The following is a 65,443-nucleotide window of genomic DNA, read 5'->3' as shown; positions in this document are numbered from 1 at the left end:
CTGGTCTGAAGGTCTTGGCGGGTAGATGGTGCCATCTTAAGCAAGCTAGCCAGGGAGTGTGGGTTCCATATATATTTTAAGGTATTTCTGGAAGTTAATAATAAATGTTATTTATATAGCGCCAACATATTCCGCAGCGCTGTACAATTTGTAGGGTTCAAATACAGACAGATACATTACAAAGAAAGTCATTTCACACAATGGGACTGAGGGCCCTGCTCGCAAGAGCTTACAATCTATGAGGGGGGGGGGGGGCACAAGAGGTAGCAGGAGCAGTATTGCTTATACAGTGGTCAGACACTTTGTAATAGAGGTTACTGTCATTACATAAACATAAGACTTTATGAGCCGTCACCAGTCGTGTCCTGTAAAATGTGGATGGAGCTTGGACCTATAAAGTTATCCTGAGATGGCATCATATCATGTGGGGAAGTGTGGGAGCGGGGACAGAGGAGGGTTAAGGGTTTACGTTAGAAATTGTGATAGGCTTGTCTGAAAAGATGTGTCTTTAGTTTGCGTTTGAAACTGTAGACATTGGGAGTTAATCTGATTGTCCAGGGTAGAGCATTCCAGAGAAGTGTTGCAACTCGGGAGAAGTCTTGTATACGAGTGTGGGAGGTTCTGATAATAGAGGATGTAAGTGTTAGGTCATTGAGTGAGCGGAGAGCACGGGTTGGGCGGTAGACAGAGATGAGGGAGGAACTGTATGGAGGTGCGGCATTATGGAGAGCCTTGTGGATGAGTGTGATAACTTTATATTTTATTCCTTGTTTAGATAATCTAGGGGTACCAGGAACATCAGGCCCTTTATCATTGCCCGTTTTTATCATGTTCGTTGGAGAAAAAGACTTAGATGAGTGGTGGAGGCTCTGGCCGGAGCTCTAGAATAAAACATCCATTGCAGTGCACGGTCAGGCTCCACTTCCCATAATTATATTCTCTATACCTAGCTATCACATTAGTTAAGGCCAGTCTGGAACATGGGCACTATAACACACATGCAATTAGGCTCAGAGGGGTATTACATTACTTCTCTACATGAGAATCAGAGTGCAAAAGTATAGTATGCTCTCTGATTGATAGAAGGATGGATAACAGAAGTCCATGCTACCCCTCCCCCAGAGGTCACATCCAGGTCATGCAGAGAAGATGACTTATCATTGTTTCTAAAGTCTGTTGCTCCTCCTTCGCAGCAGGACTTTAGAGCCCCAGTTTCTGTTACGGCTATGAAGATTATCTTGGATTCATGCTAAAATTTTATCTTTAAAATGACACCAAGATTATCATGATAGCCCTTACAGCTGTTTCACACTACAAATCTCCACTGTAATAGATAAATTTTGATAGCACAATGTTATACTCAGGTTTACACTAAATAGGTTTGTTGCTTGTTACCATGGAGATGCAGTGTCTGCATAAGCACTGTAGAATCAAAATGATAATGAAAAATGAAGCAACTTTGCAACCATTTAATAAGAACCTTTTAGACCTATTGCTAAGGTGGATGTATGCTGTAAGGAGAGAATGTCACATGTGGCAGATATCACGTGACACCTGGTATAAATGTACAAAAATAACAAGATCATTGCAACCGCCATTGTTGGACATGATACGGGCTGATAAGTGGGCATCAATGTACAACAACATAAGCATCATACTGAGGTCTTTATTTTACTTGGTCTGTCATAGTGCATATATTTGTAGAAAATCTGTCAATATGACAACCTTTTAAAATAAATAATTAAAAACACTATAAACACTGTATAAAATGATAGAGGTTTTCTTTGTTTTTAGTGTAGCTGTATTCACTCTAAGCAGCATACTGTACATTTAGCCAGGTATATATACACAATATGTCTACTCTTACTGACAGATGTAGAAAAGACCAACAGAAACCAGTTAGTTACAAGATGTTTAATTCAGTATGGATTTGATTTAAAGGGGCTCTATCACTGGGAAAAGTCATTTTTATCTAATCACATCCTTGCATAGGCTTTAGAAATGCTATTCCACACTTACCTTTAGTATATAGATTGCCTCAGTGGTTTCTGAATAAGTCCGTTTTTATTCATATGCTAATGAGCTTGCAGCCAGCGCAGGAAGTTCCCAGCAGCACTCGTCCCTGCTATTATCTCCTATTGGTGTGTGCAAACAGGAAGCTGAGTCATCAGCAGCAGCCTGTGCTGTACACACACACAGGAAACAATAGCAAAGAGAGTGCACGATGGTGCACCGAGTCTAATTAGCATATGAATTAAAACAGACTTATTCAAAAACCGCTGAGGCAATTTACATACTAAAGGTAGGTGTGAAATAGCATTTCTAAACCCTATGCAAGGTTATGATTAGTTAAAAATTACTTTTCCCAATGATAGAGCCCCTTTAACATTCATAGGGCACAATTACTAATCTTGTCCCATGCTGATGTTATTGCCTGTCACATCGCTGCATTATTCATATGAATGAGGATATTCAGAGTTTTTGATACAACTTATCCTTTTATTGCCCATTTACAGAGCTCTCAATAGACTCATTTACAAGGAGTCCATGAAGACAGTTTCCCCAATAGCACAAAAAGGCTGTATTTTCGTGAGCCTGAAAGTCAGTCTGAAAATATGCCCCTTTTTATTACAGTGGCTGATACAGGATGATACTGTTGCATCTTTAGAATGTTTAAAGTTTCTACAACCTAATATTTAGCTTACTATAAGCCGGAATTGTTTTGCATATTGCTGCATCGGAAGCCCTTCACACTTGTCAGAAGAAAAGACAAAGGAAAAAAAAAAAAGTGACGAATATAGGAGAGTTTTTTGGGAGCAAATTAAGCAAGAACTTTGGCAATTTATTTTTATTAGTAATGGTGGTGCATTCTGCCTATACTGACATGGTCTCTATCATGCCAAATAGTCACATCAGTTAATTTTCCCTTTCACTCCAATAGTAAAAAAATGCAATTGCCTTTACTTGTTGCTTTCCTGCACCTATTAGAAGTAATACAACTCCCTACCATATTCACTTGTGTACAGACAAATAAGAGTGTTCCTTTTCCATTAAATTAATTATAATATATAATTAGTTGAATGGACAAACGAACACTCTTATTTCTCTGTACACAAGTGAATATAATAAATATATATGTTTGTTTAGTTAGTTATGGAGCTATGTAAAGAAGAAAAAGTGAATCCAGAATTGAATAAATGAACAGAAACACTTAATATTGATGCGCTTTTATTAGCATATTATGTGACTAACAATCATGGTGAACCACAAGGAGGCAGTAGTGTCTATTCCCATAATAAGAATTGTTATTTTTCCTAATAACTTGCACATTAAGACACAGGTATCTTTCTTTGTGTCCTTTGTGCTCTTCAAGCTCAATTTACTAGCTAGGAATAGTTTTCTTACAATGGATCTCTAAACAGTTTACAAGCAAAGAAAGTCTATTGCAGAACAATCATTACTGCATGGCATATTGTACAAGGATGAATCTTACGCCATGGAAAGATACTGCCCCAAAAAAAGTTTTTCATTCAAAATAATGGAAAAAATGTGTGTGCTAGTGTTAGACTGAAGTGTCACACCCATATTGTACACTAATACTATTAACCTTTTTGTTTCCAGTCCAAAAAGTCAACGACAATTTACAAATTGTAGAATATACATTTGTAAATGGTGAGCAAGCTATCCATCAGAATCTTCTTCCTTTCGTTGAGAAGCCATGTTCCCGCTTATTAATCACACCTAAAGAAAACAACATACATTTCAACTAACAGCAGTTTTTATACTTAAAAGTATGTTTTAGTGGTGCTTGAAATGCAGGATAAATGGTTAGAAGAGACAAAAGTTGATCTACAGACAGTGTGCAAACAATAATAATTATTTTCCCTTAAAGCTATGATGGAATTCATTAAAGTGAAAGTCTAATTTTTTTTTATTTTTTTTTTAATTTAAGTTCTATTCTAAGAATAACTTATCAGAGAGAGGAAAGCAGCAGGCCTTTGCCCAGATCAGCTGTTCAGGGCCACTTCTGACACCTCCACTATACACTACAGTCCATGAAGCCAACTGTGACAGTGCTTACTGGTTGGAAGCTGCTACTACATCTCCACTCACATTGACTTCAGTAACAATGCTTGACCATTATACAGGGCACAGAACCATCTGCTTCTAGGTCTAGTATATAGTATGGGTGATAGAAGTGGCCTGAACAGCTGATCTGTGCGAAGCTGCCAGTCAGCACCTCAACGATCAGATGTTTATGAATAGGCCATAAAAATTTCTGGATAACCCTTTAGTGAATTTGTCCTATATTTTTAAAGGGAAAAGACTTATTTAATATTTAAATGCCTGTTGTTTCTATGCTTAGTCAAAGTATGGACGCCCACTAGGTTTCTATTAGTTTTCCCTATATGAGTGTGGATACCAAGATAACTGTCAATCACTAAGTAAGACCGCCCACTGGACTCCTTAACCTAGGAAGAGTCCATAGATTACATACAATTCAATGGTATCGTTTTAGGACAGCAACAGAAATTTCTGAAGAGTGGAAGTTCGCTCTAATATTTCCACGCTGCTCATCTATGAACCGCTCTGACAAATTATGGCGAAAAAATTCTCTTCTAATGATTCTCTTTTAATGCATCATTTGCCTTATATACTATATTGCCTTTACAGATATCAGACTTGCTATTGGTCATCATATTTTCAATTAGCCATTAAACGGAACTCTACATGGACAAAGTACTGGATTTTGAGCGTAGTATTGTAAGAGGATGCAGTCATTACAATAAGTCAGTTTGCGAAACCTCTTTTCTCCTACACATTCCAAAATCAACTGTGAGTGGTAATATTGGAAAGTGGAACTGTTAAAGAGGACCTTTCACCACTTTGCAACCTGTGCAGCTTTCTGCCCCATGTTATAGATGCAGCTGCATAGACTGTAGTGCACTTTGAATTACCTCCCTAGCCCCCCTCGTTTTGGAGCTGTGAGCCCCGTAAATTTTGGCGCCCTGTATGGTAATTAAGGCTTTAGTGTCAGAAGGGCGTTTCTGACGATAAAAAGAAAAGCTACGTCAGTCTGACACTGTCCAATTAGCAGTGGACAGTGTCGGAGCTGCTTCTCCTGCCTAATCTCGTGAGTTCTCGTGAGATCAGGCAAACGTCTCTTCACAGGGCTGCACAGAAGACCCGGAGAAGCGATCCAGGCTGAGCACTGAAGTGGATGAAGGAGAACTTCAGTGACATCTTCACAGGTAAGTGAAGAAACCCCTAAGCAATGAGCATAACTGCCCTGTACACCCTGTGGTCCTAGGTCTAGCCCCTATACAACGAGCATTAACCCCTATAGCCCCCTGGCAATGAGCATTAACCCCTATAGCCCCTAGGCAATGAGCATTAACCCCTAGGGTTAATGCTCATTGCCTAGGGGCTATAGGGGTTAATGCTCATTGCCTAGGGGCTATAGGGGTTAATGCTCGTTGCTAGGGGGCTATAGGGGATAATGCTCATTGCTAGGGGGCTATAGGGGTTAATGCTCATTGCCTAGGGGCTATAGGGGTTAATGCTCATTGCCTAGGGGCTATAGGGGTTAATGCTCATTGCTAGGGGGCTATAGGGGATAATGCTCATTGCTAGGGGGCTATAGGGGTTAATGCTCATTGCCTAGGGGGCTATAGGGGTTAATGCTCATTGCCTAGGGGCTATAGGGGTTAATGCTCATTGCTAGGGGGCTATAGGGGATAATGCTCATTGCTAGGGGGCTATAGGGGTTAATGCTCGTTGTATAGGGGCTAGACCTAGGACCACAGGGTAGTTATGCTCATTGCTTAGGGGTTTCTTCACTTACCTGTGAAGATGTCACTGAAGTTCTCCTTCATCCACTTCAGTGCTCAGCCTGGATCGCTTCTCCGGGTCTTCTGTGCAGCCCTGTGAAGAGACGTTTGCCTGATCTCACGAGAACTCACGAGATTAGGCAGGAGAAGCAGCTCCGACACTGTCCACTGCTAATTGGACAGTGTCAGACTGACATAGCTTTTCTTTTTATCGTCAGAAACGCCCTTCTGACACTAAAGCCTTAATTACCATACAGGGCGCCAAAATTTACGGGGCTCACAGCTCCAAAACGAGGGGGGCTAGGGAGGTAATTCAAAGTGCACTACAGTCTATGCAGCTGCATCTATAACATGGGGCAGAAAGCTGCACAGGTTGCAAAGTGGTGAAAGGTCCTCTTTAAGGAAGGAACCACTGCAACTCTGCCATGAAGTGGCAGATTAAAGGGGCTCTATCATTGGGACAACTAATTTTTAACTAAGCACATACTTGCATAGCCTTTAGAAAGGCCATTCCACATATACCTTTTGTATGTTAATTGCCTCAGTAGTTTTTTAATTAGCCCGTTTTTATAAATATGCTAATTAGCCTCCAGTGAGCACTGGAAGTCTCAGCCAGCACTCTCTCTGCTATTGTGTGTGAGAGCAGGGAAGGCTTATGAGTAGAGATGAAACTGTAGTTTCGAATATTTCTCACTCTTCTTTACTTATGAGTCATCAGCAGCAGCCTCCCTGCTCTCACACACAGCAGACAGTGCTCACTGAGACTTCCAGGTGCACGCTGGAGGCTAATTAGCATATGAATAAAAGCAGTCTAATTCAAAAACTACTGAGGCAATTAACATACAAAAGGTACATGTGGAATAGCCTTTCTAAAGGATATACAAGTATGTGTTTAGTTAAAAATTAGTTTATGGGGTTCTATCATTGGGAAAAATAAAGTCACAGAGAGGTTATGTCCAGTCCTAAGGCAAGGCCTGGTATCCGCTGAGCGAACGCTCTTCCAATGTTTAGGGAGGCTTTAACCATGAAACTGCTCCCTTGTCTATATCCCTGCATTGAAATGACCAATGATTTCCAGACCTCGTCTGGTATTAACATCAGTGTGAAAACTGTGCCACTAATCTTAACTAAGTAAACACCCGGGCCTACACCCATGGTACTGTGTCCCCCCCAATGTTATATGGGAGATAATCCATTAACATAAAAGGTATTGGTAGTGGCTTGTTCCTTTTTCCCCCTACTACTTTTTGGCTCTTTTTTTTTTTGCATTAACTGACAAATAGTATTTAGATATAACGCCCTTTCAGAAATACCATTTAATAAAGAAAGTCTATTGATTATAATCAGCTTATTTCCATTAATACAATATACAATATTTTAAAACAAAAAAATAAGAAAAGAAAACTCACTGCTGTAGAGATTCCAGAGCAGTAGGTAAATTACATCCAGTGTAAGCTCCATTTATAATGCTGTATTCAAGCAGGGCACATGCACAAGGATCCTGGTTAGAAGAAAACAAAATCAGAGTAGTACCAGTCTGAACAAACCCTAAGCTTTTGTAAATTAAATTAGAAACGTGATCTTTGACCATAAAAGTGATTAGTAACTGCAGAGAGTGTGTTTACAATGTGTTTCCCAGTATCTGATGTCTGGTATTAATGTCATATGTACCCACAGGCCTCCCACTCACCCACTGGAGGCCAAAATATCCAGCAAGCCCCCGGTAATTGTCAGTTTACATATTTGTCCTTTATGTTATTCCATACATCGTAAACCACCAGTAAGGAGGACGGGAAAGGGGGATGGGGAGTATATCATATAAGCCTATTGACAACAAATACTACGTATACCCATACAGTTACATCCTTTCTGAAATCCTCCCTCAGTCCCTAGATAAACTGCAAAACACCGTGTGAAAAAGTTTACCTTCATAAGAATATGGGGATTTCCAAGAACAATCAACAGGGCCTTTGGTCTAGTTGTTGCTACATTGAATCGTTTTGGATTGCAGAGAAATCCAAGCAAGCTTCTAGAATCATTATAAATTGAATCCTCACAGGATCGCACCTATACAAAAAAGATACACTATATTTCAATTGAAGAATTTCTCGTCCTCAAGATTATTAACAAGACCCATATAACAACATTACTCTTAACCTAAACAATGCTCTCTAGATAGATGGGGGTTGTTAAAGAGGACCTTTCGCCAGGTCTACACATCAATTAACCCCTTTACATAAAAGCCTTCACCATACACAGAGAATGGCGGTTGTAGAATACAGCCAGCACCTGTTGTAATGACTGCCGGACGTATTGCAGCTGTTAAGCCTTAAGATGCTGCAGCAAAACCCGACTACAGCATCTAAATTGCACAGACACCATGGGGCACCGATTTTAATAATCGCCACCCTCCGATAACATTACAGAGGGTGGTGATCATTAAAAATCGCAGTACTCATGGTGATCAGTTGCCATGACAGTTAGGAGCCTAGTGAAGGCTTCCAGGCTAGTCATTACTATAGTTTTATTACATGATGCCACAGGTACCACCACATGTTATAGAAGTCAATGGATCTTACTACAACACAGTAATACATTAGCAAAAAGTGATCAATCACACCTTTCCAAAATGGTATAACTAAAAGTTAATTATAGACCTGCATTTATAAAAAAAAAAAAACCCAAAACACATAAATAAACATTAACAACATCTAAATATTGCCGTGATCGTAAGGACCTGCAAAGTACAGGCAACGTGTCATTTTAGTCTCTGTACTGTCAGCAGGGTGGTGTCAGGCAGGAGCAGACAAAGGGTGTGACTGAGCTCTGACACTAGCTACCTCTGATAGGCTCAAAAGGGCAGTATCAATCAGTGTCCTGCTCCTAAACTGCACATCAGGCATCAAAACTAACTGCACTTATTGCTCGGGAATGATTCAAACTGTGCTGGACTCAGTGGTGTGGCACCTTTTCTAGGATACTAAAGACTTGAATTGTTGGAGGTGGTGAAAGGTCCTCTTTAAACGCTTAAGAGTAGTGATTTAGTTAAAGTCTTGTGGGCCTTGGTGCTTGATATTGACCCCCTACCTCATCTCTTTGGCATATTCTTGATAGCTATGGGTACTGCAGTGGTCTCTCATAGACTTGAAAGGGATGCAGCTATAGTACTCACCGCCATCAAGAATGCAGAGTGTAAGCATTGCAGCACCCAGCATATAAATGCTGGGAGCAGCATGCTCTGGGAAACAGTGGAGTGTCCGTGGAGTCATGACAGCTGGATACCACACCTGTTTATCTAAAATTGATTGCACCAACAGTATTGAATAGAACATGACAGACCAGGTCACCGGAGATTATGTACGGCTGTGTCGGGGTAATATGCATCATCAGTGGTACAGTAAATGAAACATCATGCAGGTAAACAGATGCAATAAGATCTATTCATTTGCATCAGCTAGTTTATGAAAATTGTCACAGACCCATGCCTAATTCATTTCACAGTGGTCCTCCTAGGTGTTATGATGCCAACTGCATTGAACACCCGCTTAGCCATTACATTTGAGGCTAGACAACACAAAACACCCATGGCAAACTGGGCCAACTCTTGCCATGGTGACACACAAAATATATAACATGGGGCATGCAATAGGATAGACTAATGATAAACTGATTGTACTTTTGCCAACAAAAAGGCAGGACTACCACAATAAATATTAAAAATCTATCCAAACTATATTAACAAAAATGTTAAAAACACAGATGTCCAATAGAAAAGAAGAGAAGACGGAAACAACACATACAAATGGGCCAGCATACAGCCTTCAGGGGGTGTGAAGAAGAAGCCAGTCCAGGTGAAACGTACGTCGGGGCTTTTCCTATGCATTACATGGTAAAGTTATGGCATTTCAAATTCTTGTTATTGTGTCTCTAGAGGGTGTCAATTTGCATCTTTATTACTTTGCAATATTACTTACTATAGTCCAGCCATGTTCATGGCAACATTATGGTAGTAGGCTTTCTACATTTAAAATACCAGTCATTGCATTTATATTGCCCCTATTGTTGTGAATTGTGTCATAATATACCATACTGATCTGTATGCTGGTCCATTTCTATGTGTTGTTTCTGTCTTTTTTTCTATTGGACATCTGTGTTTTAACATTTTTGTTAATAAAGTTTGGATAGATTTTTAATATTTATTGTAGTAGTCTTGCCTTTTTGTTTGTAAAAGAACCATCAACTCCTACCATTGTAAAGCATGCAGTTTACAAGAGCGTGCACATAGCCAGAGACCTGCCATTGTTAGTCTTGATCAACATGGTCATCATCATCTCTACACAAATGAGGGTCAACCTCATCCCCTGGCTTTGAAATATCAACACCCCTCTCTGCATCCGCACCACAGTTCTTCTCCTCCAGTTTAGGTGTCCCAGGACCATCACGACCCAGACCCAGTTCTTATCCTCTTCCAGTATCGCTTGCATGTGAGATTGTTCATACAGATTCTAAACAGTTCCAGGAAAGAGTGACAGTGTCCAAGATGTGGAAGCTATTATTCTTTCATCCCTTGTTGGAGTGTGCATCAATTAAAGAAATGAAATCACCGATGCTGCAGTTGTCCCTTCTGACAAATTTGCTGCTCTCCACAAGCAAACAGTCTGGACGCACATTTTAATGACACGTGTGTTGATGTTTCCATTTTATTCGGAACTTTGTATGGAATAAAGAATTTAGAAAAAGTTTTTTTTACAACGAATACGGCTGTGCTGGATACTTTTTTACCTTTGGATTTATTGTTTTCTCCTCCGGACCGTGGGAGTGCATATCCGAGCAAGGCCGAGTGAGGAGATTTATCAAGAGTATAACCAGGAGATATTCAACTGCAGTTGGGCTGAGTATTATTTCCTATTTTCCCCTTTACCTATTGACTTATTATAAAACTGGAGGTATGCTTTAAGACTGGGTGTGATAAGAGACTCCCAGCTATGTATTTCCAGATATGTATCTTTCCTTGGCAAATTATCACCTGTTCAAACTCCTCATACACAGTATGGAGTTTGTGTCTTAAAACCTGTTTAGCTTTAGGAACGTGGGACTCGAAGTGTCTGTGATCACAGTCTGCTATTCTCTATGTGTATAAAAACTGAGAGAGGAGTTATCAGCACAGCAGCCTCTCTGCTCTCATACACAGAGAATAGAGGATGCACGATGAGACTTCCGATGCATGGAAAAGGCTAATTAGCATATGACTAAAAACGGACTTATTCAAAAACTACTCATTCAAAAACTACTACTACAATTTAGGTAGGAGTGGAATAGCCTTTCTAAAGGCTATGTAAGTATGTGGTTAGCTAAAAATGACTTTTCCCAATGATAGAGCCCCTTTAAAGGGATTTTGTTTATGATCAGAGATAATATTGAGATACTTGGAAGCCACCATCCATGCATCATGAAGTAAATTTAAAAAAAAAAAAAAAAACAACTTACCATTGAAATAATGATTACCAGGAATTCTTGACCTTGAAATTCTTCTACTGATCCTACCTTGATATCCATCAAGTCAACAGTCCTCAAAAGTGTTCGTATTTTCTCAACCTTCAAAAATATATGAAATTACTTGTAGAGGTTTATACCCTTACAATATAATGTTGTGACATGTTAGAAATATTGGATCATGCTCCCAACATAAACAGTTCTTTGTTTGGCTGTTATACTCAGACTCTTGTCCTATTATTTTGTGAGGGAGCTGTTGTGGAGGTTTCCACATCAAACAGCCGCACTTTTAGTAGGCAGTTGATAGAAGTTTAACCTACTGACTAAAGAGCAGTGTCGGACTATATTTTTACATTCCAAATCCTAGTAATGAATAAACAAATAATCAATAACATACAGTAACAATTAAAGATACATGTACGTATACAGGGATGTGGAATTGGCGTCACTTTTGGTTAGAGACAATATTGCATGTGTGGTTTTGCTGACAGCCATAGTTAGACAGGAGCAGTAATTTATAGAGATGAGCGAACACTAAAATGTTCGAGGTTCGAAATTCGATTCGAACAGCCGCTCAATGTTCGTGTGTTCGAACGGGTTTCGAACCCCATTATAGTCTATGGGGAACAGATACTCGTTAAGGGGGAAACCCAAATCCGTGTCTGGAGGGTCACCAAGTCCACTATGACACCCCAGGAAATGATGCCAACACCTCTGGAATGACACTGGGACAGCAGGGGAAGCATGTCTGGGGGCATCTAACACACCAAAGACCCTCTATTACCCCAACATCACAGCCTAACAACTACACACTTTACACACTCAATACCACCTCTCTGACAGTAGGAAAACACCTTGAAACATGTGTATTTGGCACTTGCAGTGAGGAGAGCTTGTCACCAGCAGTGAATTTGGCCCTTGTAGTAAGTTGAGGTTGGCACCAACATTTGTTTTGAAAATCAGGGTGGATTGAGCCTCTAACCAGCAGAGTTTGGGCAAATTCATGGTGGAGAGAGCCTCTAAACACCCCAGTTTGGGCAAATTCATGGTGGAGGGAGCCTCTAAAAACCCCAGTTTGGACCAATTCATGGTGGAGGGAGCCTCTAACCAGCCCAGTGTGGGCAAATTCATGGTGGAGGGAGCCTCTAAAAAACCCAGTTTGGACCAATTCATGGTGGAGGGAGCCTCTAACCAGCCCAGTTTGGGCAAATTCATGGTGGAGGGAGCCTCTAAAAAACCCAGTTTGGACCAATTCATGGTGGAGGGAGCCTCTAACCAGCCCAGTTTGGGCAAATTCATGGTGGAGGGAGCCTCTAAAAAACCCAGTTTGGACCAATTCATGGTGGAGGGAGCCTCTAACCAGCCCAGTTTGGGCAAATTCATGGTGGAGGGAGCCTCTAAACAGCCCAGTTTGGGCAAATTCATGGTGGAGGGAGCCTCTAAACAGCCCAGTTTGGGCAAATTCATGGTGGAGGGAGCCTCTAACCAGCCCAGTTTGGACCAATTAATGGTGGAGGGAGCCTCTAACCAGCCCAGTTTGGGCAAATTCATGGTGGAGGGAGCCTCTAAACAGCCCAGTTTGGACCAATTCATGGTGGAGGGAGCCTCTAAAAAACCCAGTTTGGGCAAATTCATGGTGGAGGGAGCCTCTAACCAGCCCAGTTTGGACCAATTCATGGTGGAGGGAGCCTCTAACCAGCCCAGTTTGGGCAAATTCATGGTGGAGGGAGCCTCTAAAAAACCCAGTTTGGACCAATTCATGGTGGAGGGAGCCTCTAAACAGCCCAGTTTGGACCAATTCATGGTGGAGGGAGCCTCTAAACAGCCCAGTTTGGGCAAATTCATGGTGGAGGGAGCCTCTAAAAAACCCAGTTTGGACCAATTCATGGTGGAGGGAGCCTCTAACCAGCCCAGTTTGGACCAATTAATGGTGGAGGGAGCCTCTAAACAGCCAAGTTTGGACCAATTCATGGTGGAGGGAGCCTCTAAAAACCCCAGTTTGGACCAATTCATGGTGGAGGGAGCCTCTAACCAGCCCAGTTTGGGCAAATTCATGGTGGAGGGAGCCTCTAACCAGCCCAGTTTGGACCAATTAATGGTGGAGGGAGCCTCTAAACAGCCAAGTTTGGACCAATTCATGGTGGAGGGAGCCTCTAAAAACCCCAGTTTGGACCAATTCATGGTGGAGGGAGCCTCTAACCAGCCCAGTTTGGGCAAATTCATGGTGGAGGGAGCCTCTAAACAGCCCAGTTTGGGCACATTCATGGTGGAGGGAGCCTCTAACCAGCCCAGTTTGGACCAATTAATGGTGGAGGGAGCCTCTAAAAACCCCAGTTTGGACCAATTCATGGTGGAGGGAGCCTCTAAACAGCCAAGTTTGGACCAATTCATGGTGGAGGGAGCCTCTAAAAACCCCAGTTTGGACCAATTCATGGTGGAGGGAGCCTCTAACCAGCCCAGTTTGGACCGATTCATGGTGGAGGGAGCCTCTAACCAGCCCAGTTTGGACCAATTAATGGTGGAGGGAGCCTCTAAACAGCCAAGTTTGGACCAATTCATGGTGGAGGGAGCCTCTAAAAACCCCAGTTTGGACCAATTCATGGTGGAGGGAGCCTCTAACCAGCCCAGTTTGGGCAAATTCATGGTGGAGGGAGCCTCTAAACAGCCAAGTTTGGACCAATTAATGGTGGAGGGAGCCGCTAAACAGCCCAGTTTGGACCAATTCATGGTGGAGGGAGCCTCTAAAAACCCCAGTTTGGACCAATTCATGGTGGAGGGAGCCTCTAAACAGCCCAGTTTGGGCAAATTCATGGTGGAGGGAGCCTCTAACCAGCAGAGTTGGTGGAAATCAGGGTGGAGGGAGCCTCTAACCAGCAGAGTTGGGGGAAATCAGGGTGGAGGGAGCCTAGTATTAGCAGAATTGTGCAACGCTTATGGTGGATGAGTATGAGGATGCGGAGGAATTGGAGAGGTTGAGTACAGACATGGAGTTTCATGTTGGGGTGCTTTACACAGGTGGGCACAAAAATGACGGCTCTACCCAGTGGTGGTTCATTTTTATCAAAGTGAGCCGGTCGGCACTCTCAGCTGACAGACGGGTGCGCTTGTCAGTGATGATGCCACCGGCTGCACTGAACACCCTCTCAGATAGGACGCTGGCGGCAGGACAGGACAGCACCTCCAAGGCATATAGGGCAAGTTCAAGCCACAGGTCCAACTTCGACACCCAATACGTGTAGGGCGCAGAGGGGTCGGAGAGGACAGGGCTGTGGTCGGAAAGGTATTCCCGCAACATGCGCCTATACTTCTCACGCCTGGTGACACTAGGACCCTCCGTGGCGGCACTTTGGCGAGGGGGTGCCATCAAGGTGTCCCAGACCTTAGACAGTGTGCCCCTCGTTTGTGTGGACCGGTGAGAACTTGGTTGCCTACTGGAGGAACTGCCCTCCCTGCCGCCAACGTCACATGCTGGAAACATCTCCATCATATTCTGCACCAATTGCCTGTGGCAAGCATTGATGCGATTGGCCCTCCCCTCTACCGGAATAAAAGACGAGATGTTGTTTTTATACCGGGGGTCAAGGATAGCAAAGATCCAGTACTGGTTGTCCTCCATGATTTTGACAATACGCTTGTCGGTTGTAAAGCACCCCAACATGAACTCAGCCATGTCTGCCACAGTGTTAGTTGGCATGACTCCTCTGGCCCCACCGGAAAGTTCAATCTCCATTTCCTCCTCATCCTCCATGTCTACCCATCCGCGCTGCAACAATGGGACGATTCGAAGTTGCCCGGAAGCCTCCTGTATCACCATCACATCATCGGACAACTCTTCTTCCTCCTCCTCCTCCTCCATTAAACGCAGTGAAGCGGACAGATGTGTGGACCTACTCTCCAGCTGTGACGGATCGGATGCTATCCCTAACTCCTCTGTGTGATCTGAGTTATCCCTGATGTCAATCAGGGATTCTCTCAGAACACACAAGAGCGGGATTGTAAGGCTCACCATCGCATCCTCAGAGCTCACCCTCCTTGTGGACTCCTCAAAGACCCGTAGGATGTCACAAAGGTCTCTCATCCATGGCCACTCATGGATGTGAAACTGAGGCAGCTGACTTTGTGGCACCCTAGGGTTTTGTAGCTGGTATTCCATCAAAGGTCTCTGCTGCTCAACCACTCTATTCAACATCTGAAACGTTGAGTTCCAGCGTGTGGGGACGTCGCACAAAAGCCGGTGTTGTGGCACATGCAGGCGTTGCTGGAGAGATTTTAAGCTAGCAGCGGCTACTGTCGACTTGCGAAAGTGGGCGCAAATGCGCCGCACTTTCACCAGTAGCTCTGGAACATTGGGGTAGCTCTTTAGGAAACGTTGCACCACTAGGTTGAAGACGTGGGCCAGGCATGGAACATGTTGGAGTCCGGCAAGCTCCAGAGCTGCTACCAGGTTCCGGCCGTTATCACAAACGACCATGCCTGGGCCCAGGTGCAGCGGCTCAAACCATATTGCCGTCTCATCGAGGAGGGCATCCCTCACCTCGGAGGCAGTGTGCTGTCTGTCCCCCAAGCTGATCAGCTTCAGCACAGCCTGCTGACGTCTACCAACGCCGGTGCTGCAACGTTTCCAACTCGTAGCTGGGGTCAATCTAACAGCGGAGGAGGAGGCGGTGGTGGAGGAGGAGGCGGTGGCGGAGGAGGAGGCGGTAGAGGAGGAGGAGGGGGGTGTTCTTCTCGTGTCCCTGCCAGGAATGTTAGGCGGGGAGACGAGGTACACCGGGCCAGTTTGGGAAGCAGTCCCAGCCTCAACTACATTCACCCAGTGTGCCGTCAGTGAAATGTAGCGTCCCTGTCCGCATGCACTTGTCCACGCGTCGGTGGTCAAGTGGACCTTTGTGCAAAGCGCGGAACTAAGGGCCCGCCTGATGCTGAGTGACACGTGCTGGTGCAAGGCGGGGACGGCACACCGGGAGAAGTAGTGACGGCTAGGGACGGCATAGCGAGGTGCCGCAGTTGCCATCAGGTCCAGGAAGGCGGGAGTTTCAACAAGCCGGAACGCCAACATCTCCTGGGCCAGCAGTTTAGCGATGTTGGCGTTCAAGGCTTGCGCGTGTGGGTGGTTAGCAGTGTATTTCTGCCGCCGCTCCAATGTCTGAGAGATGGTGGGTTGTTGTAAAGAAACGCCTGATGGTGCCTTTGATGGTGCAGGAGAAGGAGATAAGACAGGACCAGGGGAGGATGAGGTAGAAGTCAACAAAGTGGCGGAGGCAGATGAAGTGGTGTCCTGGCTCGTCCTCTGGAGTGCATCGCCAGAACAGTCAGCAGTGGCAGTGGCAGAGGCAGTGGCAGAGGCAGTGGCAGTGGCGTGAACGGCAGGCGGCCTTTGTCCTGCCGTTGCTGCCTGCCACTGATTCCAGTGCTTGGATTCCAAATGACGGCGCATTGAAGTGGTGGACAGGTTGCTCTTCTCAGAGCCCCTAATCAATTTCGAGAGGCAAATTGTGCAGACAACACTATATCTGTCCTCGGCGCATTCCTTGAAAAAACTCCACACCTTCGAGAAACGTGCCCTCGAGGTGGGAGTTTTTCGGGGCTGGATACGAACTGGAACATCTTGGGAGATTCCGGGTGTGGCCTGGCTTCGCCTAAGCTGCTGACCTCTGCCTCTGCCTCTAGCTACCCTTTTTGGTGCTGCACCTGCCTCAACATCCACACTACTTTCCCCGCTTGACATCCCCCCTGTCCAGGTCGGGTCAGTGTCCTCATCATCCACCACTTCCTCTTCCAACTCCTGTCTCATCTCCTCCTCCCGCACAATGCGCCGGTCAACTGGATGCCCTGACGGCAACTGCGTCACATCATCGTCGATGAGGGTGGGTTGCTGGTCATCCACCACCAAATCGAACGGAGATGGAGGAGACTCTAGTGTTTGAGCATCTGGACACAGATGCTCCTCTGTTAGGTTCGTGGAATCGTGACGTGGAGAGGCAGGTTGAGGGACAATGAAAGGAGCGGAGAACAGCTCTGGGGAGCAGGGACAGTTTGGGTTATTGTTCTGTAAAGCTTCGGAATTTTGGGAGGAAGGAAGACAAGACTGTTGGGTAATAGGAGGAGAGGAGGCAGAGTCTGACTGGCTGCTGGACAATGTGCTGTAAGCGTTCTCTGACAGCCATTGCAAGACCTGTTCCTGGTTCTCGGGCCTACTAAGGTTTGTACCCTGCAGTTTAGTTAATGTGGCAAGCAACCCTGGCACTGTGGAGTGGCGCAATGCTTGCTGCCCCACAGGAGTAGGCACGGGACGCCCTGTGGCTTCACTGCTACCTTGCTCCCCAGAACCATTCCCCCGACCTCGCCCACGGCCTCGTCCCTTTCCGGGAGCCTTGCGCATTTTGAATTCCTAGTTAGAAATTGGCACTGTATACCAGTAGTAAAAATTGTGGGTGCACGTAACCCCAATATATTCTTTGAATTCCCAGTCAGACACTGGCACTATATGGCAGTAGCAAGAAATGAGGGTATTTGTATTCCCAATATATTCTTTGAATTCCCAGTCAGACAATGGCACTGTATACCAGTAGTAAAAATTGTGGGTGCACGTAACCCCAATATATTCTTTGAATTACCAGTCAGAAACTGGCACTATATGGCAGTAGCAAGAAATGAGGGTATTTGTATTCCCAATATATTCTTTGAATTCCCAGTCAGACAATGGCACTGTATACCAGTAGTAAAAATTGTGGGTGCACGTAACCCCAATATATTCTTTGAATTACCAGTCAGAAACTGGCACTATATGGCAGTAGCAAGAAATGAGGGTATTTATAACCCCAATATATTCTTTGAATTCCCAGTCAGACAATGGCACTGTATACCAGTAGTAAAAATTGTGGGTGCAAGTAACCCCAATATATTCTTTGAATTACCAGTCAGAAACTGGCACTATATGGCAGTAGCAAGAAATGAGGGTATTTGTATTCCCAATATATTCTTTGAATTCCCAGTCAGACAATGGCACTGTATACCAGTAGTAAAAATTGTGGGTGCACGTAACCACAATATATTCTTTGAATTACCAGTCAGAAACTGGCACTATATGGCAGTAGCAAGAAATGAGGGTATTTGTATTCCCAATATATTCTTTGAATTCCCAGTCAGACAATGGCACTGTATACCAGTAGTAAAAATTGTGGGTGCACGTAACCCCAATATATTCTTTGAATTACCAGTCAGAAACTGGCACTATATGGCAGTAGCAAGAAATGAGGGTATTTGTATTCCCAATATATTCTTTGAATTCCCAGTCAGACAATGGCACTGTATACCAGTAGTAAAAATTGTGGGTGCACGTAACCCCAATATATTCTTTGAATTCCCAGTCAGACACTGGCACTATATGGCAGTAGCAAGAAATGAGGGTATTTGTATTCCCAATATATTCTTTGAATTCCCAGTCAGACAATGGCACTGTATACCAGTAGTAAAAATTGTGGGTGCACGTAACCCCAATATATTCTTTGAATTCCCAGTCAGACACTGGCACTATATGGCAGTAGCAAGAAATGAGGGTATTTGTATTCCCAATATATTCTTTGAATTCCCAGTCAGACAATGGCACTGTATACCAGTAGTAAAAATTGTGGGTGCACGTAACCACAATATATTCTTTGAATTACCAGTCAGAAACTGGCACTATATGGCAGTAGCAAGAAATGAGGGTATTTATAACCCCAATATATTCTTTGAATTCCCAGTCAGACAATGGCACTGTATACCAGTAGTAAAAATTGTGGGTGTATATAGCCCCAATTCTATTGCTAGGGGACTTGCAGGGTATTTCTGGGGTGAAGGTGGGGGGGCACACCGTTGGAACGGGTATCGGGGTATATATCGGGTATACGGGAATACACTGACAGTGTATTCCATTCAGGATCCTGGGAAAGCTGGGTTGCGGCGATTGAGCCCGTCAGTGCCACGTTACACTGACAAGCTTCTCCCTGGAATTTAGCTCTTATAAGAGCTGTTGGTTGTCTTCTCCTTCCTATCCTATCCTAGCCTGTCCCTGCCTACCCAGAATCTAAGCCCTAGCTAGCTGGACGGAAACCTCCGTCCTCGGTGAATTGCAAGCTCAGAATGACGCGAACCTGGGCGGCGCTGTTCTTTTAAATTAGAGGTCACATGTGCCAATGGGTTTTGCCTACTTTTCTCAACGTCACCGGTGTCGTAGTTCCTGTCTCACCTACCCTGCGCTGTTATTGGAGCAAAAAAGGCGCCAGGGAAGGTGGGAGGAGAATCGAGTAATGGCGCACTTTACCACGCGGTGTTCGATTCGATTCGAACATGCCGAACAGCCTAATATCCGATCGAACATGAGTTCGATAGAACACTGTTCGCTCATCTCTAGTAATTTATATAGGAGTCTGAGTTGGTGGTTTGGCCTACTGACTCCACAGCCCTGCATTTGTACTCACATAAAGCAGCACTACAGCAAATATAATACCTGTTTCTTATATGGTGTAATCACTCCGATGTCTCTTGCAGATACTGATGTGGTAACATGTTTAGCAAGTATACAGGCGTATCTCATGACCTGCACAGCTTCTGATGGATTGAACCAGGATGGATTGCTACCTTCACGCATTTCTGTTCCCTGTGGAGCAACATTTTTTTTTTTTTGTAATGAAGAGCCGATTTAGAACTCTTTCTCCAAGGTGAAAAAGCTCTCTCAAACATGATCCTAGAAAAATGGCATATTAATATTATTACTAGAGGCTATACATACCCTGACACCATGGAAAATGAAAGGAAAACCTTTCTTGGGCAGCTTGTCCCATCTCAGGAGACGGTTTACAATTTTTGGATCTGCACAGACTTCTAGTTCCTTATGGTAAAACAGCTTGGATGGGAGATGAAGCAAGGCTGCATGTGACCTGTAGTTCTTCATCAGTTTTGTGATCTTAAAATAAATGAATAATAATAATAATAATATTATTATTAAACTATAGTGTATTGTGCTGTGGATTTTGGAAAAAAAAAATTAAAACATGAGTCCTTAATCTGGTCATAAACATTATATGAAGTTTAGCCAAGCCTACTGATTTTGGCAGGACCAGCCTACCCATCTATTGTGCAAAGGAGCCTTCTGACTCCCCAAAGGCAAACGTTGAGGAGATAAGGATTGAACTGCTTGATTTCAACATGCCTCATCTTTTCATTCTTAGCAAGATTTGCTGATGGCAAGAGGTATCTGACATTAGTTTATTCCACTCTTCACATTCAGAGCACATGCACACTTGGCCCACATTTCAAACTGATAGGATCTCTGCCAAACTGTACCCCACAAGCATTCCTAAGGTGAAGATATCTGAAGAGACAAGCTGAGGGCAAATTGAAATCCTACTTCAAAATCAGCAAAGGATCTAAAAATGCCCTCACACTACAGCTAAAGGACATATTTGATACCCTTATATGGCCATATATGGATTATTTTAAATCCTTTTAACCAAATGTCTGCAAATATTTTCCAAACATCAACACATTCTCTCATTTGTTACTGTAAACCATTTTGCTAGAACTATTTAGGCTTGGTTTGAAATTCCAGTTAGAATGTAGAATCTGAGAAATGAATACAAGAGTGGCACCAGCACAGTAAGGGCAGTAAACGAAACGTCACTGCAGCAAATGATCTCCTTGCTGCTTGAAGCCACTCATAGTGACCTGTGCGGGAGCAGCTTTATGGACTGAAGTAGTGAGACACAAAACATACCCTGTAGCAGGAAGGGAATTTGCACATGGGGAGAGTGGAAAAAGGAGGGGTACACAGAGCAGGTAGATGAATCATGGAAAATGTAGATTTTTCCACTTATTCACTGCATGTAAATAACAGTGAGCTGGAGCAGCAAGTTATATGAAGCCATGTAAAGGGAACAGTGTGCATTTGGCACTGTTGAGGATGTATTTGTAGTTATTATGTGGAAGCTATACAATCCCTTTAATGAGTGACTTACAGCAAATCAGATGTGAGAAAGTCATCACAATCTCTCCAAAGTGCAGCCATTAGATTGTGCTTGAAGTCATAATGTCAGCACAGAAAAAAAACAAAAACAACAAAAAAACCAAACACATTTTTCACACCTTTTTGTTATTTTGTTCCCTAGGTCACCTTTAAAGGTTTGACATTATTATACATACCAACAAGGGGTTGTAGTATCCACAAGCACCATAGGTTTCCTCATCCCTTAAATAAATTGGAAGAGCCATGAGCCTTTCTAGCAATGATATACCAAGTCCATACGACAAAGCAACTTTTGATTTTATTACTGGCCCAAGCTGCATAGGATCTCCTGCAAGAATGATCTGTAATAGTAGAAAATATTGTTAAAAAGACTGAATAAGTAACAGAATAGGACTGAAAAACTTCTCTGTGGTTACTAGTACCTGGCCAGTAACTTCTGATACTAAACCCAGAGGTATGAGGCACTCCGGCTCAGTGGCTTGTCCAGCTTCATCGATGATTACATGTGTGAAGTGTCCAACTCTAATGATTCAAGATATCAGTATTCAGTCATTTGTAGCTTTTGCCCAGAACCCAATCAAACATACAGTAAATGTAGTGTAAAACATAGGGAAGGAGCAGAGGAAGGGTTAAAGCTATGGAAGTCACAAAACTTGTACTCCAAGCAAATACAATAAATTAAAAAACAGAAATGCTATGAGAATGCATTCATGATCTTCAGGACATCCAAGCATACAATATTTAGCTAAAGTTATCATTTTCTGTGTGGATAAAGGAGAAACCTGATTTTTTTGTCTATTTAACATGCCTGGGGTGTTGCTGCTGTAGTATATATGCTTGTTTTCACTTCAGATATTGTAATAGTAGTGCAGTGTTGAAAACATGGATAAGTATCCATCTGACCTTAAACCTATCTGGTAGAACATTCCAGCACTGCTACAGGTAGAAATTATTATCCGAAAACGAGAGGCTTTCTGAATATCTTCTCCAGGTCCACAGTATGGTTTCACAATGTCACCGATTGTCTAGAAACAAGAGGAAAGACAAGCAGAGTGCCTGGATTGTAACACAGTAGATGTAGAATATTATTAGGATAAATTTACAGTCTACTACATTTTCTTGATGGAAAAAAAAAAAAAAAAAAAAAGAAAAGATGAGAATCATCTGAGAACAGAACTCTCGAATGACTGCTTTAGATATTTGTATCTAAGTAACACAGGAAAGAAGTGGAATGTAAATCTACTTGTAAACTGGTAATGTTAAAGAGAACCTTTCACCATCTCCACCAATTCAAGTTCTTAGCATGTATGAATAGGCTATGAACCGCCATTTACAGCACAGTTGGAATTTTCTCTCTAGCCCCCATCATTCCTGAGCAGCAAGTGCAGGTAGTTTTTTTTTGCCTGATATACCATTTATTATTCTGTAGATTGTACTGGTAAGCTAGGAAAAAAAAAAAAATCATAATGGAACAGAATTGGAGATGAACTGCAGGGGGTCTGATCACTAATGCAATGCATTACAAAGCTAATGCATTGCAAATTTACAGCATTTGTATTACAGGTTGCATATAGAAGCAAATAAATGGCAGACATGCCTTGGAGCCTTCAATAGGCTCCTGACTGTTATGACAACAGATCGCTGACCCCAAATTTTGTTCCAGGGACCAATGATCATCTGAAAATGGAAGTCAGTTTTAAATAAGGTGCTGAGGGGCCTTAATGCTCACGATCATTATATAAAGCAGAAACCCAGCAGCTATGGAACCGAGTGGCCGCCACATTTAAATACCTGACATACACCATAATAGTACGGTAGATGATAGAAATAGAAATGTCAGAGCTCAGAATCAAGCCCCTTGCATGCTCCTGCCTGACACCGCCATCCTGACATTATAGCACCTAAATAGAATATCACACACAAAAGTTAATAGCATTAATTGCTCAGGAATGGTGGGGATAGAGAAAAAAAATTACAACTGCTCCAGAATCAGTGAAGCAGCAGCTATTAATTGATGTAAAGAAATTGACTTACAGGAGATGTTCATACATAACACACATTTATATTTACAGGTGCAGGTATTAGAGAAAACACACACACAAAAAACAAAACAAAACACATGCCAAAATTGCATAAACACACCTACCCTTTTTGTGCATGCAAATGAATAATTTGTCATTCCCATATACAACTGTAATCCTAACAAATAATTATAAAAGTCTCTGTACCTAACTAATGTGATTTAAAAAAAAAAAATAAAGAAAAATAGGGACCTGCTGGGTGGTGCAAAAACAAAACGAAAAACAAAACAAAAAAACACAACCGCTACACACCTGCTATTATGCCTATCTCAAAGCTGCCAAAAACGTTATTGATCTGAATCTTAATCTGAATGCTGGTAAATGATTGGGCCACGGCACCACTGAAACATCCTAACTAGGTTCAGAGTGGTATAACAAAAAATAAATACCAATATGATAAGGCTAAAAGGGGTACTATATTATGTGAGAATCAGAAAGCAAGTGTACAGTATGTTCTTTGATTGATAGAAGAGGTGATAACATGGATAAGAGTCTATGCTACCCCTGCCCTGAAGTAAGACACAGTTTTAGCACAGATAGTGATGTTTTTCCATGGTCTGTGTAGCTTGTAGCTCATATTCTCCAACCCTCATCTTCCACGCTGTCACAAGAGTCTGGCTGAGGCTGGATGTGGGAGGACACTTTAAAGCTCTCTCTCAGGATCTATAATAGTTATTATTTAGGGCTCTAGTGATGATCTCTATATAATAATGAAGAAGAGATTCTCATCCTTAAAATTAATCTAAGATCTTCCTCATTGCCGTTATGGATTGTGAGATATCAGCATATGTCTATGGCAGGGAAAGGGTAAAGCTGGCCACACACAGGCCAATTTTTGTTCAATTAGAAACCAGTGAAGTTTTTCCTTGTACTACTCTACCTCTTCTTGACGGCTGGAAGCATTCACCCGCACCATGCTACCACATTCTAGGTGGCCACTTTCATGAAGACGGAGGCACACAAGATCAGCAGCACTGTTAGATGGGGCGCAAACCAAAATACGACTGTCTGGCAAAGCATAATAAATCTGTAGAGAAAAAGAAGTTGTAACTTGCTTAAAATGAACCATTAATTTAACCCACAAACATCTGAAATAGAAGCCAAAATAGCTGCTATTTATAGTATATGTATAGGGTCTACATATTTATAATAATTAAGGGATATGGCCACTTACTGACAATGAGCCGATATGGCAAATTCATGACAACACAGTAAGGGAAGAGGAGGAGAGTAACTTGTGAAGAACAAATGACAATTCCGAAAAGAGCAGTCACTTGTGCATATGTACAATCGGGAAGCCTAAAAAGATGCCTGTCATCCAGGCAGATGTTGTATCAACACAGCAGCAACATTTACAGGCTACACAATTGGAAAGAGTTATGAAGAAACTGGTTAGTTTGTATGTGGATTGTGAAAGCTATGCAACACCCATGGAAGAGGAAAAAAAAATATTGAAAGCTGGAGTTTTGATGATGACTGAATGTAGAGGACAACAAGTATGGAGAAAGGTTCAGCATGGTGAAGATCTCCAAAGACAGTAATGGGATCTTCAAACTTAGGAAACTGATGCGAATTTGGAGGCAGATTATGGTCCCAAACAGCATCAAATTCCACCCAGATTTTGCCTTCCATTGAAAACAGAAGAAATAAGCATCCTTCTCTATCTTGCCTCGTAGTCAACAGTTGTAGACTCCCCGCTACTTAAGCATATTCAGTGGTCGGTAAACCACAACAGATGCTCTGCATCGGCATTTCACCACGGGGAGCTGGTGGCCAGAAAATTAAGAAGAATTCCTCTTCCTTTTCTGCTGTGTGAACGGCCCCTAAAAGATTAACTGCATTAAGAAGTCTTAACAAGGAAGATTACATTCATGATGTATTGTCAGCAAAACACATCAGCAGTACTGGTCTCCCTCGGATTCTGATACTTAGCTACAATGTACTACAGTGAAGGTAAATAAAGCACTTAGGATTTACACAACAATGCTTTTCAAAACTCTACACTTCTACCTGTGCTCTTGACGGGATAGGTCAAGCCTTTTGTTAAAAGCAATATGATCTCAAGATAGGCTGTCAGTTTTAAAAAGTGGAGAATCCCTTTAACGCATTATTCAGATAGGCCATCAATTTTAGACCAGTGAAAGACCGATTGTCGAGTGTGCAGCCCCCAGCATTTCTTTGCCATGCCAGGCATTCCTCATCCGTAATTTTAGTAGAGGCAAATATGGGTATTGCAGCAGGGTTCACATCATGGGGTGTGCCAGAAAGGTTCTCCCCATATTCTCATACATCACACTGAGGTGACTTGACAAGGAAAGAGTTCTTCCTCTAGTACTTTATAATTAAATAAACTTTCTGCTTTGTCCTTTATATAACGTTTCATATGGGGGGGGGGGGGGGGGAAATCACACATGAAGTATCAACATGAGACCAAACTAAAAGCTGGTGTAATACAGCAATACTTGTTCGTGTACTATCTGACCGAGCAATATAAAAATATAATACATTAAAGGGATTCTATCATTAAAAAACTTTTTTTCTCGTTGACACGGAATAGCTTTAAGAAAGGCTATTCTTTTCCTACAATACTGGTGTTAGCAGCCATTTTCTTGGGGCTGGTGGGCATGCGCAGTCAGCTTTGTCCTAGGCCTAGAAGTTTGAAGCCAACCCCTGGAAGAAGACGTGTGAAGCTGGAGAAGATGGAGGCGGCGCTGGAGAGTTCTCTCACAGCATTGGGGATGCCCCCAGTGCTGTTTGAGCGCTGGGGCTCACCTCCAGTGCTGCGAGAGAACTCATTTGCATACCAGCGAAAAACGGGATTTTAACCAAACGGCGGGGCGGAGAATACATCTAAAGGTAGGACAAGAATAGCCTTTCTTAAAGCTATTCTGTCGTGTCAACGAGAAAAAAAAAAAGGTTTTTAATGGTATAATCCCTTTAAGATGAACTCTGAGGTTATATACTAGTGCATCTCAATAAATTAGAATATCATCAAAAAGTTATGGACTGTTGCTTAGTGGTAAATGGTGTTTTCAGATTAAAGTAAATTTTGCATTTCATTTGGAAATCAAGGTCGCGGAGTCTGGAGGAAGAGCGGAGAGGCTGCAACAATCCAAGCTGCTTGAGATCTAGTGTGAAGTTTCCACAATCAGTGATGGTTTGGGGAACCATGTACAGTAATCTGCTGGTGTAGGTTCACTGTGTTTTATCAAGACCAAAGTCAGGGCAGCCGTCTACCAGGAAATTCTAGAGCACTTCATGCTTCCCTCTGCTGACAAGCTTTTTGGAGATGGAATTTTCATTTTCCAACAGGACTTGGCACCTGTCCACACTGGTTATTAAACCAGGTATTGGTATTTTTGTCACAGTATATCTGTGACTGATTGGCCAGAAAACTCGCTTGACCTTAACCCCATAGAGAATCTATGGTGTATTGTCAAGAGGAAGATGAGAGACACCAGACCCAACAATGCAGACGAGCTGAAGGCTGCTATCATACAACCTGGGCTTCCATTACCCCTCTGCAGTGTCACAGGCTGATCACCTCCCATGTCACATTGCCGTATTGATGCAGTCATTCATTCAAAAGGGGCCCCCACCAAGTACTGAGTGCATTGACTGGACAGACTTCTCATTTGGCCAAAATTTCTGTGTGAAATAATTTTTTTACAGTTGGTCTTATATAATATTCTAATTTTCTGAGATAATGACTTTTGGGTTTTCATTGGCTGTAAGCCATAATCATCAATATTAACAGAAATAAATACTTGTAAAACTTCACTCTGCAATGACTCCATATAATACATGGGTTTCACTTTTTCAATTGACTTGCTATATACTTGAGTATAAGCCGACCCGAATATAAGCCAAGGCCCCTAATCTTACCACAAAAAACTGGGTTACTGACTCGAGTATAAGTGGGGGGGGGGGGGAATGCAGCAGCTACTGGAAAATTTCAAAAATTAAAATGGTCGCAGTTTTTGGGGGCAGTAGTTGCTGGGTGATGGGGAAGGGGGTGTTTTGATTGTCTGTCTGCCCCTTTCTTGAGCTTGAGGACTGGGTTTTTTCCCCCCACTTGGAATTAAGCCTGGCTGAGTATAGGGTATCTGCAGTGCTCCTATTAACCCCTTCCTGACGTTACAGGAGCACTGCAGATACCCTATATTCAGTAGACCAGGCACTTTCAGACACAGGGATACCTAATATGTTTGTGTTTCACAGTAATTTTCCACTTTTATATGTATTCTAGGGAAAGGAGTAATTTAGAACTTTTATTTTCTTTATTTTTTTAAAGCTTCTTTTTTTCCCCACCATTTTATGGGAGATTCTATACATTGCTATTGCGGCTGGTCATAGACCCCCCCCCCCCCCCCCCCGCCCAGAAAAACCCAACATGTAGGTTTTTGCTGTCCGCTTGAAAAGTCAGACATCTTTGGGATATTGCACTGAACTCAGAACACTGTCAGCTTTACTGGTATATTCCCAGGTTGGAGTCTCAGCACCAATATCCCTGCACTGTCAGAGGAGCCAGCTTAACAGCTCAACATCATTTCTAGGAGTGTGGAACGTCTCCCTGATGGTATTCCTCCATACTCCTCAAAAAAACCAAACAATATTTTTACTATTCCAGAAAAAAATGCAAGAACTGTGAAGAGAATTTTAGTGCTCTTTCAAATACTCTGGTAAGTATTCACAACCACTATGGTACATAAAACCGCCTATTGCAATGCTTCTTATAATAATATGTCACCTGCAGAATAGCTTCAATGACTGTAACAGTTTTTCCTGTGCCCGGAGGCCCAAAAAGAATGTAAGGAGATGGGCGGCAGTCTCCACTTAGTATTCTCGTCACTGCCAACTTCTGGTGGTCGTTTAGTGTTGGATTGAAGAACTGGCGCATTTTTTTCAATGTTTTTTTTTTACCTGCATACAAAGTAATATTAACAAATTGTTATGTTTATTACTCCAACATATATTTCCATAATGTTACAGAAAAAGTATTGACCAAGAAATAAAAGTGAAATATTAATGTCATTTTTACCAATTAAAATGACAAAATATAATGAACCAACCTTGACTGTTCGTCTGTGTAGCCACAGTCACCATGTCACTCATGGATACTGAATTCTTCTCTCGAGTGTTCGACTTGTGGTGCTGATGGAAAATAGACCAAAGTAAACGTGTGTGTGTGTATTATATATTTTCACATTCTCCACAAAATCATGTTTGCTTTATTAAGCAGAAAGAGGCCACACCGTTCTAGTAATACTGCCTTGTATGGCCTGAAACAATGGTTTGGTACGTAGTATGTACAGTATGAAAATATAACATTTAGATACATGCTAGGACCACTCATGGATACTGAATTCTTCTCTCGAGTGTTCGACTTGTGGTGCTGATGGAAAATAGACCAAAGTAAACGTGTGTGTGTGTATTATATATTTTCACATTCTCCACAAAATAATGTTTGCTTTATTAAGCAGAAAGAGGCCACACCGTTCTAGTAATACTGCCTTGTATGGCCTGAAACAATGGTTTGGTACGTAGTATGTACAGTATGAAAATATAACATTTAGATACATGCTAGGACCCAAGCTTTACCAGCAGAATTCTGCCCAGAGGATCACACTGACGCCACAGGATGTAAAAGAAAATGTGATCACAGCAGAAGTAGCTGAAATGATTAAGTGTAAATTGTATTTGATTAAAACTCTTGCTCATTCTGACCTCAGGAGTCCAGGGGGCGGTTCTACTCCCTGAAATACCTATAGAAAACGGATGTCCTTTGCTGAGAAGGCCCATCCACTTCACAACCAAGCCCAAGATAAGCAGGAATTTAAATGTATGAATAATTTCCCACTAAACTATTTCTGCTCAGCTGCTATGGTGCAACTTGATGCCCACCGACAAGAGACTGCAATTTCATTATAGTCAATGGGATCCATCGCACTACACGAGTTGCCGTTGTTTTAGCAATCCGCCTCTCCATTGTTCAGTTCCCCTGACACTAGTGTGAACCTAGCACAACATTGCACTGTGTGTGCACATTTTATACATTCCGATCGTCACTGTAATCCAAGAATTCTTCAGCAGCCCAGTTAAATTGGTAAAACACATTTAGAAATACAGACAAATACTCATCATAAACAGAAAGCTTAACTCATCTGTGCTCTTGAAGGACATATGAAGACTGGTGTTGACCTGCAACCATTCTCCTCCCAGTGATCAACTCTAATCTGTGGCAAAACATGGCAAAGAGTTGCCACTCACATGTTCAATCAGAGCTAACATTCATACAACTTTGCAAGGGCTATAGGTTTTCAATAGGTGGACAGATTTAAAGAAAAAAAAAAACCTAACAAATTGTTTGAGGGCATAGCAGCAATCATATGATGTATGGAATTTAGCATTTTGTATTTGGTGACCGGTCCTTTTAAAGGGGCTCTGTCAGTAAAATCAAGCTGATAGAGCCCCACATATGCGTGAATAGCCTTTAAAAAGGCTATTCAGGCACTGTATATGTTATATTAAACTACCCTCCCCCCCTTTTAAAATAAAACCCTAAAAAAAAAAGAATATGTTAATCTTATCTATCGTGCACGGTGAGCGGGCATTCAGGTGCCGACATCATCTTCAGCCACGCCTCCTCTTCTAGCGATGTCCTCGGGTCCTGTCTTCCTCCGGTGCTCGCGAACTGCCATTTGTAAAAAATGGCGCAGTAGTAGTAGCAGCATGCAACAGCGCATGCACCCGCGTTATTTTTTTATCAATGGAAGTTCGTAAGCGCCGGAGGAAGATGGGACCCGAGGACATCGCTAGAAGAGGAGGCATGGCTGAAGATGACATCGGAACCTGAATGCCCGCCCACCGTGCACGGTAGATAAGATTAACATATTCTTTTTTAGAGTTTTATTTTAAAACAGGGGAGTAGTTTAATATTACTTTAGCGGTGCCTGAATAGCCTTTTTAAAGGCTATTCACGCATATGTGGGGCTCTATCAGCATAATTTTGCTGATAGAGCCCCTTTAAGTACTGGATATGTTGCTAATGTAATACTCATCTCTGAATACACAGCATTGAAAACTAACTTGAAAAGGCACTTTGTAAATAAAATACATAAACCCCAAGAGGAATAAACAGGACACAACACAAATTCAACATACTGGTTATATCACAGAAGAAACCACCAGACTGTAGAGTGAAAGGGAGATGATGATAATACATTATGTTGAAAGCAATAGAACAGAGAAACATCCCTCTTCTGTAATTATATGCCACTGAAATTAGAGAGCTCTCGAGCAGAACAAGAGCTGAACAACACGCGCCATCCTTCTATCAAATAACACAATACTTAAAGAGGACCTTTCACCATATCTGGGCACAGGCAGTGTTATATACTGCCAGAAAGCTGACAGTGCGCTGAATTCAGCGCACTGTCGGCTTTCCCAATCCGTGCCCGGTGTAAAGCGCTATCGGTCCCGGTACCGTAGCGCTTTACAGTCAGAAGGGCGTTTCTGACCATTAGCCAGAGACGTCCTTCTGCCTCGCGGCGCCAATCGCGCTGTGCTGTGGAGCGGGGAGGAACGCCCCCTCCCTCTCCTGATAATGCTCGTCTACGGACAAGCTGTGTGAGCAGAGGGAGGGGGCGTTCCTCCCCGCTCCACAGCACAGCGCGATTGGCGCCGCGAGGCAGAAGGACGTCTCTGGCTAATGGTCAGAAACGCCCTTCTGACCATAGAAGAGCTACGGTACCGGGCCGTAAGCTCTTCACACCGGGCACAGATCGGGAAAGCCGACAGTGCGCTGAATTCAGTGCACTGTCAGCTTTCTGGCAGTATATAGAACTGCCTGTGCCCGGATATGGTGAAAGGTCCTCTTTAATAAAAAGCGCTGGTGTTGTAGCAAAGGGAACAACATATTACCATGACACAGTCAGATGTGTGTATGCATTTTATATGGCTATTCAATAGATCTCAGCCGCACACACACATCACAATCCTGTCAAAAAAAAAAAAAAAAGAAAACCTCTTCGCGCCATTGTTGATTTTAGACTTTCCCCTATCTGTCATTTAAACGCTGGAAGCGGTCATGACTGCTGGACTCTCATTCATTTTTGGATTTGGCTTTATAGACATAAAGGGGATCAAAATGAAGATTTGATGGTTCTGGTCACTATAACAGAATTACAGCTCTAAGCATAATGTAGACATTGCTCAAGCACAACAATAACAAGCTTATTTTCTAAATAGGCTCTGAAAGGGAAAAACACTGTACAGGTTAAAGCGTGCATATATGGATCTGCCAACAGCAATTTCTTTTTCTTGACATTCCCATTAAATAATTGTATGTTCTTGAAGCATTTATTAAAGGTTTGTTCCTTTATAACGCTTTTTCTTTCTATTGTTTATTCAAAATTCTTTTCATCTCAGCTCTACAACCTGTGCACTTTCCTTCATGAACCTAAGGAACGCATGACAAATCTTTCCAATTGTTCCAGACAATGGTGCTAACTACTCTTTGTGCACCAAATCAAAAGGCTTCTTTGCCAACAAGGGTTTCTGTGTAACTCACCTGATTTTCCAGCTGGTTGACTGTCTGTTGTTTCTGGTCCATACAATCCTGCTGGTTGATCCCCGTTGTGTTGACTTGTGGCGACTGTAATACCACAGTTTCTGGAAAAAGCACTTAGGAGACAATTGCAATCAAAATAAATCATATCTTCCTTTATACGTGTCATTATATGTAACATGAGCATTGTGCAGAACAACAGACAAGTATAAAACATACTGTATGTTTCAAATTCACATGAACAGAACATTTCAGTATTTCTTTAATAGGGTACGTGTGCTTAAATAAAAAAGTACTGTCAAGCTTTGTATTATACTGGAATAATTCTGACATCCTAAAAGGTTTCACGTTCTGATAAAAGATTATTTTTTTGGAGATCCTGATGAATTATTTTCCATTATTCTACACTTTTTAGGTCATTAAAGCTTTTGGGCAAGTTCTGAACTTTTGTAACAAAATTACAGTACAATCTATATATGCAAGTAGAGGTTAACCAAACCATACTCAAAATTATTTGGTTAAAGTGACTCAGGCAGAGAACTTGAATGTGGTTTGCCTAGAACCATCAATAACCATATGAGGAGTTGTATGTAACCCTAGCATTAAAAGGGGTTCAAACAAGATGATAAAGAAAGTGGCCAGGGAGGGTACTGCATAAAACCCACCTTTGTCTGCTTGGTTGTAGAGATGACTTGCCAGTCTACCAACATGACTGCTACAGTGAATCAATGGTCTCAGTGGTGTATGGAACAAGATTATTCAGGTCACTGACAGGGACATAACTTAAAGGGGTTCAGAGGGTGTAGTTGCACCTGGGTTCATAAAGTGTCTTTTTACAATAGGAAAAGACTCTTACTATAAATAATAAATCATATTTGCAGGACCTGGTACAAATTTTGTACGGGGGCCCAGGATTTTCTTGCCACTTATTTATTCCATCCTTCACATGGCATCACTGCAGCCTAGTAAACAAAGGTGAGTGCTTTTAAGGGGTGAAAAAAAACTACTTTCAAAAAAAGGACTATGCAAGATAGAGAATTTGTTCTAAAGTTACAATTCTAACAGTCAAAGTCAACTGAAATGTGTTTAAGATCTAGATACACAGAGTTGCAAGACTTTCTACTACTGACCAGCTTGTCCAAGATGTTCTGCTTGTTCTACAGCAAACTGACACCTTCTGCTAGTGACTCTATAACAAGGGGGAAAAAAAAGAAAACAAAAAAAACTTAACCATTTATATAGTTTTCAAGGAGTATATCAGGTGCAACCTGTATCTGGACGGTGGCCAAGAAACTGAGGGAGCGATCACACTTGTCGGCAGATCAAATAATCCTCTACTGGCGGTTTGTCTGGGCCTTTTAAAGCCTGAATGTTGTCTGGGTACGTCCTTGGATAACCACTGCTCTCAACACCTAGGTCACAACAGCCTAGAAGGTGGGCCATTCATCAAAATGAAAATTCTGCTTCTCTCAGTCCAATGAAGTGTGCTGTCTCAAAGTCTGTCAACTGGGCAAAATGACTGCGTGCTAGCCATGCCTATAAGACACACAATCGCTCCCGAAGAGGTGCACTACCAAAATGTAGCCTCAATGTATTTATGGGGCAGCTGTGGAAATACTAGTACACCCTTGTGGTAATACCCAGCGTCTAATTAGACCACACATATAATTGTTTTGTAGGGAATGTAGCCGAGAAGTCTGTAAACTCTGCAATCTGCTTGTTACGCCCAACCATAGACATTGCACATCTGCCCCATACAAATCAAATTTAGTGTGTCTGACCATGAAAATATAAAATTACTAGCGAAAACGGGCAAACAGTTCAACACAGCTCTTGAAATAAGCTGCCGCCTTACTTTTATTGTAAAACAAGTGACCTCAGATGCTCCTTTTTCAGCATCTATGGCAAATAAACCTTAAATCTGAGAGAGAAAAAAAGTAAACCTATGAAGGTGTGTGAATGTAAGTCAACAAAAGTAGTGATAGGAAGCACCCATGGATATTACTGAGGGCTAGAACAGAAATTCTAAGTACTACTGGCACACTTGTAAGTAGAATGTCACATTGCCTGTTTACGGTAAATTCTACTTCCATTGGTTCATAGTTGTAGGACTGCTCCAAGTTCGCATTAACACGCAGTGCTACTTCTTCATCGTGTATCTAGAAATGCACATAAAATAAAGATTGTTCAGAAAACATGTTGTTCTGCTGCTGTTTGATTCCATGCACAGCCAACAACATACAGCACTTGTAATGTTTTATTCATCACTGCACAGGCTGCTATTCTGAGTATGTTCAAAGTAAGCAGCTGGTGCAGCATGTAGCATAAGTACCTATTCAAGAAGAAAATATGGAGCTTGCCTGTAATTTGCAGAACATTACTGAGACATAATAGGAGGCAAACAAGCAGAATATACTGTAGAAACTAGATCCCCAGCCGCTATTATGACCTAAGAGGGTATTATAATATACACTGTAGATCAATTGTAATATCTGTAGCTGCTCGGTTTTATAGCAGAGGCACTTTCTACCCAAAGATATGAATTTTTAAAGCCATAATAACAGGACTATGAATAAAAGCATCACCCGGAAAGTTTTGCATAATCTGAAGTAATGCGCTAGTCATTCCATGACTGTCAGCAGCATCACTGCGCCGAGTGCTTGCATTATTTATATGACCTGGGTGATCCTAATAGCATGTACCATCATACAGTCCAGGACACTCTTCATTACCATAAATAATGCAGAACAATTAAAAAGGAAAGACTACAAGAGCTTGTACTGAAACTTACTTCAACAACTGTGCCAGCAAATTCTACCACTGTAGTGCTATACGACTGGTACTTCAACAGGACTTTGTCACCTGGATAAAACAAAACATAACTTGGAGTACTAAATGTGAGAACCTACAGGATTTATCATCCACGACATATCTTTCTATGCAAATAATTCTATTCCCCATATTATTGTAATAGAGTTCTGTTTTTTCTGCCACTACACAATACAAACTGCACACATTGTTAAAACGCAACCCCACTTTTTGCTAGTTCTGCAAGGTAGTCATAAAAGAAGATTCACAATCTGCTATTGCTGATGCTATCACACAAGTGTAGCATCTGTATCCACGTCTAGTGGACCAGACGCTGTCGAGGATGCCACCAAAGGTTCCAGTAAAGCTTCACCAACTGCTGCTGCTAACACTATGGAAGGTAATGGGGCAGACTGATAGAATACAGTGATAAAATAAGGTGTTGTCTGGTTTGACGGAATGAATAGGGGAAAAAAACAAACTTTAAAAATACTATTAAAAAAAAAAACAACAACAACAACAACAAAAAAAAACGCCACATACATTTCGTATTGATGTAATTGCACTGAAAAACATAGTTTGTGTTTGTTCCACAAAATGAATAATGTAAAAACAAAACCCAAAACATATTCTGGAGCAGTTACCCATAAATACCTGACAACAGCATGATAAAGCTTCAGATAACATTCAAGCCATTCAAGGTTTAGGAACAATATCACTTACCAGGATATAAAGAGGGCCTTCCTTCTATAATACCAGGTACTTCCAATACCAAAAACCCACCACGCTTTTGTAAGCAAACCCCACTCAATCGTAACTCTTTCATTTCTATTTCATTGTGGATATCCTCAAGCCAAAGTAAAGTTGACATTTTCTTTCGATAATTTGACAGCGTAAGCAACTGTACATTTAAAAAGAAAAAAACAAAACATATATATTGTTGAAATTAACCATTTTTGCTATTTGAAGGCAAAATAAAGCTCATACATGAAATTATATGTTACAGATTGACTAAACTGGAAACCATAGCAAACCAAAGATTATACGAAACACATTAATACAGGCATTTACAAAGTTTGCAGTCAATTTCCTTTAGCAAAATATGAGGAGGATGCTTTTCTTTTGTAAGGTATTTCATCAGTCTCTCAACAGAAACCAGCAGTAATCCCTCATTGTTACAGAGTCCCAGCGTCCTTGGTAGCGTTGCTCCATGTCAAGAATGTCTTGGTGAACGCGTTCACCTTGTTCATCACTCACAGCACCACGATTTCGGGAAAGAAGTCAAGATGGGAGTGCAAAAAGTGAATTTTCAAAGACCTTCTACAATCCATGTTTTGTAGTTCTCCAGTAGATTTGTTACTATGGAAACAGCATCTTTTCTGTTACCCAAAAAGCCATGAAGAATTGCTCTGAAGGAGGACCAGGCTGCTAACTCAAGATTCTTTAGCTTGGCATTGAAATTCGGATCTTTCAACAATTTTCTTATTTGAGGTCCAACAAATATGTCCTCCTTTAGCTTTGCTTCACTTAAATTGGCAAACATTTCTCTCAAATGACTAAAAGCCTTGCCTTCCTTATCAAGAGATTTAACAAAGTTCTTCATTAACCCCCAACTTTATATGAAGCGGACACAAAATTACACATTTTTTTATTTTATTTTTTTTTACCAGCAAACAACGATTTTCTCACAGGCCATTTTTTTTTTTTTTTTTACTCTATAGTGGTACTTGCGGTCTCGACTGTACCACAGGCACAAAAAAATCCAGAATTTTGGACACCCACCCTGTAAACCTAACAGCATCGCAACAACTTTTTAAGTCACAGCAAATCTGCCACTCATGATCTTTATATTTTACTAGCCTCTGCCTGCGACTTCGTCTGCAGGTTGTTGGCGTAGATGATCCGCCTTTATTCAGCAAAGCTGTCCTGCTGCTGACCTTGTTCCTCAGACCATGCCTGTGATTGTTCCGGAATGTCAGCAGCTTGCTGGGACGCCATATAATGAGTGTGTTGTTGGTATTGATGATCCGCCTGCTCCGGCGTTTCGACAGCTGTCAAGCTGTCCCACTGCTAAACTCGTTCCTCGCACTGGGCCCATGATTCTTCCGGTATCTCAGCAGGTCAATGGGATGCCATATAATGAGCATGTTGTTGGCCATTGTTAGGCGGCAGGCAGGAACAGATAAATCTTCCTCATGAGGCACAGGTCAATGTGCCGAAGGTATATCAGGATATTGGATACTGTGTCTAGTTTTACTCAAATGCCCTGCAATATTAGTAAGACAAAAATAGCAGTCACTGCAGTGATATTTTGGCTCACGCCAAACCATTGGAAGAGCAAATGGCATTGCTCAGCATTTTTTTTCATCCATTCTTGTAGGGTAGTTGTGCAAGTTATACATGAAACATGAGGTGCCTATGACTTATCCTGATCACCACACTCAAAGTACAGTTTATAAGCCTTCTTGAGAATCAGTTTTTGGCTTTGTGTTTTTGGAGTAAACTCCCCACACACATAACAAAAGTTGTCAGGTTTGTTTTAATAGCTGCAACGTTGAGTAGTTGCCATTAGGCATAGGTGTCTCTGATGCGCTACTTCATTGTGATAACAGTCTGCAACAACACTATGTGTTTCAACAAATAAAAGTCTTCACGTACAATGCCCCAAAAACAACGGCTGAGTTCTGATTCGTATAGCTTTGCCTCCCTTGCAGAAACTTGGCCTTACATACTTCTTTTTCGGCTGACTGAAAAGCCACTCGTTCTCCTGACTCCACAACCAACCTTTCTGTAGAAACAGCCAATCTTTCTGCCGACTCAGCAGCCATTATTTCTGCTGGCTCAACAACCTAACTTTCTGCATCCGGTGACTTTATGATGTCTTTCACTGCACTTTTAATCCAAATAATTATATCAGACCATTAAATTTCATTTAGATATTGATTTAGCATTTCAAACTGAAGACTGCAGAGAGATGAAGGACGTTTTAGACCAATATTTAGAAATAAGATCGAATATTTCACAATATCTCCGAAACCTGATTTGATAGAACAATTCTGAAAATACTTAAAAATGTATGTATTACAACCCAGATGCAAAATCACTGTTGACTGTCCCCGGCGCTCCAGTATCCCCTGCCACTGTTGAGCCCAGCTGCGATGATTAATTCTGGCGGAAGTCCTCACTGCATCTGACCGCAGTGGACACAGGAAAGGACCAATGACGTATGTGATTGACATCCTGAGTCCTTTAGTGTGACTCCTGAGGCCACATGCAGCGAGGACTTCTGGAATAAGCCCCCGGACTGTAGAAGATCAAAGCACCAGGGACAGGTGAGTTTTTTTTTATTTATTTTTTTTATGGTTTCACCTTCCCTCCACCTCCTGGCCAAGAGCTATAATTCCTCTGTGTGAGCACTGTATCCTCTGGAATTGCAGGGAAGTCCATTTACTCAAATGGGACTTAGCTGCTATCTGGCCATGTGACTGATGAATGTGATGTCACATGGCCTGTGACACTGAAGCCCTGCTTGGCGAGCTCTGCTCCCACTTATTTAGAGGGATTCCTGGTGTCAGACCCCCACGAATCTTCAACTGATGACCTATCTTGAGGATAGGTCTTTAATTAAAAAGACCTGGAAAACCCTTTCAACTTAACAGGGTAAAATCAGTACCATGCAATAGAAAAACGTTCAAGGATTTCCCTTCACTGAAACCATGAACCTAGGCCAACCCCTGAAAAAACACCTAAGAGCATTATCCCTCCTCGACCACTTTACAGTTGGCACAACGCAGTAAGGCAGGTTACATTTAACAAACCCAGACTCGTTAATTAAGCTATCACTGAGGGTTGGTTCACACTAGCGCTTGTATTCCGTCCGCAAGGAGTCTGCATGGAGACCCCCCCCCCCGACGGAATGCAATCGCAATTGCAAGCGATGTGCTTGCAAAGCACATGGAACCCATAGACCAGGGGTGGGCAATTAATTTTCCCATGGGGCCGCATAAGAAATTGAAACTATGCTAGAGGGCCGTGCCATGGCAAATTTAGCTCCACCCACTTCTATGTTGACTCCGCCCATTCCCAATCATCTTTCCATGTGCCCCCACAAAGTATAATCCTCCTACAGTCACCTGTACACTATATGCCCCCACATTATAATGTTCCTTTCCAACTGCCCCACAGTATTAGGTCCCTCTCCTGGTGCCCCAGTATAAACTGGGGGAAACTAGAGGGGACACAAAACTGGAGCAGCTGGAGGGGGCCATTAAACAGTGGGGGTTGTTGGAGGGGGGGCAATAAATTGACAGCTGGAGCGGGACATGAAACTGGGGGCAACTAGAGGGGGACATTAAAATCGGGAAGCTGGAAGCAGACAATAAACCGTAGGGGTAGCTGGAGGGTGACATTAAACTGGGGGCAACTAGAGGTAGACAGGTCCCCCTACAGCTTCCTCCATGGTTTAATGTCCCCCCCCAGTCTAAGTGCCCTCTTCATCTACCCCCAGTTTCATGTCCCCCCCCTCCATTTCTCCCTCAGTTTCATATCCCCCTTTATTTTCCCCATTTCATGTCCTCCCTCCATCTCTCCCCCAGTTTCATGTCCCCCCCTACATCTGCCATCTCTGCCCTAGTATAACATTCCCCTTCCATTTTTTCCCCCTAGGTTGCTGAGACACACACATACAGATAGACAGACACACACACACTATATATATATATATATATATATATATATATATATATATATATATATATATATATATATATATATATAGACAGACACACATATAGACAGACACAGACACACATATAGTCACACACACACACTCTCTCTCTCCCCCCTGCAGCTCACCTTACATCTCTCAGTACTTTATGACACGCTCCACATCTCCATCTTCGGCCGGCACTAAGACACGCCCCCCTAGACACGTGCCGCCTCCCTCCCCCCCCAGACACGTCTCCCTAGTCAAAGCTGTGCGGGCCGGACTGAATCAGTCAGAGGGCCGGATGTGGCCCGGGGGCCGGACTTTGCCCAGGTCTGCCATAGACTATAATGGGCTATGTGTGCTTGCCGCACACATGAATTGTGCGGGCAGTGTGCGGCAAGCACACGGAGCCCATTATAGTCTATGGGCTCCATGTGCTTAACTGCACAGCGCTTGCATTAGCGTTGGTATTCCGTCCCGGGGGGTCTCCATGCGGACTGAATACAAGCGCTAGTGTGAACCAACCCTAAATCACAATTTGTAACTCCACAGAACACCTCTCCACTGCTCCAGAGTCCAGTGGTAGCATGTTTGACACCACTCGATCTGATCGTTGGCCTTATGCTTGCATGCAGCTGCTCAACCATAGAAACTCATGCCATGAAGCTCCTGGCACAGTTTTCGAACTGCTCTTAATACCAGCATAGGTTGGGAACTCTGCACTTATGGTGAATTTTATGCCTCTCAGCACTTGGTGATCCTGCTCTGTAACTTTATGTGGTCTGCCACTTTGCGGTTGAGATGCTATGGTTCCTAAACTCTTCCACTTAATACCACTCACAGTTAAAATGTTTTTGCTCCTAGATATTCCAGATTATAAATTGACAATGCGACTGTGTGTCCTATTACAGGATGACTCTGGAATTCAGTCAGCTCTTTAGAATGGCAAATTATTTCAGCAGTGTTTGTAAATGCAGACTGCACGCAGGGGTGTAGCTATAGGTACCAAGGATCCAAAGGTCCATCTGCTAAATAAAATATACCCCTATTCGAAATTAAATGAGGTACAAGAAAGGTAGGGACCCCAGTACAGATTTTTGCTACAGAGTCCAGGAACTTCAATGTACACCTCCAAGTGCACAGCTAGATGCCAGGTTTTATATACTGAATTAAATGAATTCCCCAATATTTTTGTCCATACAGCGTACATTTTGTGAATAGCACCTAGGCCGAGAACATTGAGGTATGCTGTAAAACATGATAAAAACAGACCAGGGAAGTGTAAACTACACTAAACTTTATCAAAGTGGTACACAGTATGATAAATTTGACAATTCACTATACATTTTGGACACTTTCTTATTTTGAGCCAAACATTATGCACACCATTCTGACACTCTCAAGCACTTTTTCCAAAATTCTGCCTAGTAGCTCTCTGTCACTTATTTTTAATAAGAAGTCAGTCATACTTACTTCTCCAAGACAAGGTTCTATTGCCAATACATTCATATTCAGTTCCACACAGTTTCTAAGTCTTTCTGGTATTGGGTACATTGGAATAAAACTTGGAAGCTGTCTTCTAGATGTCCTAGAATTTTTAGCAGACGAGTTAATTAACATTTCTCAAATCAAGTATTGAAGGGTTTTCTAGTAGGAAAAAAAAAAAAAAAAAACGGTGACAAGGGGCTCAGAAAAGAAAACAAAACACGACAGTTGCTGCATAAAAACATTAAAATGAAACACTTAACCCATTCCCACTGTAGCCATTTTTCGATTTTTATTTTTTTACTCCCTATCCTCCAGAAGCAATAACTTATGTATTTCTTTGTACAGAGTCGTATGTATACAACCCCCTCTCCCCCCCCCCCACTTGCAGATTTCTTTAGTTCTGTTACTTTTGTAACAGAGGAAAAAAGTCCTGCAGTACTTTTTTCCATTACATCTATATCAGTTCCTCTCACTCCTACGGGTTAAAGAATTGGGACAACAACAGTAGTGTGAACTTTACCCCAACATCTTTGTTTAAAAAAAACAAAAACTCTTTATAAGTGTTTACAGCTGCATTCAAATACTTGCCTTTTAAGTGGTGGAGACAGTGCTACTGGCATATTCTTGTTTTGTTCCAATTCTTTAAAATTTTTCTTGTCCTTGGAAGAAAATTCCTTAGGAGTAACCAGTAAGAACTCTTCCTCACTTTCAACAGTAGCTTCGAGGTAACGTCCAATTACAAAGTCTTGGAAACAAAGTAACACAAGTTCTTTGCAGCGGCCTGGGTTTCTGGGATAAATAAAAACTACATTTCCACATTTGGAGAAAACTTGTACATTGTGTAATTTATTACGATGTGGTTCTAGAAAGGAGTTTTATTATAACGCCTTAGGGTCGAGCCCCACGTTGTAAAAATGCCGCGGCAGAAATGCAGCATTTCACAGTAACCGCAAAGTTGATGGGATTCTGGCTAATCCCATCTACACATTGCAGAAAATTATCTGCAGTGAAAATGCAGCGATTTCAAAAACAGTTACATTTTTGTAAATCGCAGCATGTCAATTACACCTAATGCTGGCAATTTCCGCATAGATATAAATAGGGACTTGCTGGGAAAAGCCGTGCGAAAAACCCCCCAAAATACACAATGCTTTTCTGCAGTGTTTCTTGGTTGCGGCTCACTACGTGAGGCCTTAGCATAAATGTATAGAACAATAATCCAAACTAAAAAGTTTATCATTATTCAGACAGTAAAAAAAAAAAAAAGTCACTGACAATGTAAAGTACATACCTTGCTTCACAAGAGACTGTAATGGAGACCTTCTCTCCAGGGTGAATGACCAATGCATCATTCCGCTCAGTATTTGAGGATTCACATGGTTCCATTTTGTTTACATCCAAGTCACTTGGTTCATTAAATAGAGGGAAATTTCCTGATTTTAGATGTCCATCAAATGTTGCCAGGTCACTGTCCCCCACAAGACGTTTGTGCACAGGACTCATTAAAGCATCATTATTGGGAGAACTCTGTGTAATGGAGGATCTGGATTTGAAAGAAGCAGCAGAACCAGTCATGCATTTCAAATAGTATCCTGAAGATACAAGGGGCAGATGATAAATCCTAGGATTCAGGTAAGCGCTACTCATTATCAAAGGAAGTACCACCTTAGATCTCTCATTTTCAGTCAGGCCGGCTGAATTAAATATGGGTGACAAAGGTTTGGATGATTGTAATGTATGAGGTGGGACGTCACACAAATCTGAAGCAGAAACAGACATTTCAAACTTGAATTTATTCTCCTTTTCCAAACCTGCTACTTTACAAGAGACCAATGAATGGACATCATTTCCTTTATTCCTACAAAAACAAACAAAATATATATATATATATATATATATATATATATATATATATATATATATATATTTAGACCAATAAAACTCATCAAGTAAGACAATGCAAAAATTATAATTTCGTGGGAAAGGTTTCAGTATAAGGGCTTTTAAAGATGAGTGCATCAGGATGGAAAGTGTTTTGTACATCATCTAGATTTTCTGCCCTAAACCATCAAACCAGTCAAGAGACCAGGACTCCTTACATCATATTGATCTGTGATGCTAGGAATACTTGTCTGCTTCCAGCTTCATTGTCGCATACTCTATATAATACACACAGTAGAGCCGCAGGAAGGCAGGGACTCCCAGCAACGTAGATCAATATGATGCAAGGAGTCCAGGTCCACTGAGTGATTTAGGCCAGGAAATTAGGTTGATACACAGCCAAGACTCTCCTAAAAAGTATGCAGCATTAAAAATGTGTGTCAAGTTCTTACCCTGGGTCTGCTGTCCTGAACTCAAATTACCATATCGATCTATGACGCTCTACATTCAGGGCAGTAAACTCTCTGGACAATCCATAACACAGACACTGATATACTGAGACAATACACTTATATTTCATTCAAGGCTCAGTGTGTGCCCAATAGCTAAGTGGTTAATCCTGCTCAGTGACTGACAGCTTTCTACATGAGTGTACAGAAATAGTGATCAGCTGAGCACAAAATGGGTTTATATAAATGAATTTTTTCCCCAAAAAATACTGTCTAGCAATTTCCTCAGCTCCTCCTTCTCTATAACTTTTTGCATACAGATAGGACTACAAGAAGAGTGGAACAGGTCTTTTAAAGTTTTGTATGTAATTACATGGCTAGGGGTCTCATGCAGAGTATGAGCACCAGTACACTACATTTAGCCAAGGAAATGCTGCTCTCTGGGAGATCCTAGACCTCTAGGAGGGGGGTCTGATGGATGATGCAAGAACTCTCACACTAGTGCAGATTGATGCGCTATGGCTACCTGAACTCTGGAAACTACAACTTATTCTCCAGCCACTAAAGTTATTTTTATTTTCTCAAAAACTAAAGGCTAAGTGTATAGAATGGACTTACTCTATAGAAATTTCCAGAGATTTACTCTGCCCCTGCTTTATCATTCCAAAATGAGTCATCCTGGAAACCTCCAAGCCCCCTTTGTTCATCATTAAAACGGCAGAATGATGACCCTCCGAATCTTCATTATTAGATGGAACTCTGGAAAATAAACATTGAAAATATGTCTTCTCATGGATGTAGTGAAGAGTAGCCACATAAAGCATCTAGTTTTATATTTAATAGCACATTCTAGACTGCATTCCATCAGTGGCACTCAAATAGCAGTGACGGGTACGCTGTCATAGATCAGTTATTTGTAGGTAGTGCGGGAGCATGCCCTGACTGGCCAAAAACGGCACAGATTTCCAATATTATATATTATATATATATCACACACATAAGTAGCGTTGAAAAGACTCCAGAATGATGAAATTGGCTACCATTAACAATTTTTGCACAGGCCCAATGTTGATCACTCTGAATCACCACCTCAACTATCACCATCGCAAAGAATGTGACTGGGCCTGCAGTCACCGGAAGAAGAGGAGAAATGAAGATGGGAAAGATGCATGGACGGACTGAAGATGCCCAGGAGAGGTGAGGCAAGGAGAGTATAATAGTTTGTTATTCACTTCTCCTGGGCCTCTGCTTATTATATTCTAGAGTCGGAGGTGACCCTAGAGTATAATAATAGCACCGACTTTGAAGGGGGTGGGGGGCTCTTGAGAGCATATAATGCCACGTGGGGGCCATTGCACAGCATAATAATATAATGCTGTCCCAGTATTGTTTACATGGCAGGCGCTTCGCTGCTCCCTCATCATATTCTTGATAACTGCAGTTGTAGGTACTAAAGCTGTATGTCTTTCAAGTATCTGAGATATCACTGCAACAATCGTAACAGTCACCATCAAGAATTCGCTCTAGGGAGAGGGTAGGGGGCCCCAGATAAAAGTTTTCACTGGGGCCCACAAGACTATTTACATCACTGGACATCAGCACTTGAACATTTTACTGTGATTCAACTGTAAGCAACCGCTCTAACCCAGAAAAGGCAGTACTTTAGATTTCTTTACCCATTTATGTTAGTTGGTGCAATGCACAGCGCTCTCCACACATAACAGGACTGGTTACTTTCTACTACTACTGCATTAACCAGGTCACTCCTATGAGGTTTGTAGCCCTCTGGAAGTCTTATGGCATCAATTGCGAAAAATATACTGTCATCAATTACACCAGTCATCCCATAGAAAGCAGAGATTTTCACCTAAATAAGCAAAAGAAAAAAAAATACATTAATATGAACTTTGCACGCTAAAAAACTACCACGTTAACCTAGTATATGCACAATATACAATGTCATCAGTTTGTGCTGCAAATTAACAGCATGCAACACCTCAACCTTTGGAGGTGACATACAGCCATTAACAAGTGTTTTTTTTCACTACTATACGCGTTTTTTTTTAGAGGAAAAACCACCATTGCAGACTACAGAGAGGTTAAAGTACAGAAGTATCTATATTGCCTCAGCATGTCACTAGTATTGCTTCAGGGAGACTGAAATGCAATGTGCGGGTGGGTGTTATACAGCAATAGGAGCTGAGCATATACATAGTGTAGTGGGAAAAGATTCAGTAGAATTCTCACTGACTTAAAAATCTCTTCCCTCTCTATGCTACAAAGTTATTGCCCAAGAAAACAGCCCTAATTATTCTTTTATATGTTTTTACTTTCCATTTTTTTCCCTATAGAAAGGGACTGTCTGCTCCCTTTCCTCAATTCTATTTCTCAGTTACTTCCTTTTGCTTCATACCTCCAAATGTGGATGTACCAAACATATAAAGTATTATTTTCTACACTTTTGATGGCTTTTTGAAGGATTGTTTGATTGGAACTTATATGCCCCTTTTTGGAGTGAATTTCAATAAAAATAAAACTGAAAAAAGTAAAAACAAGAATGGACCTATTTACCAGAGGACCCCTTGTACGCTCAGATTGTAGTACGCTGTAATTTGAAGAACCATGAGGTAAAACTGGCTATTATTTAGAGATTATAGATTAGAACTTGTCCTATTAGTCTTTGTAACAAAGCTCCCATAGTAAATATGTATCAAGGTTTGTCAGGGCTCGTTCACATGTGAACAAAGGGGCGGATTTTGACAGCGGATTTCGCTTCAAAATCCGCCTCTTTACAATGGTGGTCTATGCAGACCGCCAGGCTTCTTTTTTCCACTAGCGGAGGGCTGCTGCTAGCATAGAAAAGAAGCGACATGTCCTATCTTCAGGCAGAAACCGCGGCGCGCTGGACCGCAGCTTCCGCCTAGCGGCAGCACCCTCCTGTGTCGGCTCATTCATTTGAGACGACATAGGAGGGGAAAGCCGCGACCGCGATGGTCGCGGCAGGCGGGTTTTGACCAGAGAGAGACGTGGCTCTCTCTGTCAAAACCCGCGCGGGACTCCCAACGTATGAACTAACCCTGAGAGCGGAATTACGTTTTTTTGGGGTTTTTTTAAATTTTGTTGGGTTTTTTTTATGTGAAAAAAAAAAAGCAGCATTTTACAGTCTCCGCTTTCAGTAAATCTCATCCACACATTGCTGAAAAAAAAAAAAAAAAAAATTGCAGCAGAAATGGACCAGGATGTGGAATTCACATCTGCAATGGCAATTTATGCTGCAGATTTTCATTGCGGATGTCACCTGTGGCTAGAAAGATGTAACGAGAAAAGAAAACACAAGCATTTCCTGGATGAAATCAATAACAAAAAAACTCAAAACACATTTGATGCTTTTTTTTCTGTTGCAGAGAATAGAGAAGGTTTCAATTTTCATCTCTGCAAAATTCCAGCTCAAGAGCGTAATCTTTGAAATTGCACAACTTTCTAATAGACTTTGCATTTCATCCTTTACCATTATCAATATTTAGCATGAATTAAACATGTCAAAATATGCAGACCAGAGATGTGTACATTGTGTCTAATGTAAAGAGCAGTACTGAATCTTGACACTAGAGGTCAGACTTTATACAGAACAAGCAGTAATAGACCGCACAACCAGGATTCTTTAGGCTGGCTTCATATCTGTGTCTGGTATCCGTCCGCTTGCAAAAACAGTTTAGTACAAAAGTGATTCCAAATGGTTAGGGCGAGTTCACATCTGTGCCCGGTCTCCGTCTTCTACCCCAGAAACTGGACAGGAGATGGAAACCCAGCAGTCAGTGTCCGCCCGTGAGCGTATTCTGGTCTCCGCGGCGAAACCGCTTTTTGTTTAACCGGACACAAAGTCCTGGAAGTCCAGTTTAAAAAACCCTGTTTCGCCGCGGAGACCAGAAGACGCTCATGGGCGCTCACAGGCAGACACTTTGCAAACCCATTCAAATGAATGGGTTTGAAAACTGACTGCCGGTTTCCCTCCTTTCCAGTTTCTCGGGCAGAAGACAAACCTGCAAAGCAGAGACCGGGTGCAGGTGTGAACCCACCCTTACACAGCTGATATCCGAATCAGTTTTTTTAAATGGATTAGTCAATGAGTGTCTGTTCAAAAAAACTGACCATTTGTATCAGTTTGTGTCCGTTTTTGCCCAGTTCTTTTTTTTCTTCCCCTTCTTTATTCTGAGAAGGTGCAAAGGGGAAAACGGATTTCAAAACGTACACAAACTGATTGCTATTCATTGATAATCTGTTTTCCATAGACCTCAAAAAAACAAAAACAGAAACCCACAACAGATTGGTTGCTGTTCGTCCTGAATCCTTATTTTTAGATCTGCAAGTACAGATTTCAAATGGATTTGCCGAACGCAGATGTGAACCGGGCCTCACAAAGATATAGGCACAGCAGACTGACCAGCCATCATTACGGAGGTGAATATTTAGCAAGTTTTGAACAAAAGTGACCGCAAGTCATCATAACATGCTCCTGTTCAGTATAAAATACCCTGTAAACACAGCAACACCACACAGGAAAAAGTTATATACACCTTTTCCATATCTGTCAGTTAAACTGACAAATACCACATGCATTTCTTCACGCATGGCTTCTCTTGTAAAGCAGAAGCCAAACGTTGCTGAAAAGATGCAGAAAGCAAAGAGTGGCTTTGGGTCTTGAACTCTTATAAACGCTCCCTTTTGGTAAATCCACTCTAGGCTTTGAATTCAAAATCTGCAAACAAAAACAGATCTTTTCCACATGTGGCTCCAATCCATTAGTATTTACGTCCCCCTTTCCTACAATAATGACATTTACCCCTATACACAAGACAGGAATCTCAGCTCTCTCTCCCCCTTTCGGATTCCCTATTCATCTAGTTTCCATAACCGTGTGCACATAGCTTTGTGTGTCAGCACATTATGGCTTTTCTGAATCGTCTTCCCTTGTCCTGTCTGTGTAAGACCCTTGTGTGGATTTCCCCATCACAGGATTATATCACTAGCAAGAAGAACAGCACTGTATCTTCACAGTGATGGCACACGAGCTACACAAAGCATAGCATGTCTAGCGGAGACTTATGTACAAAAGGGGAGGGGAAGGACTCTGTGAGGTCTGCTGACATTTTCCTAAGTACAGAGAAGCTTTCAGCATACTGCAACACATACCAGCTGCAAAAGACAAACTAAGGAATTTTTAATGCAATAAAAGTGACGTGTATAAAAACATATGCAATGGAAAAAGTTGGCAGAGGTGTTAATAGACTTTAAAATATGCCTTATTTTTGCTACATGGGAATCGAGTTTAAAAGAAAATTTATATGCATGCAATTTTTAGCAGCTTTTATATACAAAATCTGGAAATACACCACATAATCTTACTCCAGGGTAGATCCATATCTGGCTAGGGCCCCACGTATCGAAGCCAGGAAAAAAAGAAAAGAAAAAAAGCTGCTTTTCCACAACATGGGGCCTTAGTTTCATAAAGAGGAATGCCATTCAGAAAATTGCATGAAATATATTAAAAAAATAAAACATAAAATAATAAAAAGATACCTGGTCTATTCGTTTACATCTCAGAGGCTTTACTGAAATTGCTTCACTGTTCCATGTGGATGGATTGATGAAATACTCTGCTTTCACCCAGTCTCCTTTGTAAGGGATATAACCTAAAACGAAATTGGGGGGAAAAAAAAACAAAAAAAACACACATAATACACAGATATACATACATTACAAGTTAAAAAGATGACACATTTCAGGAACGGTGAGGGCTAGAGGAAAAATTCCAACTGCTCCAGAATCAGTGCAGCAAAAAATGTATTGATGCAAAGAGATGGATTTGTTGGAGGTGGTGAAAGATTCTATTTACTATGTTACCAAAGTAGTTCAATAGAAAACCATTTAATTAGTTCATGACAAGATCAATAAACATATTGTTAAAGAAATTTTTCTGTGAATATAATTCAATTTGTATACTATTAATACTTACACATTTCATAATAAATAAGTAAATCATTTTAAGAATTTAAGGTCTAGGCTCACATATACATTGGAATCTCCTTAGGAGACTCCACAGAAGATTCTGTCTAAAATCGTCAAGAGAGAAAAGTCCTCCACGTAGAGGATTAATACTGAATAGTCTGTGGGGTCCTTGGTTCCGGATGTGCTCTATGTCTATTGGGTCCCTATGTGGACCATAACAACAGAGACGAACATTAGTGTGAACCTAGTGTTACTGGAGACAGCCTGTTGTCTTGATCAGTTGCCCAGGGGATTGGATGATTTTCTTATTGTGGCGGGGTTATCAGGCAGGGACACTACATACACAAGAAAAGACTACATTCACATTTCCGCTGGAATCCATGGTGGAAACTGTGTTGCAAAGTCCGCGTGACAATCAGCATGGAGGACTTTTTCCTCCACCAGTTTCAGTTTTAAAAATAACGGACAGCCGAGGGACCCCATTATAGTCAAAGACGTCCATTGTACTCCGTGTGTAGATGCTATTTTAGTGGTCCACCTTTCTATCTAGTCTTCCGACAGACCAGAACAACAGAGGTGGCGATAGAACTACTGGTAGTTCATACAATTAAAAGTTAAACATTAAGTGAATATAAATTACATACTATAATTTCCAAAAGTGCAACGGTTTTCAAAAATCGCAGCTTTTCCACAGCGTGTATTTTTCTTCAATGTATGGATGGGAATCAATTTTTTCACTCTCTTGCTTCTGTAGCTTCTGTATTGAGAGCTGTCCCGGACTCTCACTGAACGTTACTGTGTACGGGAGTATCAGGCTGGGTCACAAAGAGTAGGGGAGGGGATTATAAAAAGTACTAATTTGCTTTGTGTGCCATATGAAAAAGGAGATGCTGCTCTGCTATCTAAATTATTACTGGTTGAATACACAGTCAGGATTGGGATTTTTAGATCATATGTTACAGCTGCACACCAATATCCTAATCACAAAAAGCAAGTAAGTACGTTTTATAATGTCCAAGATATAACTGTTTGAAGTGACCCTCTCCCCCACCCTGATCTTCACTACATTTTACAGCCCATAATCCTGTATAAAGTAACATTCAGTGAGAGGTAGGGACAGCCTTCCCTGGTCTAATTGAAAAAATAAATAAAAATTTTAGCCAGGAGAGTGGGGGGGAGGGAGGCTGTTTGAGAAGATTTTTTTTAAAACATTTATTTTTAGACCATAAGGATGCATTCACACTGAGTATACGCTAAGCTCTTTCTGAACGTAAAACAAGTTCAGAATAGCTCGTACAAAACAGATCCCATTCATTTCTATGAGAGCCGGCATACGTGCGCTCCCCATAGAAATGAATGGACTGCTTTTTTCCCTATTGCTTTCAATGTGATACGCGCGCGATACTTGAATGTAATGTAAGCGCTTTTTTGGCTGCGGCTAACTACGTGGTGCTTAGTCTAAAGATGTGAAACTTTTAAATTGCTTATATTTGCAAAAATGTTGACCTTTTAGTTCTCTACAAATTTATATTTTCCTGGGAAAATCCCTCACCATTTTACGGAGTCTGTGTATTGGCCAGATTTAGGTTGTGTTTAGACAGTGCTTCTTTCCGCTTAAGAACTGAATGCAGTTTTAACCCTTAGGGTGCATTCACACAGAGTTTTGAGGAGCTGATTTTCCACAATAACTCGAGTAAAGAATCAGCGTTGAAGAAAAGACTCCCATTGACTTCAATGGGTTCCGTTGTACGTGCGTAAAAAAGTGCCATGTAAACCTAGCCTCACAGGCTCATACTCAGCTCAACTGAATTTACAAGCCAAGTTCAGTTCAGGTGAGCTGCATTCGAGCCATTAAATCCAGGCGATACACAGACCAAGCTTCCAGCATCAAACCCATGAAACAGCCCAAAGCCTATAAGATGCCACCAAAGATGAAATTACCTTCGCAAACATCACACATGGAAAAATATGTTGTCTGGTTAATTTCTCCGCCATCTTTATTGCAAAATGTAATAGTGCCAATTAAAACTTTGATGTCAAACTCCAAAGCATTTTGATTTTCAAGGGCATTAGTTTCCCACTTGTCAGAGATGCATTGCACCTAAAAAGGCAAAAAACAATTAAGGGTTAAAGCGAAGAGGACTTTCTTTGATCTCTTGAAAACCATTGAAGACTGTCAGTTTTACACTTTGCATGGCAATTGTAGGGAAAAGAAAAAGTTTTAATGATCCCTCTGTAAGGTTAAGACCCTACCTTACAGAAACAAGACATATTTGGCTGCTGCAATTTACCTTGGGCCATAGCTTAAAATACTTTTGGTGGTATGCTATAAGACTAGTACAAAGGAAAATACAGAAATAAATACTGTTTTTACACTGGCTTTCTTTAGGTGCAATGATCACATGAATTCCACACTGAAAGAACTGTATACGGTTTTGCTGTGGTTTTCAGAGGCCAGACACTTCCAATAAATGTGTAAGAGTATACTGAAGATGGTTGAAGTGAAAACTGTATAACAAAAAAAAAAAAACCAAAAAAACTATTTTTTCCCTAAGACACTTATCCACACCTCAGGTCTTTCACATCTAACCCACTGTAATTATTGCCAGGATATTCAAAGCTTAGAATAAAGTTTAAGCAAAAAAGCATAATCAAATTTATACTAAATACCAATTGCCACAAAACCATAAGTAATAGCTATAACAACATCTGAGATCCATAGAATAAAAGGGTGTAAGGGCCTCTTCACACGGAGTTTACGCTTCGCTCATTCAGACACGTATACACGAGCACTTCAAAATACATCCCATTCACTTCAATTGGAACGCGCGTAAAGCCGGCTTTACGCGCATTCCAATTGAAGTGAATGGGATGTGTTTTGACGCGCTCGTGTATACGTGTCTGAATGAGTGGAGTGTAAACTCTATGTGAAGGGGCTCTAAGGGTGAGATCACAAGTTGCAGAAAATCAGCGTTTTTGAGACAACACCAGGAGTGGATTTAGCTGAGATCTTCCTTTTGACTTCTGCCTTTAGTTTAAAAAAACACCCAGCAAAATTTGCAACAAAACACAATTTTTCCGCAATGTTTGGCCTCAATCTAAACTAGACCTTCCTGAAACATTTATAAAGTAACAATTGCAAACAAATGAAAGGCAATTGGGCACAATTTATAAAGACTGGTGTTTCATATGCCAGTCTTAGGGCCCGTGCACACGGAGTAAACATGCACGCTCATTTTTGCATAATACACGTGAAAAAAATCAGACTCCCATTGACTTCAATGACATTTTTTACACGTGTAAAAAATGCGCCAAAAAATGCACTTTTTGCACATTTTTTACACGTGTAAAAATGTCTTTGCAATCAATGGGAGTCTGATTTTTACACCTGTATTCTTTATACGAGTATTATGCAAAAATGAGCGCGCGTTTACTCCGTGTGCACGGGCCCTTAGGGTCCATTCACAGGGAAGAAAATGGTGAGGAATTTGGTGTGGAATTTTCCACGCTGAAAAAAAAGCCTCCCATTGATTTCAATGGGTTCTGCTAGCTTTTTTTTCCCCCCACTAGCGGAATTTTTTGACACAGATTCAGCACCAAAATCCTTGCCAAAAAACTCTGTGTGAACGGACCCTTAAGGGCCCCTTCACACAGAGTATACGCTGGCTGATTCTGAACGTGTAAACGTTCCGAATCAGCGGCGCTTAAAACAGATCCCATTGCTTTCTATGGGAGCCGGCCTTTGATCTTATTGGTGTTTGGCTACCAGTGCTGCAGAGAATCAGCATGGTGCTATGAATATAGCCAATTTTTTTTCTGCTCAATATATACATATATAGACTGCAGCCCTATCCCCTTAGCACACAATTACATGTATACAATGTAGTAGAGTAATGGTGTACATGCTATGGGATGCAAACATGGTAAAACACCATGTACTGTGTAAAGTACATGGAAGTTTTGAATGAAGTACAGTACACACAGGAACACAAAATCCTGTACCCAAATAGAAGGCAGTTTATAGCAAAGAGGACAAAACACAAAGGAGTAGTGTAGCATTCAATAACCACCTGCCTGAATTACACAGAAGGAGAATAAAGGCATTATATTATATGGTAAGTGTATTTCTCACCTGATTGTAGTACCAATAAAAAAAATCTGATTCCATATTAAATGAACCAAAGACTTGGACTAAAAACTAGACACAAGGTAAGCAGCTCTTCCCAGACCCATTCACCAGCTATGTTCCTGAAAACAACCTCCCAGGGTGCAAAACGATTCCTGCCAAACCCCACCCGTTTCTCAAGCCTGTCTTCTGAGGATGAGGATACAAAATCAAGTCTTGTTGAGGCAGCTAAAACCAGAAGTGGATGAAGAAAAGAAAAAGCACTACCTGATATGTCCTTTACGAGTTCCTTAACCTAAATAATTCCCTTTTCTATGGGTAGTGAAACAGGCTGTACCCGGGATGTGTCTGCCAGGTGAAACACAATTCATGAAAACCGTACAGTCAGTAATGAATGAATCTGTGTTTCAATTACGTGAATGAAAACATTGGAAGTCGGGAAATGGATGTGGCTATAGAAACATCCAGGGAAATAGAGTGTCACCACCCTAAGGCTGGGTCTACACATTGCAGTTGCAAAGTGCCCAACCTTCAAGATCAGATGACTGCACTTGAATTTTTATTTACCGAACATGCTTTTAACATCAGAAAATAGGTTTCCCACCCTGGGACCAATAATAAAGGTTTGGAACTGCCCCATCCTCCAGGGAACACTCACAAACTACCCACATTAGATATAAGTTTGCTCAAAACCTGACCTTTTTGGGGTGTATCATATCTCCTTTATGAAGAAAGTTTGTAACGTATAAAACCAACCTAAAGGTATGTTCACATGGCGGAAAATGGATTCTGCATGTGAAAATACCGTGTGGCTAGCCGTGACGGAATGCCGACGCAGTGCACTGGCATCCCGTTGCGGCATTTCACTCCGGATTAGGACCAAATGAATGGGCCCAATTCGGAGGAAGTCTCACGCCACGGACATGTCAGCCGTGGAAAGATAGGTCATCTTGCTTCTTTTTCCCTCTACTAGCTAGCGGAAAAAAGAAGTGAGCGGCTCCCATTGAAGTCAATGAGCCACGTTTTGGAAGGTGGATTCTGTGTCAAAACCCGCTGCCAAAAAACTCTGTGTGAACTAGCCCTAAGGCTAAAGCCCCACTCTGCAGAAAAGCTGCTGTTTATGTCCAAGATTTTGCTGGGTTTTTTTTATTCAAAACCAAAAATGGCTACAAAAGAAATGGGAAATATACAGGAAGTTTGTACCTTCTGCTTGATCCACTCCTAGCTTAGGTTAAAAAAACCGTTACAAAATTTGCTTACAAAACAAAAAAAACTGTTTCCACAAAGTGTGCTAATAAACAGCACTGGGTACACGGATATCACCCGTGTGCTGCCTGTGCACTGGCTGTGCTTCTGTGGCCCCTTCCATTCAATGAATGGGAGCTGTGCAAGCAGGGGTGCAAAACTGTATAAGAATAGGACCTGTTCCATATTTTGCAGCCAGGACTGTCAGCCCACACACATGACCGTGTAATTCATAGTCATACGTATGGGCCCATAGAAATGAATGGGTCAGAATACTATCCGGAAGAAACCATAACAGTCGTGTGTAAGGGGGCTAAGGGTGGATTCACATGTGGCAGGTTTTGTTTCAGAAATTCTGGCTGAAAAATCTATTCCATTCACCTGAATATGTACTGCAGAAAACCATGCACATATTGCCAAATCAATTCTATGATAGATCAAAATTTCAGTTCCGCGAAATCCAGGTCACTTGAGAGTCCATTTTCCGGCAGTGCACGGCAAGCACACAGACCCCATTATAGTCTATGGGGTCCGTGTGCTTAACTGCACAGCGTTTGCAGTTGCGTTGGTATTCCTTTCGGAGGGAGGGGTCCTCATGCCAAACGGTAATGTGAACCGACTAGAGATGAGCGAGTAGTATCCAATCAAATACCTCGCTCATATAGGAATGCGTGTAAGTGGCCGAACACCAAGGGGTTAAGCACATCAAATATTCACTGCACTTAAAGAGGACCTTTCATCAGATCGGGCACAGGCAGTTCTATATACTGCTGGAAAGTTGACAGTGCGCTGAATTCAGCGCACTATCGGCTTTCCTGATCTGTGCCCGGTGTAAAGCGCTATCGGTCCCGGTACCATAGGGCTTTAGTCAGAAGGGCGTTTCTGACAGTTAGCCAGGGACATCCTTCTGCCCAGCAGTGCCTATCGCGCTGTGCTCTAAGACTGGGGAGGAACGCCCCCTCCCTCTCCTTATAATACTCGTCTATGGACGAGCTGTGTGAGCAGAGGGAGGGGGCGTTCCTCCCCGCTCACACTGTACAGCGCGATAGGCGCTGCTGGGCAGAAGGGCGTCCCAGGCTAAGTGTCAGAAACGCCCTTCTGACACTAAAGCGCTACGGTACCGGGATGGATAGCGCTTTACACCGGGCACAGATCGGGAAAGCCGACAGTGCGCTGAATTCAGCGCACTGTCAGCTTTCCAGCAGTATATAGAACTGCCTGTGCCCGATCTGATGAAAGGTCCTCTTTAACCACTTGGTGTTTGGCTGCTTACACGCATTCCTATGGGAGCGAGGTAATCGATCGAATACTACTCCCTCATCTCTAGAACCAACCCTAAGGCTAAAAGACCTCCATGTAGCGGGCCACAGTGAAAAAAAACAATGAGGGAAAAACTGTGGCAGAGATGCATCGTGGTTTTTCCCACAGTGCTTTTCACAGAAAGTTTGCAGAGTTTTCCTTTGTGGACTTTCTACTTCAACTATGTATAATTGATATGCTGCAATTTCCAAAAATGCAATAGTTTCAGAAATCGCACCATTTCCACTGCTCATATTTTTTTGCAACATGTGGATGGGATTTGCTTGTCGCCATCTTTTCCTTCTCCTGGGATATAATTACTCACCTTTGCATAAACAGTGTAATTCTACTGGTAAAATGGGGCAGAATAAAGACTGGCATATTGTCCCTACTCCAGCCCACCCTAATTTGCACAATGTGGCGAGAGATGCAGGGAACATGGGTTGTGGTGCACATTTGGTCCAAGAAAGGGCATTGTGCCACAATATCATCCCTCTACAGCAGTTTTCGGTTTTAGAGGGATTAATAAATCTGACCCAATATCTTCTTTATTCTCTGAGGTTTTCCAGTGTACATTTCTGAATGTAATAAGAAGAACAATTCTTTGTCCCATACTACCTACAGTCACAATCCCATAAATTCATGTAATCTTCTCTAGTCCAAAGTTGTATTTAATCACTGCAGCGTTTGTGATGTTCCGGTTGCTTTCCTTAAATGGGTTATCCAGGATAAACTGATAATTAAGCCCTAAATTAAACTCCCTCCCCCCACTAACTTATAATTTACTTCAATTTTAAAAAATAAATAAATAAAAAATCTATACTTACCCATATCCCTGGAGCGGTCATGTGACACCCCAGGGACACTTTCTGATAATCTGGTGACGTTCCGATTCACCACTTCCGAAACAGAACGTCACCATCACTCTTCCCCTCCTCCTATCCCCATCAATACTTACCAAGCCTTCCTGTGTCTGGGTACAGCTCCTCCCTGTCTTCTAGTAGTGGGCGGAACAGCTTAGCAAGGGAGATGGGGGGGGGGGCTAGTAATGCGAGGGATTGCTAGTCAGTGAAAGTGGCTAGGCTTAATGAGACAGGAAGGGTGGGAGGGGCTAGGCTTAATGAGACAGGGAGGGTGGGAGGGGCTAGGCTTAATGAGACAGGGAGGGTGAGAAGGGCTAGGCTAGTGAGACAGGGAGAGTGGGAGGGGCTAGGCTAGTGAGACAGGGAGAGTGGGAGGGGCTAGGCTAGTGAGACAGAGGGTTTTGTAACAGAGCGAGAGAGGAGGGGGAGGCTGAGTGTGAGGGAACAAGTGTAGCATCTACACAGGAAGCTATCACCAAGTAGACAAAGGATGCTAGTAGCTGCCAGAGACACTCAGAAATCACTCCAAACACACTCCAAACATGGGTGTACTTATTAACCAATTAATAGCACTAACACACCTTTCTTTAAAAAAAAAAAAAAAAAAAAGAAAAGATTTTCTGCTCAGAAAAATCCTTTTACGTTACTGATAGGCCTCAATGGTCATGTGTGGAAAGGACTTTTGCTGGAACAGGCTCCAGGGTCCCGCTGGAGCAGACCGTGGTGAGCACACCAGAGAATCATGGACAGGTGAGTATGGGCTTGTTTTGTTTTTGTTTTTTAATTTTTGACCTTTGCCAGCATGCTTGCAAAAACCTGTTATTCCTGGACATTAAGTACATCCAACCTAACTGTATGAATAAACTTAAATCTTTTTTTTTAATAATATATCAAATCAGAGGGTATTTACGTATTCACATATAAGGAGTATTGATTGTTAAAACTAATGTAAAACAAACAGGCAGTTATACGTAAGATACCATAATCACTGGTTTGTGACAACCATTATACTGCAGTCAATTATGCACAATCTGTACAGGCCATATCTTTTGGAAACACTACTGAAAATTCAGACTGAAAAACGTTAAAAACTGTGAAGAAGCCTTCATAAGGTTGCACATTTTGCAGCTCTCCCACTGTGACTGAAGGATAACTTTTCCTAGTGCTGCTGTGCTGATCTCTTCCCATAGCAGCCAGGGCCTCTCATTGCCTGAGTGCACAACAAACTCGCCCTCATTTTCTGAAAAGTTGTCTACACAAAGACCTCATTTATTCAGTTCTGGAGCTGACCGGGCCAGTACAATCTTACAAATGACACCACAATTCTTTAATGTAATCCTGGGGCATTCAAACAGGTACAAACAAATGTCATTCATGTGCCCAGATATATTTTATGAGCATTAGATTAGTTTTACTATATGAGCACTTAGCTGGAAACTTAAGTTTTATAGGGGCTGTAAATCTAAAATTTAATGTTTTACAGTGACGTCACTATACTCAAAATAAAGCAGGGGAAATACGCGTATCTTTCTCCTCAATATAAACAGTCCCAAAGTGCATATGATACTCATAAATCTCTTGACAGCAAATTAAGCTAGGTTGGTGCTATTTTTATTACGTGCCCTCTGCAACCAATCTAAACGGATTGGAAACCTGGAAACAACCTGCCAATGGTTTTTTACCAGACACGTCACCTTTGTCCTTTTAACTATTACTCCAATGCAAAGATGCCAAAAGAGTTATCCGGTTTCCTTAGGATAGACCATCAATATTAGATTTGCTGGGGTCTGACACCTGTGACCACCAAAGATCAACGGTACCCAGACAGCGTGGCTCTCCATATAGTTTACATACAGAACAGTAGAGGTAAGTGTAGGTATTGGAGCACTCTCCTATAGATTTCAATGGGGCAGCACTGCAATACCTACAACTAACCCCAACAGTTTGTACAGCGAGTGGGCAGCATGGCTCATGGTACGGAAACATTACTGCAAGCCACGGTGTTTGGGTACCGATCTGCGGTATATTGATATTGGATATAGGATATTGATGGCCAATCCTAAATATAGGCCATCAATGGCAGAAACCAGATAACCCTCCAAACACTTTAGCTAAACTCCACTATGTAACACATACAGTTCTGCTTCTAAGTTTACATACCCCAGACAAAATTTATAATGGAAATACTATTTTTTCCAAGAAAACATGAGTGACCAGACAAAATACATGCCTGTTATTTTTAGGACATTTTTCCATGTTGAGTTTTTTTTTTCTTTTTTAATCCAAAACCAGGTGTGGATTATAAAAAGAGAGAAAAAGTATAAAGCGCAGGCCATACTCCTATTTGATTCAACACACTTTTGGTTTCAGTTTCAAAAACTCCCGAATGGGACTTGCTTGTGTGCAATGGCCCTAAGTGTATGAAGTTGCCGTCATTACAGCTCAAGTGCAGCAGTGACTGCTCCTAAAAGCTATAGTAGCAAAAACTACCCAAAAATAATTTGGTTTTTGTTGCAGTACCCCTGTAGGAATCAGTGCAAGGTCTGCTGCCACTTTTAACTTTTGCATGACTGATCACTTTGCTCTGTTGGATCTAATGGTAACAGTTGGGTGACATTGTAGAAATCTCTACCTTGCTGGTACTGAAGATCGAAGTGGGTTACCCACCAGTTAGCCAGAACAGCTAACCCACTACAAGTACTGCCCTTGTGTCTACATCCTAATAATTCTTAATTACAGAATAATCAGCTTTGATTTAATAGAAAACATATGTACCAAGAAACTTCTTGTGTGAATGGGTAGTAATGAATAGTCACTGATAATTTAATGGAGTCAACGATTTACTGTTTGGTAGGGTCATGTGAACTGTTTAGCCTTTAGATTACCCTTAGCCTATAAATAGACAAATTTCCATAATGGTGTGCTTGCCATTATGGGAAAAGGGGTCATGAAATATCCAAACACACTGCTTAAAGAGGACCTTTCACCATATCCGGGCACAGGCAGTTCTATATACTGCCAGAAAGCTGACAGTGCGCTGAATTCAGCGCACTGTCGGCTTTCCCGATCTGTGCCCGGTGTGAAAAGCTTACGGCCCGGTACCGTAGCTCTTCTATGGTCAGAAGGGCGTTTCTGACCATTAGCCAGAGACGTCCTTCTGCCTCGCGGCGCCTATCGCGCTGTACTGTGAGAGGGGGGAGGAACGCCCCCTCCCTCTGCTCACACAGCTCGTCCGTAGACTAGCATTATCAGGAGAGGGAGGGGGCGTTCCTCCCAGCTCCACAGCACAGCGCGATTGGCGCCGCGAGGCAGAAGGACGTCCCTGGCTAATGGTCAGAAACGCCCTTCTGACTGTAAAGCGCTACGGTACCGGGACCGATAGCGCTTTACACCGGGCACGGATCAGGAAAGCCGACAGTGCGCTGAATTCAGCGCACTGTCAGCTTTCTGGCAGTATATAACACTGCCTGTGCCCGGATATGCTGAAAGGTCCTCTTTAACCATGAAATGTCTGGAATTACTATAACTCACATCTCCCTGCATTACCTGCGGTACTATTTTGTTATTTGAACAGGGAGGGCAGGTACTGCAGAACAGTCAATTGTTTGACAAATCCTCTATTGGTACATCTAGTAAGTATAAATAGAAGTTACTTCTGGACACACTGTGAATTTACATACACATTACCTTTATTGCTTTCCAGCCTCCAGAAGTCTTGTCCTCCACATAGGACACAGTTACTTTTTGCCCAATATCTAAAGGCTCTCGACCAATTACAGCATCTTGTGTAAAATAGATCTGATCATTTATCATTCCATAGTCATTGCAAAAGCGAGTAATCACTCCGTCTGTATCTCTTGTACCCTCATAGTCTACAAAAAAAATGTATATAAAATTGTAGAAGCAACACTTAGTGAGAAGGAGAGTAATTTAACATGGAAAATTCAAAAACATTTCTTAAATGTGATCAATGTTCAGCTTGTGATCAACTCTGCAGTTTACTCAATGGACAGACAATCACACAACTGACAACAAAAATGGTAACATCCAGCTGTCATTTATTCATAAATTTCCAAGAGAAATAACAGAGTAGCTGCAGAACGGTATAGTCAGCAATCGTCATCATGAGTTAACAGGTAAGTGATTCTACACGTTCCAGACAACCTTTTAAGAGGAATGTGTCAGGTTGATATGAAACACTAAACCACCACTGGTCCTTAAAGGGATTCTACCACTAAAACACTTTTTTTTCTAGTTACCACGTCGGAATAGCCTTTAAAAAGGCTATTCGTCTCTTACCTGTGGAAGTGCTCTCCGCCGCGCCGTTCGTTCAAAATACCGGTTTGTACCGGTATGCTAATTAGTTCTCTCGCAGCGATGGGGGCGTCCCCATCGCAGGAGCAGCGATGGGGGCGTCCCCATTGCAGCTCGAAAACCGACCGCAGCACCGCCTCTCTGGTCTTCGGTGTCCTCCCCTTGCCTCTTCAGCGTCTGTCGGACGCCTGCGCAGTATGCTCTCTGTTCGGCGAAGCTTGCCGAACGTACTGCGCATGCGCGAAAGTGAGGTCCCAGCCCAGCCTCTGTCATTCGGGTCCTCTGATGGGGATTCCCATCTCAAGGATCCTACCTATACTGCTTGTTTATGAATATTCAAGAGTTTCCCTAAACATATTGCTTTAGCAATGCTGCTTTGTTTGCCTGCTATGTGAAATTATTTCTCCTATTGTTTACATATTGTTGTCAAAGCTCCTGGCCTGTATTTGATAACACAAGTTGGAGGATGAGACACTGCTTTCTGAAAGGGGGGGGGGAGCTTGGGTAAGCGGCTACAAAAGAATGGCCACGCGCAGGTAAAGTTGGCTCTGTCCGAGGCCCGCTGGCAGAGCCAACTGCACATGCGTAGAAGATTGAAAGCCAGGCCGGAAGACAACGCGTAGAGGCCGGTTCCTGAAGAAGATGGAGGCGGCACTGGAGAGTTCTCTCGCAGCATTGGGGACGCCCCCAGTGCTGTTTGAGCGCTGGGGTCCGCCCCCAGTGCTGCAAGAGAACTTATTTGCATAAAGACGGTAAACGGAATATCTATATCGTACGGCGGCACGGAGAAGAATAGCCTTTCTTGTAGGCTATTCCTGCGTGTTAGTTAGAAAAAAGGGTATCCAATGATAGGATCCCTTTAAAGGGGTTATCCACTTTTTAATATTGATTGGATATCCTTAGCAGAGGACATCAATATTAGATCTAACAGCCAGGACCTTCGTAGATTAGTAGTTCTGGGGCAGCACAGCACCCAGTAATGTTCTTATACTGGGAGCTATACTGCTTATCGACACACAAAGTGTAGTGGCAGATTTAGGGCTTGTTCACACGGGGCATGAGGGGACGGATTTTGACACCGAATCTACCACAAAATCCGCCCCCTCACAATAGAGGTCTATGTAGAACGCTAAAGTCCTTTTTGCCATGAGCAGTTTGTTCCCACTCATGGAAAAAAGAAGTGAGCTGCCCTTTCTTCAGGTGGATTCCATGGCTGATTCAGCCGCAGTGTCCGCCTCGCGACAGTACCCTCCGGACTAGGCCCATTCATTTGGGCCTACTCCGGAGCAGGAAGCCGCAACTGTCGGAAGCCGCGATAGGCGCATTTTGGTCCTGTTCTGATGTGGCTTCCCGCGTAAAAATCAGGGCCAAAATACGCAGTCACTAGCCCCGTAGGAACTAGCCCTTAGGCATTGCCCCATTGAATTCAATGGAACAGCACAGCAGTAACTAAACCTTTACCTAGATTTTGTATGGCGAGTGAGCAGCGCAACTCCAAGCATGTAAACATTATTAAGAGCCAAGCTGCCCTGGAACATCTGATGTGCTAGTCTTGAGAGTCAGATCCTTGCAGGTCTAATATTTATGCCCTATCCTAAGGCTAGGCCATCAATATTGGAAAACCCCTTTAAGGCCAAAAGGGGTTCAACACCCAGAACCAACTGTCTGAAGCCGCATCAGTTTCCATGAGTGTCGCTTCTGTTTAACAGGCCATGTGACATCACATTCATTGGTTACAAGGCCTGTCCACAACTCCGTTACATTTAAAGGGGTACTCCCACGTCGCATACTTACCAGTCTTCGTTCCTCTAAAATCTTCTGTCTTCCGGCTTTGTTTCGTCATTGGTGGGCGGGGTCACATATGCAAAGCCAAGCGGCGAGATGCCGCCGGCCCTGCGTGCGCGCTCATACACCAGTCTACCCTTCACAATGCAAATACAGACCCGACACCCTGCGGGTCTGTATTAGCATTGTGAAGGCTAGACTGGTGTATGAGCGTGCACGCAGGGCCGGCGGCATCTCGCCGCTTGGCTTTGCATATGTGACCCTGGAGCGGAATAACAGCATCGCTTCTGCTGCTGCTGTCTTCATGCAGGGCAGAAGCATAGCAATGTGCCTGTGCCGGCGTCTAACAGTCCTTACAGCGGATGCCGAGGACAGTTAGACGCCGACACAGGTGAAGCCAGCAACATCGCTATGCTTCTGCCCTGCATGAAGCCAGCAGCGGCAGAGACGATGCTGTTATTCTGCTCCTCCCCCTCACTCCTTGCAGATGTTTTTTTTGCCCTTGGTGGGATTTGAACACCAGGACCCAGCACTGCAAGGCTACAGTGCTAACCACTTAGCCACCGTGTAGCCCCTGAATGGTAACTATGGTGACCCCATAATCTTCAATCAATTATCTACACAAAAAAAACATCATCAATAAATAGGCCTGGAAAAGCTCTTAGGCTGGTCTTACACGACCGTAGTTTAAGACTGCAAATGGTCCGCAATTGAGAGTTTTCAATTGCGGACACATTATCTTCAATGCAGCCTCTTACACCACCGGATATTTTATCCGTGGTGTGGCTGGGCCGCAACCAAGGTCCGCACTTTATAGAACATGTCCGGAATTCATGGCACGGCAGGGACTCGCCCATAGAACGCTATAGGCGAGTGCGGCAGTTTACGGGCATCTGCGGAGTCTATGTTGCTGATCAGCAACTTGCGGACCGTAAAAGCATTACAGTCGTGTAAGACCAGCCTTAGACAAAGCACATGAGCACACAGAGCCAGCTTTCTGTCCTCAGCATGCATATCAACTGCAATCTCCAATTAATTCCACCCAAATACTACTCTATGGGTTTTTGCCAAGGTAGATTCATGCACATCCTCAGTACAACACATGCAGTGTACCATTACCCTGTAGGTTATCAGGTCTTGGCTGTAACTGCTAGTTAAGCTATTGTAGTAGTAGTGACGTCATTACATAGCATAACTAGCAATTCCCCGCAAGCTGTACAGGGACCCGTAGGTTCAGATATTCCAACCATATTAAACCTAGGACTAGGTGACGTAAGATAAGTTACCATTGCCATGTTTCTGGTCCTCACAAGTGTCCGCTTCCCTCCAGAAGAAGGAGGCCACATTCCTCATTAGACTCAGCATGGTCACTGACTTCAGGCTGCCAGGTGCGGGACCGCTCTCTCTATAAGAAGCGAAAGGAAGCCGCCCTTGGTCCTCTATACAGGCATCGGGAGCGGAGGTGAACCCACGTGACGTCATGACGTCACGCACCGCGGTGGTTCGGCCGCAGAAGAGGGAAGTGTCTACGCGGCTGAGCGGATTTGTGTTGGGAGTCTGGGCGCTATGCATGGCGTAGGCGCAGTACTGTGTGATAAGAACCGGTGCATTTACTATGTCATCTCTGTGTAGCACGAAGAATCCAAGAAACATGGCATGTAATATACTGAATGTGTGGTACGGACCTCCCAGCTTTCAGGAGCAAAAGAGGGGCATGTTAAGCCTCTATCCCTGCCTAGTCCCACCTGTGCCCCTCTCACAACACACACATTAAAATGCCCCCTTAGTGTATGCTTGGCAATTCTCCTGGATTGTGAAACAGGCCCCTGGAAAAAGAGGAACCCTTCAATAACAGCTGGCAAATCTCCTGGGATGTCTCTCTATTACTCTGGATCTTATTTGGGCACAGTATGTATTGGGTGCATCACAAAAGGGGCTAGGTTAGAACATTTTCATGTTCCATTCGAAATGGGTAGAGTCTCGTGAAAGGGCGTTGAGCTGACTCCAACCTGCTATTCTCCCAAGTATGAGCCTCACACACCTAATGCCCCATTAGTGCCCTCACACAGTATAATGTCACCATAGTGCTTCCTAGACAGTATATTGTCCCACTTGTACCCTCATATATGATGCCCCGTTTTAGTGCCCCCACACAGTATAATGTCACCATAGTGCTTCCTAGACAGTATATTGTCCCACTTGTACCCTCACATATGATGCCCCGTTAGTGCCCCTACGGGGTACAATGCCCCATTAATGCACACAGCATAATGCCCCCAAGACAGTATAAGTATGCCTAACTAAACCGGTTTTAGACTATGGCACATTTCACTATCCATCCTTCTGCTCAGTTACTTAAGAGTTTCCAGGTTTCAAATTTTGATGGATAGGACAGGTGATCAATATTAGCTTATTGAGGACAGATACTAGTACTCCCACTGATCAAGAGACGTAACGCAAAAATGTGCACTGTGTACAGAGACAAAAATAG

General features: G+C 42.4%; 1 protein-coding gene across 1 annotated transcript; it reads right to left on the bottom strand.

The window, feature by feature from the left end:
* Window positions 1-7,236: 7,236 nt before the first annotated feature.
* On the bottom strand, window positions 7,237-64,317 carry MOV10L1 (Mov10 like RNA helicase 1). The gene is made up of 25 exons (XM_075274171.1): window positions 64,239-64,317; window positions 60,541-60,725; window positions 51,262-51,421; window positions 48,892-49,004; window positions 44,991-45,181; window positions 43,933-44,073; window positions 42,276-42,842; window positions 41,573-41,773; window positions 40,970-41,084; window positions 35,512-35,689; window positions 34,772-34,842; window positions 34,048-34,139; window positions 33,111-33,169; window positions 31,984-32,096; window positions 28,484-28,565; window positions 28,162-28,334; window positions 24,292-24,438; window positions 22,234-22,355; window positions 21,753-21,852; window positions 21,507-21,671; window positions 20,098-20,271; window positions 19,816-19,965; window positions 11,319-11,426; window positions 7,758-7,898; window positions 7,237-7,332 (listed from the first exon to the last, which is right to left on the bottom strand). The coding sequence occupies exons 1-25, from the start codon at window positions 64,315-64,317 to the stop codon at window positions 7,237-7,239; spliced, it is 3,723 nt and encodes a 1,240-aa protein (XP_075130272.1).
* Window positions 64,318-65,443: the final 1,126 nt, after the last annotated feature.

Source organism: Leptodactylus fuscus, chromosome 5 (assembly GCF_031893055.1).
Source record: "Leptodactylus fuscus isolate aLepFus1 chromosome 5, aLepFus1.hap2, whole genome shotgun sequence".
Classification (NCBI taxonomy): domain Eukaryota; kingdom Metazoa; phylum Chordata; class Amphibia; order Anura; family Leptodactylidae; genus Leptodactylus; species Leptodactylus fuscus.
Note: the sequence above shows the minus strand (reverse complement) of the source record. Positions and strands in the feature narration are given on the sequence as shown.

Coding starts and splice junctions, on each gene's coding strand:
- MOV10L1 (XM_075274171.1), bottom strand. CDS start 64,317: ATGCTGAGTCTAATGAGGAATGTGGCCTCCTTCTTCTGGAGGGAAGCG. Junction 24,439..28,161: donor TCATTGAAGCTATTCTGCAG/GTGACATATTAT, acceptor TTTTCTCTACAG/ATTTATTATGCTTTGCCAGA. Junction 20,272..21,506: donor GATACTACAACCCCTTGTTG/GTATGTATAATA, acceptor ATTTATTTTAAG/ATCACAAAACTGATGAAGAA.